Genomic DNA, 72,089 nt, shown 5'->3' on the forward strand with positions numbered 1-72,089 from the left:
TACATATTGTTGTTGACAATTAGCCTTAGTTTCCCGTTTGAGATTCAATACAAAAATTATTTACTATCTCTAGAGATTTTTGAAGAAATGTATGTTTTAAAAATCAATAGAGACTAGATGGTAATAGTAATTTAGAAGTATTGAATCTTAAATTGTCCGGTTGGATAGTTTAAGAAGAGTAATGACTTTTTCATAGTTTATTATACATATCTATTTTAATATACATGTCTTAAATTTGATGAAATTTTGTAGTTGTGTTTTGTATTGATCTTCGGGTGCATATTTTATTGTAATTTATAATCACTTTCATTTCATGTAACCTGAAGACAAATGCGAAATGCTGGCAAAATTTCGTGAAATTTTAGATATGTTGTTTAAAATTGATATGGTAAATAAACTAAAAAAAGTGAATCTTCTTGAATGGGATAGGGTCACACCTTGAATACAAACATGATCAAAGTGATCATTCAAGATTATTGAAATTATGTAAAAAATTTCAGTAAACATGCGTACGGATCAAGGGTGGATTAATTTACCACGCATCAGCACTGAGTACGAGAGAGGGGTAGAAGAATTTATAGAGTTTGTCCAACGTAATGCGAGTACAAGTGGTGATGATGAAGTCAAGTTTAGATGTCCTTGCGTGAACTGTTTGAATGGGAGCAAGCTGAACGCAACTGATATTAGGGAACATCTTATCTGTGATGGTTTCGTACGAAGTTATACAACATGGATATGACACGACGAATTAACAGACTTTCCAACTGTCTCTCCAATTGAAAATGTATATGATTCCACAATGGATATGGAAGATTGACCGAAAGAAGACAACTTAGAGGACGCGATGTTGGCATAGAAGTTTTTGCCCAAGTGCATGTGTATGAAACGATGTCTACTGGTGTAGAGACTCCTTTGTATGCCGGTTCAACTAAGTTCACACGGTTGTCAGTGGTGTTAAGGCTCATGAATTTAAAGGAGAGCAATGGATGGACTGATAAGAGTTTTATAGAAGTGTTGTCATTGTTGAATGAAATGCTGCCAGATGGAAATACATTACCCACTCGTAATTATGATGCAAAAAAATTCTTTGTCCGATGGGTATGGAGTATAAATGGATACATGCATGTCCGAATGATTGCATATTACATAGGAATGAGAATGAAGTTTTGATAAAGTGTCCAAAATGTGGGTTATCACGATACAAGTCAAAAAACAACGGTGAAGATAATGGTCACATAGAAAAGAATGGTTCTGCTTTAAAAGTAGTTTGGTACCTTCCACTCGTGGCCAGACTTAAGCGTTTGTTCGCGAATCCTAAAGACGCTAAAAACCTAAAAGATGGCATGTAGATGAGAGAACAACTGATAGGCTGCTTCATCATCCAGCTGATTCAAAGCAATGGAAAAATATTGATCAAGAATTCCCGCAATTTGGTGAAGAATGTAGAAATCTTAGGTTTGGCTTAGCTACTGATGGAATGAACCCATTTGGTAATTTAAGTACCAATCACAGTTGTTGGCCCGTTATACTGATAATTTACAACTTATCTCCTGCATTGTGCATGAAAAGAAAGCACATGATGTTATCAATGTTGATATCTGGTCCAAAGCAGCCAGGAAATGACATTGATGTTTATCTTAGGCCACTTGTTGAAAACTTGAAGTTGTTGTGGGTTGATGGGGTTGAAATATTTGATGCCTTTGCTTCAAAAACTTTCATGATGCATGCCATGTTATTTTGCACCATTAATGACTTCCCAGCTTACGGTAATTTGTCGGGATACAGTGTGAAGGGTCATAAAGCATGTCCTATATGTAAAGAAAACACTGCAGCTCATCAATTAAAACATGGAAGGAAGACAATGTATATGCGTCATCGGCGATTTTTACAATCTAATCATCCATATCGAAGGTTAAAGAAAACATTCAATGGAGAACAAGAGAAAGACAATGCACCCATTCCACTTACTGGACTTGAAGTTATTGAAAAAGTTAATAGAGTACATCATGTATTTGGGAAAACATCGAAGAAGTCTTCTGTAACGACCCCTTGGAAGAAGAAATCAATATTCTTTGATCTTCCATATTGGTCAAAGTTAGATGTTAGACATTGCATAGATGTCATGCATGTAGAAAAAAATGTTTGTGATAGCTTGATTGGTACATTACTAAACATCCAGGGAAAAACAAAAGATGGAGTGGATGCACGTTTGGATTTGGTTTAGATCCGAGAAGAGTTGGCACCAAGAGAGATCGGTAAACGTACTTATTTGCCCCCTACATGTTACATAATGTCCAGAGAAGAGAGGATAAGTTTTTGTATTTGTTTAAAGAGTATGAAGGTACCACAAGGATACTCTTCAAATATAAGGAGCTTAGTGTCAATGCAGGACTTAAAGCTTGTTGGACTGAAGTCTCACGATTACCACGTCTTAATGCAACAATTGTTACCGGTGGAAATTCGTGGAATTTTGCCCAAAAAAGTTAGGCAGACCATAACTCGATTGTGTGCATTTTTCTCGTCAATTTGTAGTGAAATCGTCGATCCTACAAAGTTAAATGAACTTCAAAGCGAAATTATCATCATCTTGTGTCAGCTAGAAATGTTTTTCCCTCCATCCTTTTATGATTACATTGGATTGATTTATATTTCAATGAAGTTGATTTATGATGTTTTAATATAATTTTCATTCAAAATATACGTTTCTGGATTGTTCTGGTTGTAAATATGTATGCATGTCTGTTTCTATAATTGGGAATGTAGCAGAAACAGACCTCATTTAAAAAAAACAAGGGAATATGCCTCGGTTGAGGTCATAACCGAGGTAGAAAAGCCCCCTATGGCCTCGGTTAAGGTCACACCCGATGCAGAAAGGCTGGGGGATGAAAAAAAATAATAAAAATGGGCTCTACTGCCTCAGTTAGGGTTTCAACCGAAGCAATAGAGGGGGACATACTGCCTCGGTTCAGAAGGAACCGAGGCATAAAGTCCTACGAAAAAATTAGAAAACCAAAACATCTACTGCTTCGGTTAAGGTTGAACCGAGGCCAAATCTTCTCCTTTTATGCCTCGGTTCTCACCTGCTACTTTTTGTCTCACCTGGATATGCCTCGGTTCGGGAACTACTGCCTATGGGAAAAAATAAACGTTGTCATTTCCCCTGCACTAGTGCGTCCAATACTAATTTCATGTTGAAACATGTCGAAAACCTAATTAGCATAAAATGAAGACCCAATACAACTACAAAAGATGCAATCACTGAACTCAATAATTCAAACGAAACATGTAGTGATACATTCTCCTTGCACCACTCCCACTTATTAACAGTTCTATCAAGTTGATGTGCCATATAAATAGATACAAATCTCACCTTAAACTAATTTTATGAAATTAAATTAAGTTTAATGTTCAGTTACTAACATAATCAATACAAATCTCATCTTATAAATTGTATATATAAAGTTGAATTAAATTTAAATTCCTTTTTTTAAGATATTTTTCAAATACACTCTATTGTCTCATAAATAAACCTTCACTCCATCTCAGGTCCTTACCTTTTATTATACATGTTATATAAAACATTTTTTGAATATGCAGCAATCCATCTTCTTGGAAATTTTCACACATGATTTAGCCAAAAGCAAAAATCATATGCTTTATCCAAAGTGGTTGAAATCATATAATAACATCTTATCTAAGATGTGGTAAAACACCAAGACCAAAATAAATTATTTTCAAGTTTCCTTTGTTATTCACAGTACATTCTCAAACTGCAAGACGTAATACCACTTGTGGTACACAAGATCAAAGATAACTATATGATATGCAATTTGGACTTGAAAAGGGTGAAAAAGAATCTTGAGATGCATGTGAAAGGCACCTTTAGAGTGTCAATAGCTCACCTATTCACTCAACTGTTCGAAATTTTCTACATTTATCTTCTGAACATTTATTATTTATTTTTTTAATATAAATAGAATGCACGAATATAAAATTTTAACTTTGAATAACAAAATCAATAAAAATTAACTTATTCTTACAATTATATCAAATAACTCCCCTCCATTCACATACTCCTCTTTATTATAATAATTACAAATTAAAAACATCAATGACAAAAATGCTTATTACAATTATAAGTTGTAAACATTGCTTTACCAATACTATAAAAATATGTTATTTTACCGGGGTTTTTTCAACATTATCGGCGGTTTTAACCCTCGCAAATCACATTTTCCACGATTGGAAAAACCGTTAGGAAAACCCCCGTCGCCAAGTAAGTACTGGCGGTTCTGGAAAAAACCGCTGGTATTAGCGGGGGTTTCCAGAAACCGCCAAAAGTTCCAGGAGTTATGTATGTAGAAACCGCAGGAATTAGCGGGATTTTGTGAAAACCGCCGGGAATAGCGAGGGTTTTGTGAAAACCGTCGGGAATAGCGGGGGTTACTCAAAAACCGCCGGAAGTAGCTGGGGTTATCTCAAAACCACCCCTATTTTGCATGGTTTAGTTTACCGGGGTTTTAAAACCGCTGGGAATTTATACAGTTCATTTTTTTTTTGTTGTAATAAATTAGATTATGATAAAAATTGTTTTATTGACAAAACAAACAATAAATTAATATGAACTACAATTGAATAATATTGTATAAAATAAACTACATTGTTCAACCTAATATCATTCATACAACTAATTATTCATACATAAAAATTAAAAAGAAAGATGTTCATTACATATGTTCAATACTAAAAGTATGACTCATATAGATATTCAATAACAATATCAAATTTTCTTCTTCATTACATCCATTGTTTGGCCCACTCTCTTGATCAGATACCTACAATATAACATAATAGTTAGTCGATAATATATTTAATAAAAAAATCATACAAATAAATTTAACAATTATTACCGATGATCGTTGAAATACTGCAAACTGTGAAGGCAATAGACCTTGATGATTTTGCAACAAAAGTGTCATCATTGCCTTTATTTCATTGACTTGTGATGTCAATGAAGATACCTATAACAGAAAAATTTATTTAAAAAGTGAGAAATATGATACCTAACATGTTAATCTTAAAAGGAACAAACCAAGTAAATATTTATTAAATATTCATTAACCTGAGATTCTAATTTAACATTAGAAGAAGTCAATGAAGATACCTATAACAAAAAAAAATTATTTAAAAAGTGAGAAATATGATACCTAACATGTTAATCTTAAAAGGAAGAAACCAAATAAATATTTAAATATTCATTAACCTGAGATTGTAATTCAACATTAGAAGGAGTGGATGAACATGATCCAATATTAGAACGAGCATGGACTCCAAAGACTTTAGATGGGCAAGGACCCAAACCTAGATCGCGAACACGTCCACAATGCTTTTGGCTTCCTAAAACATGAGCCAATGAATCTAAACTTGATATTTCTTTTGATTGAGACGATGTTGTAGATTCATATGTTTGAATTTTTTTCCTACATACAACGTAATCAATGATGCCAGCATTAAACACATTGCATTTGTATAAAGAGACAAACTATTGAGTTGGCAACAATATACTTATATTTAAACTTAAGATGTGTGCAAAAACAGTAGCAAGAATTGTCAACCAATAATTATATCACTAAAGAGATACACCATGAATTGTCAACCAAGTCTGCATCTATGCTCACGGTTAACCACCTTAATCATGGTTACATCTAGAAATGCAAACAATGAAATAAGATAACAAGTTTCTAATAAATAAACATTAAGAGAGAAAGAACATGGATCTACAGTTTCTTAGATTATAGTGGAACATGGTTCACCTTACCTTCTCCTTAAAGTCATTCTTTTTCAAGGAATGGAAGTGGCATGCACTACTAAAAAAAAGGATTAGAAAGCGCAATATACGCTTCGATTTAAGCGAAACCGAAGCGTATAAAAGCGCGGTGGCAGATTCGTAAATATAGCTAACGAATATGCCTCGGTTGCCCTGAAACCGGTGCCTAAAGCATGCTACTAACTCGGTTCTAAGCTAAACCGAGGCATAAAACTCTGTCCAAACCTGCTCCACCTGACAGTTGATGGGACTTAACGCCTGATGGGAGCTACTAACTCGGTTCTAGGCAAAACCGAGGCATATAACTCTGCTCCAAACCTGCCAGACCTGCCACCTGCCATACCTGTCAGCTGCTACTAACTCGGTTCTGATGAAAACTGAGGCATGATGGGGTGATACTAACTTGGTTCTGATGAAAACCGAAGGATAAAACTCTGCTCCACCTGCCAGATTGGACTTCCAACCTCTGTACACGGTTTGGGCCTCGGTTTGTTGGAGGACCGATGCCTTTTCTTAAGTTTATGCCTCGATCAGGTGGAGAACCGAGGCAGTAACATATTTAAATTTCTCCGCGAAACAGAACCACTTCATCTTCTTCTAAGCAGCGCGAAACGAAATAGAGAAAGCCTCTTCCTGGTGTTGTTCTTGCGCAGTGCGTTTGCTTCTTTGCTTCATTTTCTTCGTTGCTCCATTTCTTTCTATTGTTGCACCGCCCTCCATTGCCTCTGCCTGGATTGCTTTCGCGTTGGTGCTCCATTTGCTCCATTGTTGTCGCAGCTGCACTGGGCTGCCCGTAGCACCGCCCCTACTGAACCACCATCACTACACCGTCACTAGTCCGCCACTGTCTCTGGTTCGCCCGTGTTGCATGACGCCTTGCTGCACGACGCGCTGAAACGCCCTCGCTGCACATCGGTGGCGGATTCCTGTGGGATTTATTCTTCCATGTAAGTTTTTTATAATTGGTTTATATAGTTTTTAGGTTTATATAATTTAGAATTAGGTTTATATAATTCTGAATTATGTTTATGTAATTTTGAAATAGGTTTTATATAATTTTGAATTTTTAGGATTGAATTGGTTGTTGATGTTAATTGATGTATAATTTTGAATTAGAGTATAGGAACTAGGAATATTTGGATTAAATTGGTTTATTTGGTGATGAAATAAACTTTAAGGTTAGAAACTATGAAACTAACTAATGTGTTGTTTGTTTTTGTGTAGATATTGTATTGTTGTAGTGAGGTTTTATACGCGGACATTTTCGATAGTTGACCGGCTTTCACGCTCCCAGGTTTCTATCCTTAAAATTTTCTTTTTAATATGAACATGTAATTATTTGTTTGCTTGAATATATTGTATATTGTATATGAAATTATTTGTTTGTTTGAATATATACTTTTGTTGAGAATTAGCCTTAGTTTCCCGTTTGAGATTCAATACAAAAATTAGTTACTATCTCCAAATTTTTTTTAACAAATGAATAGAGAGGAGATAGTAATAATAATTTACATGTATTGAATCTTGAATTGTCTGGTTGGACAGTTTAAGAAGAGTAATAACTTTTTCATAATTTATTAATACATATCAATTTTAATATGTGTCTTAAATTTCATGAAATCTTGCAGTTGTGGATTGTATTGATCTTCGGGTGCATATTTGATTGTGATTTATAATCACATTCATTTCGTGTAACCTGAAGACCAATGTGAAATGCTGGCAAAATTTCGTGAAATTTAAGATATCTTGTTTAAAATTGATATGTTTAATAAACTAAAAATAGTGAATCTTCTTGAATGGGATAGGGTCACACCTTGAATACAAACACGATCAAAGTGATCATTCAAGATTATTGAAATTGTGTAAACAATTTCAGTAAACATGCGTACGGATAGAGGGTGGATTAATTTACCACGCATCAGCACTGAGTACGAGAGAGGGGTAGAAGAATTTATAGAGTTTGCGCAACGTAATGCGAGTACAAGTGGTGATGATGAAGTCAAGTTCAGATGTTCCTGTGTGAACTGTTTGAATGGGAGGAAGTTGAACGCATTAAGGAACATCTTATCAGTGATGGTTTCATACGAAGTTATACAACATGGATATGACACGACAAATTAACAGACTTTCCAACTGTCTCTCCAACTGAAAATGTTTATGATTCCACAATGGATATGGAAGATCAAGCCGAACAAGACAACTTAGAGGACATGATCCGCGATGTTGGCGTAGAAGCTTTTGCCCAAGCGCATGTGTATGAAACGATGTCCACTAATGCAGATTTCCTTTTTATGCGGGTTCAACTAAGTTCACACGGTTGTCAGCGGTGTTAAGGCTCATGAATTTAAAGGCGAGCAATGGATGGAGTGATAAGAGTTTTACAGAATTGTTGTCGTTGTTGAATGAAATGCTGCCAGATTGAAATACGTTACCCAATCGTAATTATGATGCAAAAAAATTTCTTTGTCCGATGGGTATGGAATATAAAACGACAATAAATTTGGATGACGACCCTCTAATTGATGACATACAAGCAATACGAGAAGATCACAATGAGGGAATATATATATGACAAATCCATATGATTATGTATGAATTTCATGTTTGTGTAAATATTTATGGCTTTTGTTAAATAATATATGTTATTTTATAAGTGTGTTATTTATCTTTCATCTTATTTATTGTGACAGATATATGGCTGAGTCACCTTACTCGTCAGGCGATGAAGTCCCCACCACTTCTAGACGGACGAGAGGAGCAACGAGGTTACGACAGCTTATACTTAGAAGAAATGCAGGTGAGAGGACACCTGTCATTATTGACGTGGTCACTGGAGTTGCATCTGGCCCAAATGCAGATGTATTTAGGTCTTACCTTGGAGTACTAGCACATGATCGTATCTCTATACTTACTCCATCTTTTGACCATGCTTATGAGGCTGATCGGAATCTCATCTGGCAAGATCTATTGGTAAGTTAAGCAATATTGCTCCAAATTCTATATTCATTATATTGATAAATCTGTATTGATATATCGTTATTACTTCCTTTGTTGTAGATAACATTTGATTTGCCAAACGTCGAGAGCTTAAGGAATAGGTGTTTATGTGCAATTGCAGAAAGATTTCGAGGGTTTAAGACAAAATTGACGTCTAGATATATATTTGGACCAAAAAGTAATGAAAATCCATGTTCCAAATATTCAGCAATTGACGAAGAAACATGGCGTCAGTTTGTAGAGCTTCGTTCATCCGAGGCGTGGCAGATAAGTGCAGTACACTAGTGCAGAACGGGCTATAGACGTCCGTTCTGTGGGTCTTTTGACGTCCGACCTCCAACGGACGTCTATGTGGGTGACGTCTATGTAGACGTCCGTTGTGTCAGGCCGGACGTCTATATAGACGTCCGCTGTGTCAGGCGGACGTCTATATAGACGTCCGTTGTGAACCTCTCGGACGTCTATACACTACTGCAGAAAGGGCTTTATTAGACGGGTTATTTAGGGTTATTTAGGATTACAGGGTTTGGACGTTTGTTTGTGCACTGCAACACGTCTGAAGAGCAGATTCGAAATGAAAATGGAGGGAGATGGAGGAGTAAACGACCTAAAACGTAGGCCAAAAACACCGCCCAAGAACACGCTACAAACTGCACAAAAATGCACAGAAAACGACTTTTAATCGGTTCAAATGAAAGATATTTCATCACTGAACAATTTAATCGGAATAAAAGTAAGATTAAATGGTCCAAAACAGATAAAAACCAACCTGGAAATGCAAGGCGCAAAGGGAACTCTCACGGGTTCGCATAACTCCTCGCGGGTTCGCGTTTTGGTTAGTAAGTCCTTATTTTAAACGTCTTTTGAACGTCCGTCCTGAAGGGGGACGGACGTTTAATATATATAGACGTCCGTCCCCCTCCAGGACGGACGTTCAAGAGGCTGACAGAGTAGTTGAACCAGTCAGCCCCTTGAACGTCCGTCCTGGAGGGGGACGGACGTCTATATATATTAAACGTCCGTCCCCCTCCAGGACGGACGTTCAAGGGGCTGACAGGTTCAACTACTCAGTCAGTCTCTTGAACGTCCGTCCTGGAGGGGGACGAACGTTTAATATATATAGACGTCCGTCCCCCTCCAGGACGGACGTTCAAGAGGCTGACAAAGTATTTGAACCTGTCAGCCTCTTGAACGTCCGTCCTGGAGGGGGACGGACGTTTAATATATATAGACGTCAGTCCCCCTCCAGGACGGACGTTCAAGGGGCTGACTGGTTCAACTACTCTGTCAGCCTCTTGAACGTCCGTCCTGGAGGGGGACGGACGTCTATATATATTAAACGTCCGTCCCCCTCCAGGACGGACGTTCAAGAGACTGACAGAGTAGTTGAACCTGTCAGCCTCTTGAACGTCCGTCCTGGAGGGGGACGGACGTTTAATATATATAGACGTCCGTCCCCCTCCAGGACGGACGTTCAAGGGGCTGACTTGTTCAACTACTCTGTCAGCCTCTTGAACGTCCGTCCTGGAGGGGGACAGACGTCTATATATATTAAACGTCCGTCCCCCTCCAGGACGGACGTTCAAGAGGCTGACAGAGTAGTTGAACCTGTCAACCCCTTGAACGTCCGTTAGAGGGGTCGGACGTCTACTGTATTATAGACGTCCGGCCCCGTCTAGGACGGACGTCTCCACACTCAATTATTTACATTTATGCCACCGGTCAATTATTTACGTTGGGGTTTTGGTGGACGGACGTCTATGAGGTGACGTTAAAGATCAATTTTGCACTAGTGAGTAAAACCATTCAATTCATCATTCATAATTCTCTACTATGACAATTGTTTCATTTTGTCACAGGAAAAAAGGTCAAAAGCACAGGGAATAAGCGCTCAGAATAAAAATCCACACCTACTGTCTCGTGGTGGATATAGGAAGCTTGAAGAAAAAATAATGAAGCAAAAGTTAGATAGTAGACTTCCACTTTCTGAGGGTGGTTACCCTCCTCCTCCTCCTTCACCACCATCTTGGCACGAGAAGTGGAAGTTAGCCCGTATAAGACCATCGGGCTCCTACACTTCCGAGTCTGCCAGAGAAATATCTGAAAGAATTGTAAGATGTCATTTCTTATATTTTTACATTAATTTTGTTATATATATTACATAGATCTTTCTAATGATTTTGAACTTTTGTTATGTGACAAGACTCCTTGGTTGAGCAGAGCTCCCAAGGTCAATTCACACAAGAAGGTCGTCAGGATATTCTTGCCACAGCTATTGGACGACCTGAGCACCCAGGACGGGTGCGTGATGCTGGGACTGGCATAGGCATACAACAGTTTTTAGGGTCTTCCTCACGTCCATATTCATACGAAAAGATGAAGGAGGACCTAAGAAAAGAGATGACGCAGGAGATCACAAAGAAGGTTCGGGCAGAGTTGTATGATGAAGTTGCTGAAATGGTTGTGCGCCAGTTCCAACAACATTATGAGGATTATGGCAATCGTCCTCTGCCATCTCTTGTAGCGGAACATGTTGTGCCCCCTACAGGTAAACTTATTTATTTTTGGTTACTAATTTACTTTTTGCATAACCTAACATTTAATTTGACAGGTAGAAGCGGTAAAGGAAGTTGTTCAGTTGTTGGTGCCCCAGGGGACGACATGGATGAAACTCGTCCATGTCAGTTATATATTCTTTCTGATACTGGGACCATGCTAGTGGCTCGTGGTACAGTTTATGAGACAGCCACTGTAGTTCATGGTGTACAACTTTCAGAAGATGAGTTCAAGGTCATGGTGGATGAAGTTGTCATAGTAGATGTCGTTCTTCCTGTGCCTACAGATGAGTTCTTCACTGTTGAAGAAGCATTTAAGTCCTTTGTTGCCTGGCCTAGACATTTGGTTGGTGATGTATCTAATCCTTCGGTAAACACTCGTACTATATACTTCTCAATTTTAATATTTACTTCTAATTAACGTTATAACATAAACATTTTTGCATTTAACAGCAGATAGGTCAAGAGGGAAGTCCTACACCGAGAAGACTCATTTATCTAAGGATGACCCTCTTAGTGCGTTAGACGAGCTTGCTAAAATCATTTCAGATGCGCTGATGAATGTACACTGGGATTCTACTACATTTGGAAGAGAAGCTCAGATCCCATTGTACTTGCATCATCAAGATGTTAGGGAGCTTGCGCCGGGTAGAGAAGAAATTAATATTACACTCATTCAGCTGTGGATGATGTAAGTTTATGAAAACTTTTTTATATAAATCTATTTTATCAACTTACTTATATTAGATTATTTCTTCATTTTAGGTATATGTTTGATGTTAATAACAAGAAGGGGTTCAACGATGTATATGGGTTCATTGACCCCTCTATGACTCATGAAAGAAATAAATTTGATGATATCCAAACATACATCACCACCTGCTTTGGAATGGGGAAGGAGATATATTTTCTCCCTTATATACATGGGTAACTGAAGTTTGTTAACTTCAACACATTCATTTATTAATTTTGGTATATGATTCATAAGTTATTACCAATTTCAGGTGTCATTGGCAGCTACTTGTGATCTCCATACCAGAGAACATTGCTGTCTTCGGTTTTGTTCATTGATTTTATGGCTTTCATATCCTACTTCTGGTAGTTTTTAGTAGTGGTCTTTATTTTGATTGTCTCCTTCATTGGTTTGTTCAGTTACTATAACTTTCTGGTATTCCTTCACACTCATTGGCTGGAGGGGGAACTTAATAAATTCTCTAAAAATTAAAAACAAACCAAAGTCTCCTCAAAAAATGCTCTAACAAAATCCTCCAGATTCCTTGCTATTCTTGCACTCGGGTTAGAGAGAGAAAAAACAAACCAAACAAAAACATAAAACACACACAATTGACATGACAAAAACATCTTAGAGAGGCAAAAGCAGAGAGAGCGAAGCTCGACCACATTACCTGATGGTCAGTGTGGGAGCGAACACACGTTAGAGCCCCTCGATTGGAGGCACCAGGACCTTCGACGAACAATACCTTGACGGTCGAACTCGTTCAGCCCAGAAATGAACCAGGTTTTTGTTCTTAAGCAACGGAAGACAAACACGAACCCAAACCGAAGAGCTCCACGAACAATAAGAGGCTTTGTTTGAAGAATCACAGTAGAGAAAAGAAGCTTGCGGGTACAGCTTGTAGGAAAATCTCAGTAGAGAGAAGCTTGTGGATACACGCTCTAGGGCTTGCAAAATTTAGAAGATTGGGAAATGAAGGCACGAGAGGGAGAGGTGCTAAATTGGGGTGAATATGTGATAAACCACCTAAAAATTTTATAAAATAATATAATAGAACTACCTAAAGTTTTAACCGCTGGAAATTTTCGGAGTTTCCAAAACCCCCAAAATTAACCCCTTGTTATTTTTGTAGTGCAAATACATAAAATAAATTGGTAAGGGTTTATTAAAGTAGAATATAAGGAAAGAAACAACACCATATTTTCATAAAACAATAATATTATTCACATACATAAAAAATGTCGTAAATGTCATCATACAAAACATATTTTATCTAAAAACCAAGTAATACATAATTAAAATTCAAACAAAGGTGCACAAAGAGAAACTTGCATTTCATTTAACTAAAGTTTTGACCTTTATTTTAATATTTTCGGAGGAACAAAACACAGATTCAATATCTAACAAACACAAATTGGAGTTTCAATTTCATAATAAATTTTGTTTTCGGAGGAGACGGAAGGTCGGAATCGTGAAAATGGAAGCCGGAAATATCTGTTAGTTAACCTCGACAACCTTCAATGGAAGCCAGAAAATGCTGACACAATGTTAGGCAGGAGAAAGGTTTCAGATAGAGAAAGCAAACAGTTTTCTTGTCGAGAGGCAGAAAATCGATATTTCAAAAATAATAATAGAATGATATTTATTTATATTTATTTGATACATATTATAAAAATAAAATTATTATAAAAAATAAATTTATATACTTGTAAAAATAAAATAAATAATATTAAATAAATGTATAAAATTTCTATGAAATTTCTGTATTTTAAATTTAAAGTAAAAACAATAATTGCGAACGTTGTTAACAAAGCTTTCAAAAAAGGAAATGAGAAAATAAATAAAAAATTGGACACATTTAAAAGGCATGAGTAAAATCGGAAATTTGTGACCGGAAGAAGTGAAAAAAATAGACAGGTGTCAAAATATTAAGCATGGATAATTAGGTAAATTTCTTAGGAGTTTGTTAATTTATTTTTATATTATATTAAAAATGAAACAAACTTGACGACCTTTTTCAAGTTCTGAATAAAGCTAGCATCTTAACATTTGTCTTGCTAAAAATAGTAATTGCTTTGTGCAAGTCCTCACATTCACAATAATTAAGATGTGTGTGGACCTCTTAGAAAAGCACCTTTTATTCACCAAATTCAATTTTCTGCACCGACAAATTATACCATGAAAACATAATCTTTTTTACATCATATTATTACCTTACTCACACTATATATATAAATTTTAATTTGTTTAATAAAATTTAATTGAAATACTTTCTTTGTAAATTAATATCCTTTGATTCTCGTAATATGATTTACATGATGGTTTTCAAAATAGAGAAATAAAGGTCTGATTTCAAAATATTGTTATAAAAAAAGATATATTAATTCATTTTAAGAAAATAAAATGAAGGAAGATTCAAAATCATTTGATAAAATTAAATAAAATTATGGTAACAATATAAAGAAATGTATTAAACTTAAAATATATCCACCTTGCATTTATTGAGTTGAGTGTGATGGTAGCAATAGTTAAAATATGGTGATTCAGCTAAGTATCCCAAAAGTTTCTAACACTTCAACGTCTGTTTCAGAGTAGCCGGGGATTTCTGAGTAGACTTGGGTCTGTTAGGTACTTGCACAGCCAAACATTTCTAACCCTAAATTATGCTATTAGATTCTCCCATTCCCATGTTAGACGTGACAATGAAAATCAAAAAGTAGATTTTAGTTAGATTTGATATGTTTTTTTAAATTATTCTAAAAAATTGTATTTTGTCTTAAATTAAATTTTAAACTATGTAATCCTTGTATTCTATAAGAGTAATGTAAAGTGCCATCTTCAACAAATGACATACGAAATTATGTAATAATAGATTATAGTATAACAGTTACATCCGTTATAGTATAATACTGTTTTTAAATACAATTCATACATAAAAGATTAACGTTAAATTAAAATAATTATATTTTTCTTTTAAGTTTGAAACTAAACCATATTAAAATTTGAAATATAAATTATTTTTGATAGTCTAACAATTAAAACCATACTTTATTCTAGAAGTCGATCGAGAGTAAGCCGATGAATGTTTGCGCAAAAGAGAATCAAGTGGGATAAAGATCCTAAGAAATATCAAACTACATTTAAGATATGAAACCAAACAATTTATTATTAATTTAAAGAGGTAAATGTTCGTCACTGTTTAGGGTTGTTTGCAATATCAAAACAAAAACTAGAAAAAAAAAATACTACTTTTGGAAACTACCCAATCCAGAAAAGAAAAACTAAAATAACTATAATAGTATATCTAACACTTCCCACCATCCCATGCGGAAATCACTTTCACAGCATAGACCATTAGAATTTAATATCACACTCTCTTTTGGCTGGGAGAATTGGTCGTTGTTAATCAATTTGCAAGCAATTTCATCGTTATAATTTATGGATGTTGATAGAGACCAGAAAATGTGGTCCATTATAAATAAACCGTAGTAATGGACTTTTTTTTGTTTTGCTTTTTTTATGGTAGGTTAGTTACCTTGTGTTGCTTTGGGAATGGAAGCGAGGTAAAATATACTTAATAACATGAACATTATTATGTTTTCGAGGAGTATGGTTAAATATTGTTTTTAAAGACATGTCTGTGGTATGTCATGCAAACCCTCCGCAATACAATATGAATATCTTGTTTAGTGTATCAAAACTACAAAACTATAAGAGAGGCCCACTATTTTTTTTAAAGATGGTTTAAAAAGAGGTGTGACGTTAGGGAGTATTATACTCCTAAGACGTAAGATAATATTTATACAAAAAACTGAAATCAACTTGTTATATTAGGTTTAATGGTCACATTTTTATAATAAAAGTAACATTTATTATTTATTATGATAAATAAAAGGAGACTTGTCATAATAAGTGGATACGGTGACAAATTTAAACCACTTATCATGATATGATAGATGTGATGATAAAATTAAAATTATTAGTGAAAAAATCACTTTTTATGATAGGTAAAACTGATCTATTATGATAGGTAACCTGACATCATAGTTATGGGCATCATAATAGGTCTATGCATTTTATGATCAAACAGAAAGTTACATCATAATAGGTTCAGCGTATTATGACGTACTTTCTGTCACCTATCATAATAGGCCCAGTGTATTATGACAAATTTTCACTTATCAATCATAATATAGCGAATATATTATGATGTAGGTGGATTTACCTATCATAATATGTAGCGTTTTATGACGTAAATTTTTTCACCTATCATAATATGTAGAATATATTATGACAAGTAATTGTTCACCTATCATACTATATGCTTTTCAGAAATAAGTTTTTATTACATACACTGTTCACCTATTATAAAAACTTGTTTTGTTAAAAAAAAAAAGTATTATTACATTTGACATATCCAATCAATTTACAATCAATTACATGTATTATCATCTCATCTAATCAATATAGCGTGAAATGAACAGAATCAATTGAACTAACAAAATGAAATTCATTTCAAACATTAAATTGTCTAATAATATTTAATTCATAATTTGTACATCAAACTATATATTAAATCCAAATATTACATTAACCTACATACACTACTCAAATGTGTGGAGCTTTTCAAGTCTCAGTCTTCCACCCTCCATAGACACCCATTATACTGCCATGTCAATCGAAAATTAAAATTGGTCATGGAAAACAAAACAAATCCAATAAAAAAACTAAACAAAACAATGCAATCACAAAACAAGGCAACCATAATGCAAAGTGCCTCCTAGTAAACCTACCAAGTGGTCCTAATCTAGCCAACCTTGAAACTCTTAATTGTCAAAAGTTGTACTAGACGCACTGAAATTTATGCAATACCTGTATCAATTTGTCTTTCTATTCAAAATATAAAAATAACAAGAAATTGTTTCAAGAAGTAAAAGCATCCAATTTAACGTACCAGTGTCTAGGCATGTAGGAAAAGCAAAATAAAATCAGACATATCAAGTTCACAACATTGCAGCAATGTCACAGTTGCATAATAGTACACAGGTCAAGTATCTGACCATTAAACGATGCCATAATAATCCAACTAGTCGAAAAAGAACACCAAATAACTCATTTAATTAAGTCCAAAATAGTATGGAGAAAACATGCAGTATATCATGACAAGTTCTGTGCATTCCTTTCCTAACCCAACCACTAAACTTCATGTTTATTAACAGACAGTTAGCACATTTAACATTCAAAAGCATGTTAGTATTTTCGAGAGAGAGAAGGAACTTCAAGAGAGTTTTAGCTTTTAGGGCACAATTTTTTTTTAAGTTAAGTTTATACCTATTATGATAGATATTCTAAAATATGTCATAACATGTAGTCACCGTAATTTCAATCTTGCCACCGTGTCCAACTTATTATGATAGGTAATTTTTTACCTATCATAATGCATGTAACTTTTATTACGAAAATGACACCGCTATATCTATTATGATAGATTTTTTAAAATACGTCATAATATATCTTAGTTTTATTATCAAATTGCCACCAGTCAATGTATTATGATAGGTGGATTTCACCTATCATAATAAACCGTCATGGAATCCTCTATTTCCACTAGTGAATTATGTTGAAAACTTATTATGAGAGGTTTAGATTATTTGCATATTAAGTCTCAATCCCTAATTTTTCCAATTCATTCACGCATCATCATTTCTTCCCTTTTCATTCTTTCTAGAAAAGAACTCCTTGCTCAAATTCCCTCATTAAATCTCACTCACAAAGAAGTTTAATTCTTCTCCCCTGAAACTCTAGCATCCACCGCATGCGTATCCTCTGCATTGACCATCACCTGAAACCCTAACACTAGTAAAAAACTCGCTTTTTAACTCGTCCAATAGGCTTCGATTTATAGAAAACTGAAGCCTATCAAAATGCGGTGACATTGTTGTAATTAAGACAAACTTATACGCATCGGTTCCCATTGACCCGAGGCATAAATGTGCTATGACTTCGGTTAAGAAGACACCCAAAGCCTAAAATGTACACTTGTCCACTTGCAACAGAAGGTTTTTGGCTGTCAACATCATTAAAAGGAGATACTGCCTCAGTTTCTCCTTTAACCAGTGCCATATTAGGATATTACCTCGGGTTTTAAATAATCGAGGTAGCTCTTCTTAAGTTTCTGAACTTAACCTACTAACTCTTCATTTGCGTCGTCCAACAACTTATTCTTCATCGCGCTCTCCCCTTCTTCCTCTACAGTTTCGTCCACCACTACCACTCCTTGCGTCGCTGCACTGCCCTTGTGCTGCCAGTGCTTGTGCCTGCCTCGTCGCGCCGCTACCTCTACGCCTCACCTCCGTTTCTGTTCATGCCCGCGTCTCCTCCTTACGTCGTCGCGCCATTGGTGCCCCGTCGCTGTTGCCTCCGTCAATACTGCCTCCACTGTTGCTGCCTCCACCGCTGCTTCAATCTTCCTGCCTTCAATCTTCCACAGCGGACGCTCCGTCCTCAACGTCGCCACCAAAGAAGTCAAGCTTCCCCCTTTTCACTGCGATTCTAGGGTTCAGACCATCCCTAACAGGTTTAGCTTGATTTTGTAGGTTGAAAATTGCTGATGAGGATGAATGGAGGTTGAACAGGGTTGCGCGAAGTGAGGTCAGGGGATCTGCGATCTGTGTGGATGCTAGCGGTGGCTACGACGGTAGTGGTGCGATCTGCTGGTTGCCTTTCTAATTGCAGGTTGTGCGAAGGAGATAGAGAGCTCTCGCGATGGTTCTGTGGTGGTTGGTAAAGGTGGTCCGATGAATGGAGTGTTGAAGATTGGTGGAGTCGCGACGACGTCCTGCTTCTTCGGTGGTTCTGTGGTATTCCGGTAATGGTTACCTTTTTGGTTCCCTCCTTTCTGATCTGCTGTCACAATATTGTGCGACAGTCATGGCGGCATGGTGGTTCTCTAGCTTGGTTTCTATTTCTTGCAGGTTGCCATGGATAGCAGCGTGATTTTGGAGAATGTTGTTGGAGAAGAAGACTTCGCTGTGAAAATGGAGAATGTCGGTGGTTCTATGGTGGTCCGGTAAAGGTGGCTCGGTTATTGGGTGGTAGTCCGATGTGAGAATGGAGTGTTGAAGATTGGTGGGGACCTTTCTCGAGAGTGAAAATGCCAAAGTGCTACCTTCTCTGACCCACTAGGAGAACCCGAACAGTGTGAGAAACAACTTTTCACAGACAATAGCGAAAAAAAAAATAACCACCCTACTACCTCGGTTCAGAAGGAACCAAAAGTCCTTAAAAAAAGAAAAAAAAAACCCTATTGTTTCGGTTACTGTGACCCGAGGCCAAAAGCCCACCCTTTTTACCTCGTCTGTATATGCCTCGGTTCAAGAACCGCTGTCTATGGACGAAAATAACCGCTGTCATTTTCCTTGAGTGCATTAGTGTAACATCCACCACTCACCTCCTCCGTTTTGGCCCTCCCTAAAACCCTAACCTTCACTGCATGCTCCTCCTCTGCATTAGCCCTCCCTTGAAACCCCAACCTACAACACGTGTGCCTCATCTGCATTAGCCATCACCTGAAACCCAAGCCTCCACCATGCACATCCTTCTCATTAGGCATGAGCTTACTCGGTTGAAGATTTCACTAAGCGGGGTTAAAATGGATCTTCACTTGAATAAGGATTTTATGAGCTACTTCTTTGACCATCTTATAATTTGTTTGGCGCTTTGCATTCCATAATTGATTTTAAATTTTAAATGTAACTGACTTAATACGTTTATTAAGATTTCTTAATGAATTACAACAATTTGTAAGTTATATTTTAGAGTAGTTTTTCTAATAATTTTAAATGGTTTTACAGGATTTTGTTAATTCTCCAGCTTCAAAATATAGATATACAAATAATCAGGTCATAGAGGAGAATGGCAAAATCTATATCAAGCTTTTGGGGTCGAGTCACATCCACCAAAGAGTGTTGTGAAATGAACTATGATTATTCATCTTACATATTGCTGAATTTTATAACACAATTAGTATCCAACATATTCTTGTTTAATAATTTAAAAAGGTACTTTTCTAAACTATCCTCCTTTGTATTCATTGAAAAAGAATATTAGGTTTAAAGATAATGATAATTTTTAATATAGTAGTATTCAATAGGACTTTGGGAATTGATTTTTTTTTTTATATTTAAGTCCACCAATCATTTGCTTATGTCTGAGTCCAGAGGAAGTACCTTATATGCTGATACACGTTTTTTCTATATTTTAGGTTGAACAAAAAAGGTTAGCACTTTGTGCTGCTTTGTTTCTTCCTCTTAGAAATACCACTTACAGAGAAAAGAAAGCAAAGATGGTAGATACCCATTACTTTTTCTATATGTTAGTACTATTTTTTATTTGTCAATATTAAGCTGCAAATAACTCTAAGTTTTGGGATTTCAAGTTATTAGTTGAAACATCTAAGACAATAAATTTGTATGCCAATTAGTGAATGAAATACAAGGTAAGATGATATAAATACTTTTGTTGAAAGAAATGACATGAGAGTTAGTGGGTGTGGGGTATAATTAGGTTAAATTTTCATGTTTTAGCCCTAAGACAGTGAAGTTATTTTCTAACAAATAGCATATGGGATTTAGGTAAGTTTTTTTTTTTTTTGCAAATATCTTTGTCTCATAGCATTTTTCTCACGTGATTCAATCAGATGCTAATTGTTTGTTAACAGTAGTAATGTCAATGATTTTCCACCAAGTGGTGTGGCAAATATGTCGGAAGAAAACCTTAATGTAATTTTTCTATAACTCTTTCCAAGTTTATGATGTTTTCCCTAAAGCAATTTGAAGCTTTCTTTCCCACATATGCATGATTAACTTAAATATTGTTCCATATTGTCTTTGAAATAGGAAACCAATACTTTTAAAGTATGTCAAATTCCATTCTCTTTATTCAAGTAGGAATAATCTCTTAACCCTGAAATAATTGCTCGTGGTTTTTGAGTAACGCGCTTCAACTTGGCATATTATATTTTGATTTTAGCATGACTTATGCCGAACTAAGAGTGATCTAATCCCATTTTGAAATGTATCCTTGTTTCTAGGTGATGGGAGGAAGTTGAAATGTCAAGGAAAATGCACATATTTAGTGTTGGAAATTCAATGTTTGAAAATTTGTCAAGATTTCTTCATCTTTGATATAGGAGGGGTTGATATGGTTTTAGGCCTTGAATGGCTAACTAGTTTGGGAGAGGTGAAAGCTGACTTTAGCAAACTAAAGCTCACTATTATTGGAGATGGTAATCAAGTCACCATGGTAGGAGATCCAACTTTATCTACCACTGTTATTTCTTTCGAAAGATTGATCACTGAATTGTAGCAAGGAGAAATGAGTTATTTGGTTGAAGCAATTAATGGGAATTCAGTAGAAGTACCTTCAATTCCTAATTTGAGATCTTACCAATATTCTTACACTAGTACAATATTTGCTTTTAAACTCGCACAATATACCTCATTTTACACCAAACTGTTGCCTATCAAAACGCGATGGCAGATTTGAAATTAAGGGGACCTTATAGGCCTCGGTTGCATGCAGGACTGAAGCAGAACAACGCTACGACCTCGGTTGCAGGCAGAACCGGTGCCTAAAACCCACCTACCAGCCATACATTTGGGCTGACAGCTTTTGGAAAAGGTGATACTACCTCGGTTGCATGAAGAACCGAGGCATAAAACCTCTGTCACATTGAACACGCTTTTTCCCCCATTTTGTTGTCTTCGCTGCCCCAAAATGAATGCTTCTTCCCCCATTTTGTTCTCCTCTCAGCCCCAAAATGAACTCTTCTTCCACACGCTTCTTCCCCCATTTCATTCTCCTCTCTGCCCCAAAATGAATCACTTCACGGTTCTTCCACTCGCTACTGCGGCCACCACAACTGCCTCTCCTAGCTCCGCCAAAACCCACCCTTCTCGCAAGCACAAACACTCGAAAAAGAATGACCCTCCCTCCGATCCCAATCTCGTAGTTCCTTCCCCTGCTAAGTTCAAGAGTCCCTTACCTCCGAGACCCCCCGCTTCCAACCCTCTCAAGCAAAAGCTTGCCATGGCTGTCGATGCCCTAACCGACAATTCCCTCCCCGCATCCTCAGATTCTGGCGTCAAGGTTGCTTTCGTCTATTACTCTTTTCGACTTCTTACTTTCTAATGTCTTCTATCTGACTTCCCTTTCTCGCTTCTTGCCTTTTTTGTAGGTTATTGTGAGGATGAGGCATTTCTCGCTTATGGGGTTTTCTTCTTCTTCTCCTTCATCCTGGTTCAAATTCGCGAATGCTGGTGGCACGAGGAGGCGACAACGACATTTCGGGTGGAGGCTCGTCGTCGAGCAATGAGGCGTCCTTTCCTTCCTTGTTCTTGGTTTGTTCACTCATGGAGGGGAAGCGATTTCGACAGCAAGCGCGACCTCCCTCTTGGAGGCACCGTGGTCACGGCAAAGCGTCTCCGCGACGCAAGGGAGTTTCACTCTTCAATGACTTCGCGACTGTTGGTGCATGTTTGGGGTTGTTGGTGATGCGATTTGGGGGTTAGGGATTTGAATGGGGTTTATTCTTCTTTTCAACCTTCTATGCATTATTGCATTGAACTATTTGAATGGTAACATATATATGTAGATTTTAATACCCTATATAAATGAATGGAATTTTCAACACTGCCGAACCATTTTAATCAAACAAAATTTTCATCTATTGGTGATTCAAAAGCATTCATCACAGATGAAGATGACAAGAAAAATGAAGGTATTTCTTGCTATTGGATATTTCTGTGAAAGAGAATTTGAGTGGATTTTCTTGTGCAATCATTTCAAGAATTTGAGTGGATTTTCTTGCACAGGAGCAAACTAAGCATACTAACAAGCAACTCAGCTATTAGTGTAACTGTTTTCTTGAGGTTGATTAACTCTAAATTGCTTCTTCCCTTTTAGAGACCTCTTCCCTATTGAAGACCTCTTCCCTATTCGAGACCTATTTAACCTTATCAATAAAGGCTGGCAAAAGAAAACAAAAGAAAAAAAAGAAGAATACCCTACTGCCTCGGTACCTGAACCGAGGCAGTAGAGGTTGACATACTACCTCGGTTCAAAATGAACCGAAGCAAAATCGTCCATCTTTTTGCCTTGGTTCATAACCGAGGCATAAAAGTCTAGACTTTTTGCCTTGCTTGTATATGCCTCGGTTCAAGAACAGCTGTCAAAGGACGAAAATAACCGCTATCATTTCCCCTGACTGCACTAGTGTTACCAACAAAAAAAAAGTAGAGAAATGGAGTGCTAAAATATTGAAAGCTAGCATCATTCATCCAAGAATCAATCCATATTCATGTCCCATAATCTTAGTAAGGAAAAAAGATGGTGGGTGGAGATTTTTTATGGACTATAGGGCCTTAAATAGGTTAACCATCCATAATAAATTTCCAATTCCATCTATTGAGAAGTTATCGGACGATTTAGTTGGTGTTACCATCTTCTACAAGCTGGACCTTAAACCTGGCTACCACCATTAGAGTGGAGGTAGGGGACATTGAGAAAATAAATTTTAGGACTCATGAAGGTCACAGGGTTCCTTGTCATGCCTTTTGGGATGAAAAATCCTCCAACTACTTTTCAATCCTTAATGAAACACGTTCTAGGTCCTTTTCTACGAAAACTAGTCTTAGTATTCTTTGACAACATTTTGATTCACAATTCATCATTAGAGTTGCACCTTCAACATTTAGGAAATGTTTTATAACAACTATGTGAGCATCATTTGAAGGTCAACAAAAAGAAATGTAATTTTGCTGAAGATAACATTGAATATTTGGCCAATGTGATTTTAGGTGCATGGGTGTTAGCTAACCTTAAGAAGATAGAAGTCGTGTGGAAGTAGCCAACTCTGAAAGATGCCATTGTCTTACGTAGATTCTTAGGCCTCACATGTTATTATAGGCAGTTTGTGCAAGATTATGGAAAAATTGCCAAACCTTTAATAGAAATATTGAGGAAGGATGTGTTTCAATGGCCTGAGGAGGCTCAACAAGCTTTTACTATCTTAAAGGAGACAATGTAATGTTTACCAACTTTGGTTATTGTAGATATTTCCATGGTCTTTGTTGTTGAGAGAGATGCTTCAAGCAAGGGATTGTGTGTAATTCTCATTCAAGATGGCATGCCCTTAGGCTTTTGGAGTCAAACTTTATAAGAATTAGTCCAAAACAAATTAGTTTACAATAGGGAATTGATAGTCGTGGTGTAGTCACTGCATATATGCAAGCATTATTTGTTGGGGGCACATTTCATAATCGTAACAAATTAAAAAGGTTTGAAATTTTTTACTGAGTAGAAACTTTTGACAGAGGAGCAATTCAAATGGGCATCTAATTTGATTGGATTTGATCTTTAAATCTAACATAGACCTGGTAGAGAGAACACTAAGGCTGATTCATTATCTAGATTGGCTTATTTTAGCAGCATCTCTATTTTGCAACCTTATGTTGGGAAGGTTGCTTACAAATTGCTTCTATCATAACTGTTAGTATTTTGAGGTTGTGAAAGGAATAATTGATAGGATAGAGAAAATGTAGAAATAGTTGAATGTAGAGAAAATGTGGAGATTTTGGAATGTGGAAGTAGTAGTTGGAAGAAGTGTTGTAGTTGTCTTTAGTTGTAGTAGATGTTGGCTTCTTACATAAAATGGTAGATGTTGTCTACTTGCTTCAAATGTAGAGTTCATGGGTATTTATAGACCCATAGATTATTCTAGAACATACTAGCCACAAGTTTGGAATGTTCTAGATTTTTACCTATGTAGAATATTCTTGATTTTTCTTCCTATCTTAGGCTTTTCTACAATATTCTAGAACTTGTATTACATTTCAATTCTTCTATCTAAGGAGCTTCTACATTCTTCTAGAATTTGCAGTACACTTTAATACTCCTCCTTAATGCAAATTTGGTAACTCCAAGCATTATGCGTAGTAGTTCAAATCTTGGCCTTGGTAACATATCTTCAATTTGATCTTCTTTCTCCATTGCCTTGACCATAGTTTTTGCTTTGATGCTTCTTCATAATAGTTAGGCTTAATCATGGCCACATTGCAAGTTTCGTATATGTCTACCAAAGATCTTACTCTTCTTGGACTAGATTCAGGTGAAGAATCTTGTTGTTGTGGAGGTGGAGAAAGCGTACCTGAATTTTCTGCCTCTTCTTGAGTTTCTTCTTGAGATTGTTGCATTGGCAGTAAAATGTTTCTTTTAACAACTTTTTCTTCTTCCCAATTCCAAGAAGCATTTTCATCAACTTCAAAATCTCATCTTGATGATGAGTTGTTTTGTTTGTGGGTTGTAGACTCGATAGCCTTTTGATTGTGTGCTATATCCCAAAAATATTCCTCGTATAGTTTTGTCTTCAAGCTTGTGCCTCCTTTGATCAGGAACATGTATGTAGCAGATAGATCCAAATACTCGTAGGTGTTTAGCTGATGGTTTTCTTCTACTCCAAGCTTCAATAGGAGTCTTGTCTTGGATTGCCTTAGTTGGACATCTGTTTACTGCATTGTAGACTGCTTCAGCAAAAAAAGTGTTAGGCATACTTTTCTCTTTCAACATTGATCTTTCCATCTCCATAACTGTGTGATTCTTTCTCTCTGACACACCATTTTGTTGTGGAGTATATGCGACTGTAAGTTGTCGCTCTATGCCTTCATCTTCACAAAATTTGTCAAACTCGCGAGATGTGTACTCCTTGCGACGATCACTTCTAAGTACTTTTATCTGTTTGAATTTCTTGAATACTCCAAAAACTTCTGACTTTTCCTTTAAGAAATAGACCCATGTCATTCTAGAGAAGTTATCAATGAAGAGGATGAAATACATGTTGTTATGATGTGAAGGTGTTCTCATCAGTCCGCAAACATCAGTATGAATCAACTCTAATAAGTCTTTTGCTCTCCATTTGTTTGTTGAGAATGGTAATCGGTGTTGTTTTCCGAGGAGACATCATTCGCATGATTCATTATTCTCTTTCAAGCATGGAAGATCTCTCATCATGTTTTTTTGATATAAAAGCTTTAATGCATGTGTGTTGAAGTGGCCAAATCATCTATGCCAAAGCCATGGGTCATCAACTTCTACCTTTATGGCAATATTAGTTCCAGTTTTGAAGCTTATAGAAAAGCTTCTATTTCTCTTCTCCATTTTTACTTGGCCAATTTCTATATCATTTTACTATCATAAATTTTGCATGTATCTTTCTCAAAATGAAGAGAATATTCATTCTCCATCATTTGGCCAATACTTAAAAGATTCTCTTTAAGATTGGGAACTAGTAAAACATCCTTGATGAATTTCGTACCTTTCTTTGTCTCTACCATAACCGTTCCTTTGCCTCGAGACTCCACTGTGGTGCCATTTCCTAGCCGAACTTTGACATTGACAAGTTTATCAATGTCTTTGAAGATACTTTGATCTTTTGCCATGTGATTACTACATCCACTATCCAAGTACCAATTCCCTTCTCTACTAGGAGATTCTTGATTGTCATAGAATAAGAGTTTCTCTTGATTATCTTCTTCTGCAAAGTTTGCTTGATGTCTATTTTTATTACGACAATACTTCTCTATGTGACCAAACTTCTTACAATACTTGCATTGAGGTTTTCCATGATGCCAACAATCTTTTTCCAAGTGACTTGTCTTTTTACAGATGCCACATGGAGGATATTTTCCTTGACGAGTAATAGAGAAGTTTCTAGAATTTTCTTTTTTTCTAGAAATTTCTCCTCTACTTTTATTTCCTTCATATTCTTTATTCTAAGACTGTAATTTTAGTTTTGATTGAAAGGCGTTTTCAACCGAGTCTTCTTCATGCCTTTTCAATCTTTGTTCATAAGCTTCAAGAGAGACCATTAGTTGTGTGACTGACAATGTAGCCAAATCTTTTGTTTGTCCAAACGTGGTTGCGATTGCATCATATTTTTGGGGAATAAAAATTAAAATTTCTCAACGATCTTTTTGTCAAGAATGCTTTCCCCATAGGCTCTCATCTGACTAACTATTTCTTTTATTCTAGAATAGTAGTCTTTAATGGTCTCAGATTCTTTCATTCTTATTAATTCAAACTCTCGTCTTAGAAAATGAAGTTTAACATTGCGTACCTCATCACTTCGTTGAAACTCCTCTTGTATTATGTTCCAAGCTTGTTTTGCACTTGTGGCACAATTATCTTTGAAAAAATTGTGTCATCAACTGCTTGTTGAAGAGAAAATAATGCCCTTGAATCTTTCTGCTTGTTTTCCTTCAACTCTTTTTTTTAGCTATAGTAAGAGTAGAGGTGTCTTCTAGAATAATGAATCCCTCTTCTATAATATCCCATAAATCTTGAGTTTGGAAATGTAGAGATTTTAGAATGTGGAAGTAGTAGTTGGAAGAAGTGTTGTAGTTGTGTTTAGTTGTAGTAGATGTTGGCTTCTTACATCAAATGGTAGATGTTGTCTACTTGCTTCGAATGATAGAGTTCATGGATATTTATAGACCCATAGATTATTCTAGAACATATTAGCCACAACTTGGAATGTTCTAGATTTTTACCTATGTAGAATATTCTTGATTTTTCTTCTTATCTTAGGCTTTTCTACAATATTTTATAACTTGTATTACATTTTAATTCTTCTATCTAAAGAATTTCTACATTCTTCTAGAATTTGCATTACAGTTTAATAATAACAGTTGCATCTACCCCTATCTTTCACGTGTCTTTACTCAAACTAGCCATGAGTTCGGTGTCATCCCTTTAACCTGTACTATATGTTATCTGAAGAATATATATTGTAAGTTACTTTAAAAAAATTGTTGGATACCCATCATAATAGAGTTGATGAAATGACACAGTACAAAAGTTCAAATAGGAAGCACCCAACATGAACAGAACACAGACATAAAATTCTTCCATTTAAATATTTTAATCATCAGTCGGTATGGCATCACAGAAACCAAAATGATTAAAGGGAAGTGGACCTTAAATTGTAGTAAATCAACTATGTTATAGAATAGAATCATTAAACTGTCGGATAATGCAGAACAATCTCCCTCTTCTAAGTGATTAAGATGCGATGTACTCAACCATAGATCCAAAGCAGCCTTGACATCTTCAAAGATTTGGTGCTTGATGTATAAACCAAGATTAGCTTTTGTCAATAAAAGAAATTTATTCAGGGAGAACTTGAAGGAGAAAATATTATTACAAAACATTAGCATAATAAATTCCCTTTTACAATAATAAGAAAAAATAAGCAAAAGAAAAGGAAAAAAAACATTAATGGTGCAAAGCAACTCTATCCCTCGACATAATAAAAGAAACTAAGCTAAGCCTTAACAAGGGAGCTGTTGAATTTAACATCACTAAATGATCATGACATTGTCAATGATAATTGTCCATCTTAAAAAAAATATATGAATACTTTATTGACCGTGTAAGTTATAAGCATATTTTTTGTACCATCGAATTAGATTCAGCTTCCTGTGTACATATTGCACGCAAGCAATTTGTCACACACAATTGATGATGAATGGAATTACTATCTCTCTAAATATCTCTTTGATGGTATCTCCTTTCTTTTCACCTGTTTTTCGGTTCATAACATCAACATTGTGGTTCTAACTCAAAAAGACTACTTGTAACTTGAAATGGCTACTCATATATTTCAATTCAAAACTAAAACATGTTGATTCATTTCAAACCTCTACGAATTTATTGACTCAGTCAATTTCTTCTTCAAACTTCATTACCAATCCAAGAACAAACAAATCTACATCTTAAACCAAACAACTTTATGGAAGGGAGTTACTGAGGATAATTCGCCCCCACAACCAGTAACCTCAATTAGTTTTCTAGACCAAGAAACTAACAATTAAGAAAAAGCAGTCAAGCATTTGTGATGAAATCTCTAATAATAAAGTACAAAAAATTAAGCCAGTGTCAAATTTCTCCCATGATGTTGGTCCTGTTGATACATCTGAAGTCTGTTGTCTTATTATGGATGAGACAGCGGCAACAGGTACCATGTTCAACTTCAAAAGTAAATGACCTAAGCTGTAGATGTTGTGATATAATTTCAGTTTGTATTCATGCTTATATACGTTTTTTTGGCTTATCATTTTTTAACTTCGAAGCAGATACAATTTAATCTGCTAAGAGAAAAATGAATTGGAATCAGATCCAAATGGCTTCATCCTAGGAAAGGTCCAAAAAATTGATATTTCAGAAATTCCTTATGGTACTACATGTTCTGGATGTTTGAATCAGGTAATGTCACTTACTACATAATACCTTTAAGTAAATAATTTGGGTATGAATAGACTATGATGCTAGAAATATAGTCCAAGTTATATTATGGCTCCTAAAGATTTCTTCTGCAGCACCTAGATTTATTAAAAGTATCATTTGGTTCTTTTACAGGATGCGGGTATAGCAGAAGAGAACAAATTATAATCTCTGGCTATGTTCTTAATAGTTAAAACCATATCTTAAAAACAAGACCTTGAAACTTTGTTGTTGCAGTTATTCTGTTGTCTCTAAACTTTAAACTAGAAGTAGAAATAGAAGCAGGCTTCTGGTTGTCAGGGTTCCAGAAATCTACTCTTTCTCTATAATAAAATGTTATAATTAAACTTTCATATCAATACAATAAATTAAATTTTATCCTTATATAATGTTATCATTGTCATTTTATGTGTATTTTAAATAAGGTAAGGCGGAAAAGGTTTCTTAATATTACAAAAATTTGAATTTCTTCTTATCTGATACTATTTTTTTAATCTTGTTATAGATTATTATAACAAAATTTTAAGCGTTGTAGTGAAAGTTTAGAGGTATTCAATTTCAGTTGAAGGATAATTCCACTTGTAAGATTACTTACTGTCATTTGATCATACAATGTTTAAAGTAATTCCTATATGTGAGGAGGAAGGTAAGCAAAGAGGGAATAAATTGATTAACAAGAACACTAGAGAGTTTCAAAGTATTCTTGGAATTTGGTAAAGTTTCTTTTCATCTACCAGACTAATTTGATATTGGATAATATATTGTGAATGAGGATACTTAAAGAAGGAACAAGAAGTAAATGGGGAGGTAGTGGCAACTGCATATTGAAGAAATGAAAAATCTAGGTTTGTTTACTATGACAATGGAGGACAATTAAAAGTTACTAAAAATGTCATATAGATATGAAAAACTGAAATGTAGAAGTTCATGTTTTACTTTCCTACTTTATACATAATTCAGCAACCCAATTATATTTACTAGTTCGATATTCTATTAATTGCACTGGAAATGTAGAAGTAGTTATTCTTCTTAAGCTATTATCAAATAACAACTGGGAAAAAAATACTAATAAAATCTTACCTTCATTTGTTGATAACGAACTAGAACAATGCTAAAGAGTTTCCTACAACAACGTTGAATAAAAAAGGTGAGAAGGGGAGGCCCATCCATAGACAAAGACCATAGACGCAAAATTTTGTGTTTTCTATTGTGGCAAACACAATAATTGACGTTGTTAGTGGGAACAAGAAAGATCAAAAGAAGACCAAATATTGAAATATGAACAATGAATTTAATATTAAGAACTTCTTTGGAGACAATGACTTTTGGCTATGGAAGACAAAAGTGGAAGTTTTCTTTATACACTTTAAAGGAGGTTTAAACCTTAATTAAGATTAATGACCTACAAAAAAAATGTAAGAGTGTAAAACAAATGAAAAAGTCAAAGTTGAAGAGTTAAAAGAAAAAAATAATTAAAGAGAAGTTTAAGAAATCATTAGATCATAAGATAGAGGAGAAAAAAATGTATTTATTCTACAATTATTAGAAGAGATGTATTTATAAGAAAAAAATGTAATTATTTCTTACCATTGTTAGAAAGCAAACTTGCACTTTACATCTTTCGCATTTTCTCTCAAGCATTATGCCCCTTTTTTTTTTCTCAAAGTTAATCAAAACCCTAGATCTCGTAAATAGTTGAACAACTGAAGTTGACTTTTGATGAAGTTTATGCTACCTCAAGGAGGGTTGACTCGCCTGATTCTCGTCCAAAACAGCTAGTAAAGTTGTATCTTGAACACAATATTAATCTTCATTATCTTCGTTTCCATGGATTCAACATCCTCACTTATATCTACATATGTGGACTTAAGAAGTTTTTCGAATGGGACACTCCCACTTTGAAAGCATATTTCGAAAACAAATTTATTCACACAATAAAATTGGGTATTGACAGACTATATATAAAGGGTCAGATTATAACAAGTGTGGACCACCAACTTCTCATTCTCATATGTTAGAACATGTAAACTTTTAATTGAATTATAAAATTACATAGATAGTAAGAGAAAAAAATCAAACCAGTGTAGAACTTGGATGTGGTGATCTCAATTGTTATGCCATTGAGGAAAAGCTTGAGGAAAAAATCCAACCATGTATCATGCCATTGAGGAAAAGCTTGAATCTTTTAAGAAAAATCACATCGAACACATGTAAACCTACCTAAAATTCAAAACTTAATTAAATGCAAGTACGTGTAAAAGAAAAAAAAAACTATTAGACATCGATAAGGAAATATTCAAGACAAGATTGATGGAAAAAGTTTATACATAAATAGAGGAAATTAGTTATAATGACATATTCTAACATGGTAAAACACCATTAAATAAGGATTTTGATGTCAAATTTAAATTATTATAATATGGAGTTTGAGGAATTGAATGTAAGCACAATTTTCTTACATGGATAATTAGATGAGAATACCTACATACAAAACTTTGAGAGGTTTTTTTCGATTAGTTGAAAATTCATTTCTTGAAGAAAAAATATCAATTGAGATAAATTCTATACAAGTGGTGGTGCAAAAAGTTCAACTATTTCTAACGAAGGATGTAGTTAGATGTAGTTTTTGAGAAGTGCACATATGATAAATAAGTGTAAGGGTAAAATTAAATTAAAATTTGAGATGAAATTTTAGTTCTATAAGGTGTATAAATGATAGTTTACCGGGCGACATTGTCAAAGGACCAACAAAATATTCAAAATTGCAAAAATTGACACAATAGAAGGACACAGAGGATTTGGAAAAATCAGTTGATAAATAGTTTTGGAGTAAAGGATACCATACTAGTGAAAAAATGACATTTTATAACATACAAAAATGATATATTATAACGTAGTTACTGGGACATAGTTCTGGGTGATATAATAAGTCTGCGCATTTTATAACGTAGCAGACATTTACCTCATAATATGTTGAACATATTATAACGTAGTTTCTGAAGTCCGTTATAATATGCGCAGTTTATTTTTGTACGTTATAATATGTCATCTATTATTACGTATATATTTTTGTACGTTATAATATGTGATCAACATATAATAACGTACATTTTTTAGTACGTCATAATATATATTTTTTTTAAAAAAATGAAAATTACATTTGAGATTCAATAAAATTATAATAATATTCTTGTATTATAATAATAACGTAGTTTCTGAAGTCCTTTATAATATGCGCAGTTTATTACGACAAACTTTCATTTGTGCGTTATAATAAGGCAAAATGTATTATGATGTAGAAGTTTGTGTAGGATATAGTATGTGATCTATTATTCCGTATATATTTTTGTACGTTATAATATGTCATCTATTATTACGTATATATTTTTGTACGTTATAATATGTCATCTATTATTACGTATATATTTTTGTACGTTATAATATGTCATCTATTATTACGTATATATTTGTACGTTATAATATGTCATCTATTATTACGTATATATTTTTGTACGTTATAATAACGTACATTGTTTAGTACGTCATAATATATGTTTTTTTAAAAAAAAATTGAAAATTACATTTGACATCCAATGAAATTATAATAATATTCTTGTATTTAAGGGTGGACAAAGCATACTATATTGTACTGAATTGTAAAAATGTATAGTTAACTATAAACTAGTTTAAGAAAACTGCATTAAGTGTCCAATGAATCGAACCGGTCAAACCATTTTTTTTGCTGACGATCAATCCCTGCAAAACAAACTCAAGCCTGAGAATTCTACCATTTCCGTGAGAATGCCCACAATCAAAACTAAGAACAATCTGACACCTTATAAGTCAACAACATTCGGTGGCGAGCTGTCACGCTTGAACACAATTTTCCCATGGTTAACAACGAGAATACAACAACCCTTGGACAACCTTTATCTAGAAAGGTAGAAAGGTAGATTACCTGATTCTATGCAAACCATGAGTTGTTCCAACCACAACATGAGTTGAAGAATAACCATTTGCTTCTCGAACCAAAATTTTCTTTATCGATGAACCACGACATATTTTGAGTTTGAGGTGACCTGACAAAAGAAAAAACAAAATCCATAAAATTCAGTATGTTTTGTTCAAGGACCTCAAAGAAGAGGCACTTCCACAAACTTCAAAATTACGCTTTTGTTTCCACTGGGAAGTTTCATTTTTTATGTCTCGCATTTCCTACCCGATTTGAAGACAATAGATGGATTTGCATATTCCGTTTATAGAAATTGAAAAAGGTCCACACAAAGATTGAGAAATTATACCTATTTCAAGTTGCAGAATCCTTCCTAAACAACGAGAACAGAGTCAAACGCCTTGACAAGTGAAAGCAGTAAAGATTTCACGTGTCAATATTCACGTTAAAAAAACAAAAACCCAAAGCAAAAGAAGAAAAAGGAACTGAAATTCCCCAGGTACCTGGTTCCCAAGAACATGCAGAGCAACCACGGTGTCACCAGAGTGAGCGACTTTGACCAAAGCCCACGTGAGCAATTCCTTGCTGGGGGAGTCCATCTTCACCCCACCACCACCTTTCAGCCACCGGAGCCGCCATGGGAGGGCTCTCTGGCAAGAGCCGTGTCATTTTTTACGTTGATCACGATGGCGAGTGACAGCAGCGAACCTTTGACGGTAGCAAACCTCTAACAACGGCAACCTCCAATAGCAGCAGCCTTCAACGGTAACAACCTTCAACAAGCAAGTGAGCTTTGACGATCGGGACGTAACAAGGCAGAAAGCAAACGAGGCCTTGATGAGAAAAGAAATAGAAAACCTAAATTGTAGTAAACTGCAGTTAACTGTACTCGATATAAAATAAGTTCAGTATTTTTAAACTAAACTGTCAATCAGTTTAATTAGGTTTTAGTAAATTTAGTTTAAGTTTTTTTAGTATAAAAAAGTACAGATAAACTATAGTTTAAGTTTTTTAAGTTAACTCTGCCCAGTCCTACTTGTATTATCATCTCATCCAATCAATTTATAATCAATATAGCTTCAAATTAACAAATTCAATGGAACTAACAAAATAAAATTCATTTCAAACATTAAATTGTCTAATAATATTTAATACATCATTTATACATGAAACTATACATTAAATCTAAATATTACATTAATGTACATACACTATTGAATTGTAGCAAAGTTTCTACTAACACTTAAAGTAAAAGAAACTCGATTTCTTCGCTTACATTATGTGTAAATTATTTGCATCTTCTTCCTAGAAACAGATGGAACACCCACAACCTTGAATGGGCTTCCAAAGACCTATACAAAAGGTAGACATCTATCACATAATAATAATAAAAAGAATTTATAATTTTACCTTAAATAGAAAATAAAATAACATAAAGTAAAATGAAATCTTAATTCAAACCTGAATATTCTTATCCTTAAAGACCCTTATTTTAGGTCCATCACTCAATATATATAACAGTTCCAATTCTTTACTCCTAACAGATGATTCACTCGTAGGCATTTAGCATTTTTTTTAACATTAATTATTTCTCTTTAAATTTGCGTTTCATTTCTTGCAAAAAGAAAACCAAAATATCCTATTATAAGATGACTTTCAATTTCAGTAAACTATGTCTCGTTTATTTATAAAAGTGATGAATGCTTTTAATATAAAAATAATCTGCACCACTTAAAAGTGATCCATGCATTAACGATCCTACCACCACAATCTTAATTTATTTATCATCCAAAAACAAACCATTTCACGTAGCAATCTTTTACTTTAAAGAAAACTTACAAAAGTCTAGCTCTACCCATATACGTATTTTCATGATTCATTCACAGAAATATAATCAGATTTCAGAATTTTAAATCAGAAAAGAAAATGGATGCACCATACTAGGCGTTAAAATATTTGAAGGAAGGAGCATTGCCACACTGTTACACTCCTTTCATGTATAATAAATATAAGCTAGGCCAAGAGATAAACTCAAGCCATCAACCAAACATATCTAGAAGACAGATTTTATAAACCAGATTTGAAAGGTCATTCATAGAGATTTTAATTTTATTTCAATCCTTTTAGCTTATGAGGCTTTACAAGCTGATTTCTTATTCAATTTTCAGTAGCGGAGGGCTTTCATATTGTACATTGTCACATGGCTAGACCTTTCTTAATTCATCAAGGAATAACAGAATAAAAATTTAGCACTAAGAGGAGAAGAATTTAAGAGGACAGAGTCACTCTAGGCTGTCAAAGATTGGTAATATGTTCTTGAAATTAACTGTATCATATTAGCTTTAATAACCATCAACTACACATTAGATTTGAGTAAAATTCAGTGAACAAAACTATCCTTAGTGACAAATTGTTTTCAGCTTATAATATGACCATAATTTTCATACCTTACCTTTATTAAACCAAAAGGATAATCTTACACTTGAATGAAACAAAAACACCAATTCAAGTTATGCATGAATAAGTGTTCGGTGGCCCATATATTAGCCAAACTAATGCCGTGAATAGTGATGGACAAACATGTACACTAAAAGATAAAGTTTATGGCAGTAGAAATGACTAAAGTTGTAACGTCTAGAAAGAAGAGAATTAGTACTCTATCAAGACACCTAAAGTTTTACAACTAGCGTGCAGTCATCATGAGCCATGTTTATTCTCTTATTATAATTTAAAGGAAGTAACTATATATGGTCATCTCAAGTATATGATGTGTCCGTAAATTTTAAATAAGATGGCTAAACAAAAGAATATGATGCAGCAGAGTAGTAAATAGCTATAAAAGAATTTAACCATATAAAACAGCATAGCATGGTAGATCAGCTTTAGTACAACATGGGCAAAGGAATAAAATAACGTGTACCAGGTAAATAACTAGTCATCCAAGAAACAAAATGAGTGTATGACCCTTCAACGGAATATCACACGGCCTTATGGAACACTTGCAAGGAAATTCAGTCTCATACTAACCTACTAAGGGAGTAAACAGAGAGCTCTAGCAATTACACACGAATCATCAAAGAGTTTTGGAGAAAGCGTGTTGTCATAGAAGGTATTGCCATCCCAAGCTCTTCTTTCTTTCTAAACTCAGATTTACAAGACATTTAAGAGTTATACGGTTCAGTTATTCATCATCCTACTTCATTCATTTCAAAATCAAGTTGTGTATTTCAACTAATTTCATGAGACAAAACAGAATTATAAGTCAAACAATTACACTATCATACAAGTTCTACACTAAATAAAAAAATTTGTTTAGCTCCCATACCTCGATTCCAGTAAGAAACACTAGTAAAAAAAAGGCTTTCTAACGCGGCTAATAGGTCTCAGTTTGGATAAACCCGAAGCAAATATAAATGCGGTGGCAGTATTGCAATTTGAGCGAACTTATAGGCCTTGGTTCAACAGGAACCGAGGCATAATAGACATATTAATTCGGTTAGAAATTGCCCGAAGCGTATAATCTGCGTATAGGCATCGGTTAGAGGAAGGAATCGAGGCAGTAAAAGTGAATTACTTCGGTTAAAGGAATAACCGAAGCAATTTATCCTACCTACCTGCTCTTCTCTCTGCTTCTCTTCTCTCTACTGCATCCATAAAACACTTCTCCACTTTTATTCTCTCTCGTTGCATCCACATCCAAGAAATTATTCTCTCTCGCTGCCATCCAACCACTGCCTCACCGTCGCGCCTCCCCGCTGCTGCTCTCTCACCGCCGCGACCTCCCCGTTGCTGCCTCGTCATCGCGTGGTCAAGACAGTGTTGTCGTCGTTCGTCGAGCTCCCTGTCGTCACCAACTTCGTCCATTGGAGAGAAATGGAGCCACCAGAATTGCGCTGGCGCTATCTTCCATGGCGATCTTCACGAAGCTCCGGCGTTGGCCTTGCAACCTCCATCTACGCGCCACCATTCATCTTCATCACCAAGCCGCTCCAGATCTGCTCCAGATCCGCTCCACAACGTCACCGCCGCTACCTTGCCGCCGCATTGCCGCCATCGTCGGTGGTCTTCCTGGGTTCTTACTGCATCGCCGCATTGTCTCTGATGGACGAAGATGATGATGGACGAAGGTGGTCTAAGGTGGTGTTTTGGATGGTCCGATGTGAGAAAGACGGTGGTGTTTGGCGGCATGTGGTGTTTGGCGGCATGTGGTGTTTGGCGACGTGTGGTGTTTGGCGACGTGTGGTGTTTGGCGACGTGTGGTGTTTGGCGACGTGTGGTGTTTGGCAGCTTGAGAAAGACGGCGGCGTCCTGATGGGGAAACCAGGAAGAGCATACTGCCTCGGTTCCCTTTGAACCGAGTTCTAATCCTATATTGTTTTGCCTCGGTTCACAACCGAGGCATAAAAGTGCAAACCTTTTACCTCGTCTGTATATGCTTCGGGTCAAGAACCGGTGCCTATAGGCTGAAATAATCGGTGCCATAACCTCTGACTGCACTAGTGAAACCTTGACTTCAAAGGTTTTTCTCCAGCTCCCGTGGTAGTTCCTACTTGTCAGATCTCACAGAATTCCCCCCAATGCTCTTTACCCTTCCAACTCTCTTAATCCCCTCTCCGACCTCTTTAGTCAGTAAATTTGATAGATAAAACTTTCAACTACATCTCAATAGCAAAACATTGTATGAGCCTTAAACAAAGGGGCAAAAACCATTAAAGAAGAAAAGTAGGGTTTATGCATGAAAATATCAATCTAACCTCGGTGAACTTGTTAAAATGCTTGTGTGACATGTCGAGTTTAAGATCCATTCGCAGCACGTGGATGATCTTCGCAAAATAGTGCAAGTAAATGATCAAAGTGGTCAGCACATGCGAAGAGCTTCGAAAACGAAACCGCCACAGGTGACGGTTCGATCTCCTCACGTCGTCCTGGCCTTCGTTGGCACTGCTGTCGCCATCTCCTTTTACGGCCCCTCAGGTCAGAAATGGAGTTCGAAGTGAACCCTCTCCCGTTTTCTTGTTAGGGATTGAGAAGAGCCGAAGAGTAAGGTTAAACATAACGGGTGAAATTCGAAAATGGAATTAGGAATTAAGAGATTTCAATACAGATTTATCTAGATACGTTATAGTATATTTTTAACAATTTTAAAGTAATTTATTACGATAGATTTATCTAGATATGATACAATACATTTTAAACAAAATTTCAATTTTGCCACCACATTATATATTATAACAGATTTATAAAACTACGTTATAATAACTGTCAATTTTATTACGAGAATGCCATTAGCTAACTTATTATAACAAGATAAATTTTTTCTGTTATAATAAAAGTGTTATAAAATCCCTTTTTTCATTTCTAAAACTCCGTTATAATGCATCAATAATATGTTTTGAACTTATTTACAAGTTTGCCACTGCTTTTGATATTATAACTGATTTTCAAAACTACGTTATAATATATCTTAAACTTATTTACAAGTTTGCACCGCGTTTCATATTATAACTGATTTTCAAAACTATGTTGTAATATGTCTTAAACTTATTTACAAGTTTGTCACCGCGTTTCATATTATAACTTATTTACAAAACTACGTTATAATATCTCCCTATTATGATGGATAATTTTTATCTGTTATAATAGGTTCGTTATAAAATGTCATTGATTTCCACCTTTGGTCCAAATTATTGGATTTCATAATTCTTCACCACGAAGATTTTTGCACACACGTAGAGGCATTGAGAAAGACAAAAAAACAACCAACATCGGAGAGTGGGTGAGCATAACACACAATACCCAAATTCTAGAGAGAACATCCTCAAATGAAATAAAAAAGATAAACAAAAAAGGAGGGGAGAAGACACTATCGTCGCCAACCCCTCTACACTGAACAATACATATTGGAATTCAATAAATAATCTGCAATATTTTGTTCATTCTTAGGTTGTAACAGTGTTGGATACAACCATACAAAGTATCATCCTACATCCATTATTACAAGTATGTGAAAGAAAAAAAAGATACATGTTCTTGATTTGGAAGTTTCATCAAGTTTAAAGTATGTTCAAATTCTTGAAAAAGTATTTAACGAATTAGTTTTGTTGCTTTTCATTACATTTTCGCTACGAAGTTACTAAGTGACGTTTAACTAATGATTCTTTTATGTTTAGTAGGGACCTTGAAGATTATAAGATGTGTTTCCGACCCTATCAATTTTCTATACCGCATTTGTTAGTCTCTTTGAGTTCTCGTTTCTTAGTAGACCACCACATTCTCTTTGCTTAAGTCATAAGGACAAATATGTGCTCAAGCACAATCCATATTTCATTGCCTTGAAATATGTTCGAAGATGTTTTTGTTGTTGATGTCAATTGCATCATTCCTTCTTAATTGGTCATGAGTGTGTTGCTCGACATACATAAATGTATTTATTGCATATATATACATATATATATATATATATATATATAATACAAGCAAGTGACATTTTCACTTAATCAACAAAATATTTAAAATTGAAAAAACTGACACAAGATAACGATATGCAAGAATTTGGAAAGTGCATTTGATAAACCGCTTTGGAGTGAAGGACACAAATTTGGATCTCCACCTTTGGTCCAGATTCTTGGATATCAAAATACTTCACCACCGAGGTTTTTACACACATGTAGGAAACAAACATGAGAAAGTGGGTGAGCATAACCCACTATGGCCAACATCCAGAGAAAAGATCCTCAAATGAATTAAAAGAAAAAAAGAGGGGTAGAGAGGGGGAAGGCACTATCATCCCCGAATCCTCTACATGAACAATACAAAGTGGAATTCATTGCATACTTTGCAATATTCTTTGTGAGTGAGAGAAGATGTTCTTGATCAGTGAGCGAGTGATTGTAGGAAGGGAGCGCAAGAGTGGTGAGCGAGAGAGGATAAACATATTTTGATTTTTAATTTTTAATAATTAATTATTTTCAAATCCTTATGTAAAATCAGTAGGTAATTTTTTTCCACTTACATACGAATCCTATATAATTACCTAGGAATAATATCCTTTCCAAAACTTCTTTCTTTAACATGCCAAAATTACATAAAAATTTTATGTACGAAAAATACATACAAAAAATTTATGACATGTGATGCATTACTGATTCTTTTATCTCTCTACATTACAGTTATTACTCCCATTGACTTCGGATTTATTGGTAGACCACCACATTCTCTTTCTATCACGGATATGGTAGTGAATAATTTCTTTGCCCTTGATATTGTTCTCACAATTTTGTTGCATACATGGATAAGTTGACATATATGCTCGAGGATCATCCACGTTTCATTGCTTTAAATATATTCAAAGATACTTTTTTGTTCACATCTTCGACGACATACTCAGGATGTTTTCAAAAGATAGGGTGCAGATCATATCAACAACGAAATATCTTTTAGGTTTAATGTCCCGGTAGATCCCTATTTTGGTCTGGAATCTCAAATAGGTCCCCTTTTTTTCGGTCTCAATTGAGTTCTTTTTTTTTTGTAAAATTGAAGCAATTAAAGGTCTGCCGTCAAATTCGACTAACGACCATTTAAGTGTTGGTTACGTGGCATGGTCATAGTATACATTAATCACATGTGGCATTACCAACAAATTTTGTATTAAAATTTGAATGCATAGAGGTGTAATCAGCTGTTTTGGGAAAAGTGGGAATAATTAAATCACGCTTTTTTGCTCCTGGAATGTCATTTTTCATCTTCTCCAATAACCAAATCATACTTCCATGGTAGCCACCATAGATAGAACTGCAAATTGCAGGAACCCAATCACGAGTTTGCCCAACATTTTCACCGCTACGAAAATTCCCAAATCAAAAACCAGAAAAAGCCTAATCAGAAAACAAATGATTTTTACCTAAAGATGGCTCTTCAGATGATACAAAGTAAGCCCTGAAATCCCCATGAGTTTCATTACCGTTTTGGATGTTGCCTCTGCAGAAAAAAAATTAGCTCTTGGAATCATTCAACTAATGAATCATGAAATAGGAAAAGACAAGCAGAGAAAGAATAAAAAGACAACCATTGGATATAACCTTCATTACGACCTATGAAAAATGACCCAAAACAAATTCACAACATGGCCTTTTCTAGCACCAAGATTTGCCTCTGTTCCATAGCTTTTCCATAACAAGGCAATCCTAACTTCAATTCATCCAACACTGTCCCAGAAACGACCACAGGGACCAACAAAAACAGTTGACCCCTTTCCCTCAAATGCAACTAATTACTACCTCCAATTTTCACAAAGCTCAAGCACTCCAAATTCAACAGCTTAACATCCGAGGATTCCAGCCACATGTCAGCGCCAAATCTCAAATAAATTAAAACTCTAAACCCAGCACTCTCGGCCGAAACCATAAGCATCAGTGGATTTTTTGAACCTTACCGCTTCATCATTCATGTTTCTATTCTTTCTCTCCTTCACCGGCGGCTACTGCGTCTACGCCTTCCAGGACACCATCGAGCCCTCCCACACGCTCCTCAAGACCTTCTACCTCACCCTCCTCGCCTCCGAGGACAACTCCTTCATCCAGCTCTTCCGCAACAACCTCTCAGAACCCTAATTTCGCGTCAAAGAGAAAGTGACTGCCTTTAATTTATTTTTCCCAATTTGCCCTCAATTTTTTTAATTTAAAAATTATAAAATACACGTTAAAATAATACGCTGATCATGCCACGTAATACAAAATTAAACGGTCGTTTGTCCAATTTGACGACAGACCTCTAATTTCTTCAATTTTTTAAAAAAAGGGACCCAATTGAGATGCCGAAAAAAAGGGACCTATTTAAGATTCACGTCAAAAATAGGGACCTACCGAGACATTAAACCTATCTTTCAATATATTTGAAAGCAATTAAACATGGGCAGTCCTTGAGTTTATGTGTCTCGTATCCACGTACGCAACAAAAACATAAGAATAATATAAGGGGTAAACAAACCATTCACTACTATGTTCGTGATAGAAAGGGAACATGGTAATCTATCAATATACCAAAACTCAACTGAAGTAATAAATGCAATGTAGATAACTAAGAGAGTAAAAAAGACATCCCATAATCTTTCATTAATAAAACTTAAAGAATGTAAATATATAATGTCATTGATATTATTTGTTAAAATTTTTTTATCTTTTATGGGAAAATTTTATGTGATGCATTTTTTACTCTCTTTGCTCTCCACATTGTACTCATTACTCCCTTTGAGTTTGGATTTATAGATAGACTACCACATTCCATTTCTATCACGGACATGGTGGTGAATTGTTTTTTGCCCTTGATATTGTTCTCACGATTTTGTTCTGTCCGTGGATGAGGAGACTCATATGCTTGAGGAATCGACATGTTTAATTACTTTCAAATATATTTGAACATATTTTTGTTGTTGATATGATCTGCACCATCTCTTCTAAAATCATCTTGAGTGTGTCACTGAAGATATATGACTATTTTAATCTATTACTTCTTTAACATATTCGAAAAGTTCCATATCATATCAACAACAAAATATTTTTCTATATATTTGAAAACAATGAAACCTGGATAATCATCAAGCATATGTGTCTCCTTATCCACGTACGGAACAAAAAATATGAGAACAATATCAAGGGCAAAGAAACCATTCACTGCCATTTTTATGATAGAAATGGAACGTGGTAATCTACCATAAATCCAAATTCAAATGAAGTAATAAGTGCAGTGTAGACAACTAAGAGAGTCAAAAATATATCTCACACTCATAAAACATAAAGAATGTTAATGAATAATGTCACCGATATTAGTTCTTAACGTGTTTTTATATATTATTGGTGACATATTATGTAATGCATTACTGACTCTCTTACATCTATATATTGCACTTATTACTTCATTTGACTTTAGGTTTATTGGTAGACCATCATGTTTCTTTTCTATCATGAACATGGTGGTGAGTGGTTTCTTTGTCCTGTATATTGTTCTCATGATTTTTTTAAGTACATGATTAAGAAGACTCATATGCTCGAGGATCGTCCATGTTTTATTGCTTTAAAATATATCTGAACATATTTTGTTGTTGATTTGATCTGCACTTTCTCTTCAGAAATCATCCTGAGTGTGTCATATCAGCTACAAATAGCTTTTGATATATTTGAAAGCAATGAAACCTGGATAATCCTTGATCATATGTGTCTACGTATCCACGTACGCAACAAAAAATGAGAGAACAATATTAAGAGCAAAAAAACCACTCACTTCCATGTTCATGATAGAAAAGGAACGCAGAATGTATACTAGTCATGTAATAGGAATGTATACTAAAAATGACGTAGAATGAGTATTTTCAAAATCTGTTTGATGGAAATTTAACAAGAAATCCTATTTATTTATGAGTTAATGCATGCAATAAATATACTCCACCCTAATAAATCTAATTATGCAATCATAAAATGCAATAAGATGCAAGAACTAAAATTCATGCATAAAAACCTAAGCGGACAGATTTTACAACTCTTTTTTTTTTTGGTTTCAAGAAAGATTATGAGATTCTAGAGTGTTCATGCACATGTAGTGATTGAAACAAACTTAAAATGACATATGTGCATGGAGAATGCAAGTTAAATGCTAAAAACATATTCATGGCTAAAAATCACATTATTGAACCTTATTTTCCACAATTGTACTAGTGCCTAGTGTAGAAATGTGTCTACTGTATATTTTGTTAACTGTTAATGCAATTAATGCATATGCAATAAGTTAAACAGGGCTAAAATAATGAGAGAAGAAGGACAATGCAATCTAAATAAGCAAGAAAAGTACATAATCTAAAACCATGATTAGCACCTATGAATGATAATAACATAAACGTGCAACCAAAAGAAATTACCTATAATAATAGTTTCAAGGGGAGATTGTGTATGGCCTTTTCACGTGCTCTTTTAGAACCAAAATTACTTGCTAAAATGTATCTAGTGCTTAGATGCATCTGATGTCTTATGCCCAAAAATCTTCAAAGCTAAAAATGTAATGAAAAATAGTGAAATTACTTTCTTCACATGCTCTGTTGAAACCAAAAGAACTTTCATGTAATAATAGTTTGAAGGGGAGATTATGTATGGTCATTTCACATGCTCTGTTAGAGCCAAAAGAAATTTGGTGCCAAGAGAAGTAATGCTTTTGAATATCCAATGACTTTTCATCTTCATTGTTTGGTGAAGAGCTTGACTCCAATCATAGGTTGGTTAAGAGCACCAAGGTATCTTCTTTTCTTTATTTCTTTTCTTTTTTGGTTTCCACACCACTCTATTGTTTGTTTCTTCTTTCTTTCTCATTTTTTCTCTCCTCTGTGCGTCTTTTCTTTTCCTATTCCCTCACCACTCTCGATGTTTGTTCTTTTTTTCTTTCTAACCTCCGTGCGTGTAAAAGGTGTCCTTCAAATGCTTTATCCATTGTTGTCTTAATACATGTACTATGTGTTGGATTTTGCAATTTTGCAAATTTTTTTTATGCTTTGCTGCTGCATGTCATGTAGCATTATTAGAATAACTTTTATTAATGATTTTAGCGTGTAAAGGATTGTTGGCACAGGTCTAATATGTTCTCTCATCACCTTTATTTTAGTACTAATGTGGTTTTATATTTTGGTATTATGTTTGGTGTCATGTAAGAGGAATGTATACTAAAAATGACTGGAATGAGTCTTTTCATAATCTGTTTTATGGAACTTTAACAAGAATTCATACATATTTAGGAGTTAATGCATGCGGCTAATCTACTCTACCCTAATAAATATAATTATGCAATTAGAAAAAGCAATAGGATGCAAGAACTAAAATTCATGCTTAAAAACCTAAGGGGACAAATTTTATAGCTCTTTTTTTAGTTTTAAGATAGATTGTGAGATTCTAGAGTGTTCATGGACATGCAGTCATTGAAACCAACTTAAAATGACATTTGTGCATGGAGAATGCAAGCTAAATCCTAGAAACATATTCATGGCTAAAAATCACATTATTGAACCTGATTTTCAGCAAATTGTACCATTGCCTTGTGCAGAAACGTGTATGTTATATGTTTTGTTAATTCCTAATGCAATTAATGCATGTGCATTGGGTTAAACAGGGCTGAAATGATGAGAGAAGATGGATAACGCAGCCTAATTAAGCAAGAAAAGTACATAATCTAAAACCATGATTTGCACCTATGAATGACAACAACATAAACGTGTTGGCCAAAACAAATTACCTGTAATAATAGTTTGAAGGGGAGATTATGTATGGCCTTTTCACATGCTCTGTTACAGCCAAAATTACTTGTTAAAATGTGTCTAGTGCTTAGATGTATCTAATGTCTTATGCTCAACAAATAGCTAAAATGTAATGAAAAATAGTAAATTACTTACTACACATGCTCTCTTAGAACCGAAAGATATTACCTATAATAATATTTTGAAGGGGAGATTATGTATGGCCTTTTCACATGCTCTGTTAGAGCCAAAAGAAATTTGATGCCAATAGAAGAAATGCTTTGGAATATCCATCAACATGTCATCTTCATTGGTTGGTGAAGTGTTTGACTTTCGATCATAGATTGGTTAAGAGTATATAGGTATCTTCTTTTCTTTGTTGGTTCCCTTACCACTCTCGTTGTTTTTTTCTTTCGTTCTCGTTCTTTCTTGCCTTCGTGCGTTTTTTTTCTGCTATTTTTCTTTGTTTGTTCCCTCGTTACTCTCCTTGTTTGTTTTTTTCTTCCTCGTTCTTTCTCGCCTACGTGTGTCCTTTCTTTGCCGCTTCTCTTTATTGATTTCCTCACCACGCTGTGTGTTTTTTTTCTTTCTTTCCTCCGTGCGTATAGAAGTTGTCCTTCAAATGCCTTTTCAATTATTGATCTGGTACTTGTACTAAGTGTTAGCTTTTAAAATTTTGCAAATTTTTTTTATTCTCTATTGCTGCATGTCATGTATCGTATGCATAAAAGACATTATTAGAATAATTTTTTTAATGATTTTAACGTGTAGAGGATAGTTGGCACAAGTCTAATATGTTTTCTCATCACCTCTGTTTCAGTACTGATGTGGTTTTATATTTTGGTATTATTTTTTGTGTCATGTAAAAGGAATGAATATCAAAAATGACGTGGAATGAGTATTTTCATAATCTTTTGATGGAAATGTAACAAGACTTCATATTTATTTACGAGTTAATGCATGCAATTAATTTATTATACCCCCAACAAATCTAATTATGCAATCAGAAAATGCAACAAGGTGCAATAACTAAAATTCATGCTTAAAAACCTAAGTGAACAGATGTTATAGCTCCTTTTTTAGGTTTCAAGATAGATTATGTGATTCTAGAGTGTTCTTGCACATGTAGTGATTGAAAAAAACTTAAAATGACATCTATGCATGGAGAATGTAAGCTAAATGCTAGAAACATATTCATGACAATGCATAAAAGTCATTATTAGAATGATGGGAGAAGATGAACAATGCAACCTAACAAAGCAAGAAAAGTACACAATCTAAAACCATGATTTACACTATGAATAAATGTGTAAGAAAAAACAATTTTTTTGTAATAATGGTTTGAATGGGATATTATGTATGATCTTTTCACGTGCTTTGTTATAGCCAAAACTACTTGCTAAAATGTGTCTAGTGCTTAGATGCATCTAATGTCTTATGCCCAACAAGCTTCACAGCTAAAAATTTAATGAAAAATAGTAAAATTACATGTTTCACATACACTGTTAAAGTCAAAAGAAATTACATGTAATAATAATTTGAAGGGGAGATTTTGTATGGCCTTTTCACATGCTTTGTTAGAGCCAAAAGAAATTTGATGTCGAGAGAAGAAATGTTTTGCAATATCCATCGACTTGTCATCCTCATTTTTTAGTGAAGAACTTGACTTCCGATCATAGGTTTATTAAGAGCACCAATGTATATTCTTTACTTTGCTGCTCTTCTTTGTTGGTTCTCTCACCACTCTCGTTTATTTATTTTTCTCGTTCTTTCTCACCTTCGTCCATCTTTTCTTTGTTGCTTTTCTTTGCTGGTTCCCTCACCACTCTTGTTTGTTTTTTTTTCTTTCTCGCCGTTGTGCGTATAGAAAGTGTCCTTCAAATGATTTTTCCATTGTTGTCCCAATACTTGTACTATGTGTTAGCTTTTGCAATTTTGCAAATTTTTTTTTATTTTCTGTTGCTCCATGTCATGTATCGTATGCATAAATTTGTTATTAGAATAGTTTTTATTAATGATTTTAATGTGTACACTACAGTAAAGAAGGCCATTATCGACGGCCATAATCCTTCGGAAACATCCAAAAGCCGTCGGTAATAAGACATTACCGACGGCTTAGCGACGGTCAGATGACCGTTGGTAAATCCCTTGTCGCTAACCATTACCGACGGCCTTTGCTCTTCGGTAATTACCGAAGGGCGAAAGCCTTCGGTAATTATCTGCAATGTTTTGTTTAGCTGTTTTGGTTTAGTGTATTGTTGACAATCCACGCTTGAAAAATCTTAATTTTATATATATATATATATAACACGTGTAAACTAAACATATATAGACGTTTATTTCCCAGAAGTAATTAATATTATGTTTGCAAAAAAGTAATTTATGTGAGATTAATATATAGACGTTTATTTAAGAAAATCCTTAGAAGAAGAACAAGAGGAGAACCTATATGATAAATGTGAGATTAATATATATATATATATATATATATATATATATATATATATATATATATTGGTGGGTCTGATTTCAAGTGAGAAAATGCATTGACACCACCTGCAATTATTTTGAATGAGTCACCTTAATTTTAACATCAGGTGAGAGGCCCTTAAGTGTTCTAAAACTTACTAAGAGATCCTTTTGCCTGCTAATACTTATTACAATCTCTAATTTGTCCATGTTATTTTATAGAAAAATATAGAAAAATGAATACCTTATATCTATTTTTTACATGCAAAAAAATAGAAACTATAATAATTTTTTAAAAAAGAAATAAAATGAGGATTTTTTTTAAATAACGTGGACAAATTCAAGACCATCATATGTATTAATCAATATGAGAAAGTCATAATGAACAGCTTCGGAGATATTTACAAGCTTCAGAGAGATAAAGGCCTTTCATCCAGATTTGAAGGTTAAGGGTGGCTATTTGGAAATAAGGTAAACAGTATGGGGAGTGTTTGCAGTAGTCCCAAATCACCTGGAAGATAAGTGGAAAAATCCCTTTTTCTCTAGTCCCAAATCACCTAGAAGATAAGGGCGGGCAAAAACATCAATCAGCCATCAGATGGGAGTATTTCCTCAAAAGAATTCTCTCAATCTTACTGTTCTTGGAGATGTTATAGAATTGCAAAATAGAAACACAAATTATACACATCCAGTAAATACACATAGACAGCCTTTTCGATGGCTCCCAGAAAACAAAGGAAATCACCTTGCAATGACATGTTTCAAACGTGAATATATAGTACTTTAACAAAAATAGCTGCAATTGTTTCATGCAAAATAATTTGAACATGAAACTACCATCAAAGTCATAATTGAATTTTAACAAGTATGAATAAGGTTCTACTTGAATTGTCTGGAACTTTAAATCTAGTTCTATTAGATTCAGTTTCTGCTTTCAGTAACTTTTCTCTAAACAATCTAATGTGGATATGATATAGGAAGGCATAAAATTTAGCCTGCTTTTACAGTAGAAACAATCAATTATTACATTTGATTTGGAGTTGTGATGTAATGTGGACTTAGATATACTTGCCTGTAAAATTGAATGAACATAGAACACAATTCTATGCCTTCTTGAATTCTCCTCTTTGTTTGATAGTCTAATTGCAAGTATACCAACAGGCATCAAGAACCGCATTCGAAGCCCACAAGCTCTTTGTTTGATAGTCTTGGACTCATCTTAACCAATCACAGAAGAAAAAGAGTTAGCTTCAGAGACAGAACTCACATTTAATAAACAAAGGATTTAACTTGCAAGATTGGAAATTAGGCAAGAGGGAAAAAATGAATAGATTATGCTGCTAACTTTCTTGAATAAAAGTTCAGAATATGGAATTTGATGTGGTTATTATCTTTGGTTCTTGAAGGGCTGCTTGTAATTTTATGGTGCTCTTGTGATGAACCAACAAGGGGAAACATGATGAATACAAGAGAAGAATGAAAGAAGAAAGAAATGAGCTTTTGCTGAACTCCCATTCTTCCAAGTGCAAACTCAAACTCAATCTCAATCTCAATCTCAATCTCAGACTCCAATTACAAATTTTTACTTTTAACTCATACATATGCAAAGTCAATTTCATTTTTATTTCATAATTAATTATAACAAACCTCATCAATTCAATCTTGGATTCAAAAGACACTTGCAGATTATCATAACAGCATAAATGGGTACCCAAAACAAACAGTTCATAAATACAGTGTAGGGTAACATAAGTTCGAGAAAGTACCTGTGGGGAAAAGTGGAGTACTTAGTCATTGGCATCTTCACGATGTTCCTCCTGGCATTGGAGGCGGACTTCTGAACGGCGGCGACGACTTCCTTGGCCTTGCTAACTCCGACGCCGACTTGGCCCTTCTTGTCGCCGACAATGACGACAGCTCTGAAGCGCAACTGCTTCCCTCCCTTAACAACCTTCGTCACCCTCCTCACCTGGACCACCCTCTCTTCGAACTCATCGCAGACCTTCGCCTTCTTCGTGCCGGACCCGAACCCCGTGTTCTGCCGGACCCGAACCCCGTGTCCTGCTTCACCATGGCATCCGTTTCAAAGATGTCATTCCCGAGCATGGAAACGCCGCTGAAGGCGAGGCCGTAGAGCTCCACACAGGCTGCGGCAGTCTCGAAAGCGGAAAGTGCGAAAAAATGGCCACCATTGAACGAGTGAGATTAGGGTTGAGAGGTTTTTTTTTGGGGGTGGAGGGCGAGGGGGCAACGGGGGAGAGAAGCTTTCACAATAAAATGAATTTGTGAAATAGAGAATAGGATAGTGAAATCCAAACCTTACCGAAGGGCGCATTCCTTCGGTATTGTCACTGCCCAATTACCGAAAGACAAAAAAGACCGTCGGTGTTAATCCTTCGGTAATAAGCATATTTCTAGTAGTGGTAGAGGATTGTTGGCACAATTCTATTATGTTCTCTCATCACCTTTATTTTAGTACTGGTGTGGTTTTATATTTTGGTACTATGTTTGGTGTCATGTGTATTTTTAGAATCTATTTGATGGAAGTTTAACAAGAATTCCTATTTATTTTCGAGTTAATGCTTGCAACGAATCTACTCTACCCTAACAAATCTAATTATGCAATCAAAAAATGCAATAAGATGTAAGAACTAAAATTTAAGCTTACAAACCAAAGCGGGCAAATTTTACAGCTTCTTTTTTTTGTTTGAAGACATATTATGAGATTCTAGAGTGTTCATGCACATGTAGTGATTGAAACAAACTTAAAATGACATTTGTGTATAGAGAATGAAGCTAAATGCTAGTAACATATTCAGGGCTAAAAATCACATTATTGAACCTCATTTCATACAATTGTACTAGTGCCTTGTGCAGAAACATGTATGTTGTATGTTTTGTTAAATCCTAATGCAATTAATGCATGCAATGGGTTAAACAGGTATGAAATGATGAGAGAAGATGAATAATGCACCGTAACAAGGAAAAAACAGAACACAATCTAAAACCATGATTTTCAACTATGATTGACAATAGCATAAACATGATAGACCAAAGAAATTACTTGTAATAATAGTTTGAAGGGGAGATTATGTATGGCGTTTTCACATGCTCTATTATAGCCAAAATTAGATGCTAAAATGTGTCTAGTGCTTAGATGCATCTAATGTCTTATGCCAAACAAGCTTCATAACTAAAAATGTAGTGAAAAATAGTAAAATAACTAGCTTCACATGCTTTGTTAGAGCCAAAAGAAATTATCTGTAATAATAGTTTGAAGGGGAGATTATGTATGACCTTTTTAGATGCTTTGTTAGAACCAAGAGAAGAAATGCTTTGGAATATCCATTGACTTGCTATCTTCATTGTTTAGTAAAGAGGTTTACTTCCGGTTGGTTAAGAGCACCAAGGTGTGTTCTTTTTTGTTTGTTTCTCTTTGTTGGTTCCTTCACCATTCTCGTTGTTCTTTTTTTTTCACGTTCTTTCTCGCCTCTATGCGTCTTTTCTTTGTTGCTTTACTTTGTTGGTTCCCTCACCACTCTCGCTCTTAGTTTTCTTTTCTCTTTCTCGTCTCTGTGTGTATAGAAGGTGTTGCTCAAATGCTTTTTCCATTATTGTCTTGGTACCTGTACTATGTGTTAGCTTTTGCAATTTTGTAAAGTTTTTTTATTCTTTATTGTTGCATGTCATATATTGTATGCATAAAAGTCATTATTAGAATAATTTTTATTAATGATTTTAACGTGTAGAGGATTGTTGGCAAGAGTCTAATATGTTCTCTCAATTCCTCAGGTTGAGTACTGATGTGGTTTTGATATTTTAGTATTATATTTGTTCTCATGTAAGAGGTCATGCAGGTAAAATAACCTTAATAATGTAGCCTCTAAAATGTATATTATTGATGTGTTTCTTTCTTAACTTTGTAGGCACTAGTAAAAAAACAGTCTTTTGACATGCCTAATACGCCTTGGTTTTTACAAAACCGAAGTACATTAAAACGCGCTGCATTTTTATAATTAAGGTGAATTTATATGCCTCGGTTTACTTGGAGCCGAAGTCTATGCACTTTATTGCCTCGGTTATTTACGAAATCGAAGCATAAAACCCTCTGAATTTTTTTTAGCTCTTTTTAGCATCGATTAGTAGATGAACCGAGTTAGTAGTGTTATTACTGTCTCAGTTATTTATTGAGCCGAGGTAGTAGCTCGTTCAAATTTCTGAAACCCTACATAGTTTTCTTCTTCCCTAGCGTGCGCCTCCTCGTTCGTCTTCTTCCCTTGCGACCTCCACCACCAAACGCATAGCCCTCGCGTCCTCCATTTCTCTTGCGCAAAGAAATCTCCACTTCGCGGTCTGGTTTCTCTTGCAGGTTGCTTGTTGTGTCCACTGTTGTGCTGCCATAGTTCGTCCACCATTGATGCCTCCATTGTCTCCGGCGAAAGTTGGGTGGCTCGTCGAATTCCCTTCTGGGTTTGTCTAGGGTATCTGACGAGTTCAGGAGAAATGGTTCCTTTGGGGCTAGGGATTCCAATCGCGAGCTTCCCCCTGCTCGTGCTAACGAGAGTGATAATTGGGCGGCGGCAAAGAAACCTTCGGGAGGGTTTGAGAGGAGGGAGAGGGATAGAGGAGGGTTCTTCGATTTGTAGTTGCGCGCTAACGAATCAGAGAGTTGGGTTTCAAATAAGAGCTTTGTGTCGTCGGAGAGACGATTCGCCTCCAACAGTGGAGGGTTTGAGAGAGAGAGGAAGGTTATTGGGTTTGGCTCCAGCGGTGGTGTTGATTCAAATGACTGGAACAAGAAGAAGGGTGAATCCAACTTTAGTAGCTAAAGTGTTGGTGCTGGTGGAGGAAGACTAAGGCTTGTTCTGCAACATTGGTCTCTGTCGGTGTCCAATGAAGGGGGGATGGGAATGTGGAGAAACCTAAAGGGATTAAGGAGGCAGATGAAGGTGATGCCTTTGTGAAGAGGGGTTTTGGGTCTTGGAATGGAGGAGGATGAGCTGCTTTGCCTAAAAGTCGCACTGAGAGGAGTTGGAGGAAGCCCATATCTGATGATGAAAGTCTTAAAAGGTTTGTTACAAGGAGAAGATTGTGGACATAAGAGAAGAAATTCTATGAAAGAGACGAGCAGGGAAGTTTCCAAGGGACACCACATCCCTTTTGAAAAGTTGGGGCAAGCACATTCTAAATGGCCATACCCCACTATAAGTTTGGACATACATCTCAATCATAATATATTATAGTTGTTTCCATTTTTATATTCTAAATGTATTTTCAAGAGGAAGACAAGGCTAGACTGGTGCAGGAAACAGGGTTGCTCATAATTGAGAAGCTAACAAATGGGAAGCTTCTTAACTTGCACAGTGTAAGATGAGTTTTTTGTTTCTCATTCATGTCCAATTCGATGTTATTAAAATGCAGAATCCTTTCTCTGACTTTGTTGCATGTTGTTTGACAGGTTATGGTATAGAAATGAACATGTTGTGGTATATACTGGGTAAGTGAATTAACCAAATATTAAACAACTAGGATTGATGGTATTATAAGTTATTATGTTGTATGAGTGCAGATTACAATGTAATGACTTGTTTATATGATAATATGTGTGGAGGGTCTTTCATTCCAAAGTAGAGAGGGTGATTTGATTTTTAACGATATGATTTTTAGTATAGAAGGACAATATAATCATTATTTCATTCGTGCATTTCTTGACAGCATGGTTGGTTCCCTGGGTAGATGTGTTGTAGACTGAACCAGATTTTGATTTGGATATTAAAGAAGATGTTGAACCGACTTTCGGAGTCTGCTGGAATTGAAAGATCTGGAAGCAGAATCTTAATTTGTATTAGGAAGATAATGCATCAGTTCATAAGGAACTGAGGCGTAAAGTCCTTCCAAAAAAAATAAAAAACCTACTGCCTCAGTTTCATTTGAATCGAGATGAAATCTTAGATCTTTTTGCCTCGGTTAACAACCGAAGCATAAAAGGGTAGACTTTTTGTCTCGCCTGTATATGTCTCGATTCAGGAACCGTTGTCTATGGGTGAAATTAACTGTTGTCGTTTCCCTTGATTGCACTTTCCCTTGATTGCACTAGTGAGGGAAGATATGATATGTGTTGTCCTATGATGTTAGTCTGGGATCTTCATAAAGCTTGGCCTGAGGTAGATTTTAGGGTGAGACTAAAATACTACTTTTGATAATTTGCTCTTTTTGTTTTTTTTTTTGCATGCTATGGTAATTATCAATGAAGTTTCAGGATAGAGATCTTAAAGTGATAATTTATTAGATTTGGTTTCTTATCAAGAAACTCACATGCAGTTAGGAACTAAGAAGTTTTTCCACATAATCATATGCATAGCATGGTCAAGTTAATGAATCATAAGATGAAACAGGTGGTTCCAGATGCAAGGCATTCAGCCAATGAACCAGGCATAACTGCTGAGATTGTGGCTGCAAATGAGAAATTAAAAACCATAATCAAGAACAAAGGGGAATCAAGAAAGTAGAGAAAGCAAATAAGGAGACTGACTAATAAAATATGCTACAAAATCTACGAGTTTGATGTCTACAAGCAAAACATTTGAAGTGACCATGTATTCAAAATCTCTAGCATACCGTGTAAAACATTTGAAATTGGGTTGTCTTTATCATTGTCATAACAAAAACACCCAGATCAACCCAATTTCTTGTTTGTGTTAAATTATCATGGTTACTATTGATGTTAGTTTTCTGTTAAGATTACTATTTTATGGTAGTAATCTGTTAGGATAGTTAGACTTTTTAGTGTCTTTCCCGTTCCCCTTTCCTAACTTTTAAAAGGTTAGGTTTTCCCCTCAATAGTTTGTAACACAGAACATACATAATACACAGTACGGTTTTATCATTTTTACAGATATGAGAAGTTGAAGCTTTTCTTACCTTTTCTTGTTTCTCTTGTTTCAATCTATCTTTTCTCTTACTGTATCTGCAATGGAGGTCTTCTGGTGTGCCTTCCATAGCTTCTCTCTCTACTACGAACCTAAAGCTTTGTTTTGTTCCTCTCTCTATTCATCATCAAAAGTTGACGAAGATTGGGTGCTTCTGGAAGAGATATATTTATCTCCGTGGTCTTTTCAACATTTGGGTTTCGGTTTAAAAGGCTTTTGGGCCTTTCTTCGTGACTTAAGGTTTGGGCCTTACTTACAATATGGTATCAGAAGGGCAACCTGTTTCTTGAGTTTTTCTTGGCATCTTGACCAGTTCTTGACACGATGGAAAACAACACAGATCCCACCACTAATCCCTCAAGCCCCTATTATCTTCATCCTAGTGAAAATCCAGGCATTACCCTTATTTCCTAGGTCCTTACTGAATCCAATTAATCATCATGGAGCAGAAATTTGAAACGAGTTATACTCTCCAAAAACAAAATTAAATTCATTGATGGCAGTATCCAAAAGCCTGCCAAAACTGACAAATTATTTGAAGCATGGGAAAGATGTCATACAAATGTTCTATCTTGGATCATCAAGACCCTTTCAACCCAGATTACAGAAAGCATCCTTTATGTTGACACTGCCCAAGATCTTTGGGAAGAACTCAAAGACAGGTTTTCTAAGGGAGACTATTTCAAGATTTCAGATTTATTACAAGATATCCATTCTATTAAGCAAGGAGAAAGAAATATCAGTCAATATTTCACTGACTTAAAAATTCTTTGGGAAGAATTAGAATCTCTCAGGCATATACCCTGTTGTACCTGCAAGAACCCATGCACTTGTGATCTATCTAAAATCTCTCTAAAATACAGAGAGGCTGAACACATTATTTGCTTCCTAAAAGGACTCAATGATCACCAAAACAGCCAGGATAGGGGAGGCCAAAATGAATGGAGTTATGCTAATGCTTGCAAAGAAGATTCTACCTCTACCCAGACTCAAAATGCTCAACAGGAAACTCATAGTAATTCTATGCAGGGTTTTACTCCTGAACAGGTGCAAAAAATATTAAAAATCATAGAGGGTACCTAGAAACAAAATACTCACAACATTAGTCAGATTCAGAGAAACATCCCTGGAGACAACCAAGGTAATTTTTCCTGGATCATTGACACTAGGGCCACTGATCATGTGACCCATGAAAGAAAATATTTTATTACTTTTCAGAAAATTAAACCCATAACAGTCAAACTTCCTAATAATTCTGTGGTTACAGCCCAACACGCTAGAACAGTTCAATTCTCTGAAAATCTTATCATTTTCAATGTTCTCTACATTCCTGAATTTTCCTTTAACCTTATATTTGTACAAAGTCTAACAAGGGACTTAAATTGTATTCTAACATTTTCTTCTAAGACCTACCAGATTCAGGACAACTCTACCTTGAAGATGATTGGGCATGCTAACGTTTTCAAAGGCCTTTACTATCTTCAGTCATTTCCTGTTTTTTCTTGCAAACAGGTTAGTGATGACCTATGGCACTATATATTAGGACATCCAGGTCACAAAATCATAGAACAAATATGTAAAAGTTTTCCCTATGTCCAAATGTCATCTAAGATTGTTTGTGATATTTGTCATTATGCTAAACAACATAAACTGCCTTTTTCCCAAAGCACCACTGTTTCTACTAACTGTTTTGATCTAATACATTGTGATATATGGGGACCCACTTCTATATCTTCTATCCATGGACATAAATACTTTCTTACCATAGTTGATGACTATAGTAGACACACTTGGATTTTTTTAATGCACAATAAAGGACAAACTAGAGAGCTTTTACAGAATTTTATCCTAAAAATCAAAAACCAGTTTGGAAAAACTGTTAAAACTCTTAGATCTGATAATGACCCTGAATTTAATTGTATTAGTATGTATAATTCCTATGGTATTGAACATCAAAAAAGTTGTGTGGAGACACCCCAACAGAATTCCATTGTTGAACGTAAGCATCAAGATATATTGAATAAAACTCGTAGTCTTCTCTTCCAATCTGGTATCCCTACTGCTTATTGGTGTTATGCTGCTTCTCATGCTATCTATTTGATAAATAGGCTTCCTACTTCTATTCTTAATGGTAAAACTCCTTATGACAAGATATATAACAATCCTCCCACTTATTTGAACTTAAAAACTTTTGGTTGTGTTTGTTTTGCCTCCAATTTAGAACATAATAGACACAAGCTTGATTCTAGAGCTAGGAAAGGTGTTTTCTTAGGATATAAAAATGGGGTTAAAGGGTATGTTATACTTGATGTGAATACTAGAGAGATTTTCCTAAGCAGGAATGTTATTTTCTATGAGAATATTTTTCCTATAAAAATCAACAGAATAATGCTAATAATTGTGCTGAAAAGGATATAGAAATTGTTTTTCCGAATGATTTCTGGTATGATCCTAACTGTAATGGGACTCAAAATTTTCTTGAGAATATAAACACTGAGCAGGAACCTGATCACACAGAAAACACTAGCACCAATACTGGTAATGACCATGCTAGTGACAGTCCTAGAAGACCCACTAGAACAAAAAGGGTCCCCGGATATCTCAATGATTACATCCATCAGGTTAATCATTCTTTATCTGATTCTCTACATGTTAAGAATAATTACAAAACCCACTATCCCATTTCCAATGTTTTATGTTATGATTCTTTGTCTGGAAAACACCTAAAGTACACTTTAATTGTTTCTGCTGCTAAAGAGCCAAAATCCTATAATGAAGCCAAGGAAAATCATGAATGGGTTACAGATATGCAAAAAGAACTCAAAGCTTTGCAGGATAATGGAACTTGGAACTTAACTCAACTCCCTCCTAGAAAAAACTCCATTGGTTGCAGGTGGGTTTACAAGATAAAGCATAAAGCTGATGGCAGCATAGAGAGATACAAAGCTCGCTTAGTAGCCAAAGGATATACTCAGCAAGAAGGTATAGATTTTCTAGACACCTTTTCACCTGTTGCTAAGTTAACCACTGTCAGAATGACTCTGGCCATTGCTGCCGCAAAGAATTGGCATCTACATCAACTTGATGTAGATAACGCCTTCCTACATGAAGACTTAAATGAAGATGTGTACATGGAACCACCACCAAGGCTGGATATTCAGGAGAAAGGACAGGTTTGCAGGTTAACAAAGTCTCTATATGGGCTCAAACAAGCTAGTAGACAATGGTTTGATAAGTTGTCTTCTTTTCTAGTCTCTGTTAATTACACTCAATCTAAATCTTATCATTCCCTTTTTATTAAGAAAACTTCCACAAATTTTACAGCCCTGCTTGTATATGTAGATGATATTATTTTAGTAGGAAATTATATTAAAGAAGTTGACCACATTAAAGCTCTTCTCCATCATGCTTTCCGGATAAAAAACCTAGGAGAGCTAAAGTATTTTCTGGGCTTTGAAGTTGCTAGATCTAACAAAGGAATACACCTATGCCAAAGGAAATATGCTTTGGACATTCTTGAAGAAACAGGGATGCTGGGATCTAAACCTTGCACAACTCCCTTTCTAAGTGACACAAGTTCCTTATACAAAACTGAAAATCACTTGACAAATCCAAATTCCTATCACAGGCTAATAGGGAAGCTTCTTTACCTCACTAATACTAGACCTAATCTATGCTTTTCTGTTAATCTTCTTAGTCAATTTGTTAATTCACCTACTGATTACAACTATCGGGCTTTGTAGCACATGCTTAGATACATTAAATCTGGCCCTTCACAAGGCCTCTTCTTTGTTGTTGGCTCTTATATCCAGATCAAAGCTTTCAGTTACTCGGACTGGGCAACTTGTCCTAATACTAGAAGATCTACCACTGGCTTTTGTGTCTTCCTTGGATCCTCTCTTATATCATGGAAAACTAAAAAACAAAGTATTGTTTCCAGGTCGTCCACCGAAGCAGAGTATCGAGCACTGGTTGCTACAGTATGCGAAATTCAATGGATCTCTTACATCCTACAAGATCTCAATATTGAGACCACTACGACTAATGCTCTCTACTGTGACAATAAGTCTGCCAGACATATTGCTCACAATCAAAGCTATCATGAAAGGACTAAGCACATCGAACTCGACTGTCACGTTTTTCGAGAGAAGATTCAAGCGAATCTCCTTCATCTCCTACCTATTTGCTCCAATGAACAGCTTGCTGACATATTCACGAAACTTCCTCACCGTGTGCGTTTTCAGTTTATCGTTCCCAAGCTTGGATTGGTAAACATACACAATACAGCTTAAGGGGAGGCTATTGATGTTAGTTTTCTGTTAAGATTACTATTTTATGGTAGTAATCTGTTAGGGTAGTTAGACTTTTTAGTGTCTTTCCCGTTCCCTTTTCCTAACTTTTAAAAGGTTAGGTTTTCCCCTCAATAGTTTGTAACACAGAACATACAGAATACACAGTACGATTTTATCATTTTTACAGATATGAGAAGTTGAAGCTTTTCTTACCTTTTCTTGTTTCTCTTGTTTCGATCTATCTTTTCTCTTACTGTATCTGCAACGGAGGTCTTCTGGTGTGCCTTCCATAGCTTCTCTCTCTACTACGAACCTAAAGCTTTCACTACAAAAAAAAAAGGGAATTACCGAAGGCCATAATCCCTCGGAAACAGCCAAAAGCCGTCGGAAAAAGACATTTACAGACGGCCTACCGACGGGCATCGAGCCGTCGGTAAATCCCTTGTCGCTAACTATTACCGACGGCTTTTGCCCTTCGGTAATTACCGAGGGCCAAAAGCCTTCGGTAATTACCGAGGGCCAAAAGCCTTCGGTAATTACCGAGGGCTAAAAGCCTTCGGTAAGTGGCACGAAAAAATAACAGTATACTCTGCACGTGAGCTGCCAACTACAGAGAATAAAGGAGCAATTTTATTTGTCTTGTAAGAAGTCGCACATCACTATTGGAAGCAAGAATTGATGTGACACACACGGTCTTGGAGAAAGTAAATGAACATGATTTGAATTGAAATGGAAGAAGGGGATCACATGTGCAAGTGTCCACGGTTTTCTCAAATAATATGTGATTTTTCTATTGTGCAAAGGAGCTGCCACAATTCCTCACGAATGGGCCCATGAATAATTCATTTTACAAGCAAAGTTTTGGATGGAAACAAAAATGGGAGTGCCACCTAGGATTGAAGAATGTTTATTTGGCTTATGACAAATGAAGGAGACCGTGAAATGATGGAGGGGCCACACGGTTTTGTTTTATATAGCATGCATATGTATTGGAATCAAATGGGAGATTGGAGAATTCTTTTTAGACTATGTAAGCCGTGCTTGATGGAAGAGGGGGCTACCAATTTGAAAGTTCACGCCCATGGAGCTCCAGTGATGAATTTTATTATTAAAGGGAGTGGTGTCACGGCCCCACACAAGAAATCTCACTTTGGGTTGGTGTCACAGCCCTCGTGAGAAGCACATTACACGTCCAACAACCACACACCTCTCACTGCAAATTAAAGAAGTTTTGGAGTGCACAAGAGAGCCAACACACGGCTCGTTGGAAGCAAGAAGAGGTGCAACAGCTGTCACGGTTGGAGAAGCAGCTCATGGAAAATTCACGTCCAGTTGAGATGGAAGAGAAGCTCACGGGCCTATAGAGGAGACAACATCATGGATTTATTTTTGGTGTTGTCCAGCCATATGGAGGCAATTATTTTCTTGGCTTACAAAATGTAGCAGCAACCACATCCAACATCTTCACGCCCACAGCCTTCACAGCAGATCCAGTAACGTGTAGAAGAGAACCAGCAGCACCAGTAAAGTCCAGCAAGCAGCAACTGCCACACCCAAGCTCAGACTGTCACGGCTGGAAGGAGAAGTTGATCATCACCTTCACGCAAGGTGCATCCAGCAGCAACCACCTTAGACAACACATGTTTGAGGCAGAGGAAGAACAGAGAAAAGAAATTAATCAATTGTTTATTTGGTAATGATGAGCAAATGTTTGTCTTCTTTTGGAAATGGTGCACGTAGAAAGTGGAGGGCAGAAAAGTAGAGACAGCAACTGTAGGGGAGAGCACATAGAAGGGAGCATTTTACTTGGAAGAAAATAAAAGAGCCATGTGTAGAAGTGAAGTGGAGCAAGGCAGCAAGCACAATGTCATGGTCAGTTCCACACACACTCACGGCAGCAAGGCAGCAAGCACAATGTCATGGTCAGTTCCACACACACTCACGGCAGCAGCAAGCATGAGAGCAAGGAAGTGGTTGTTGGTATATAACAAAAGGGAGAGAGCCGTGTAGCAGAGGGTTCCAGAGACCAGAGAGTTACGGCCTGGGAGAGGTCCCTCATTCCAATTACAAACCAATCTTTCTCAATCAAACAAGCACATACACTGATGCCACAACAAAATCATACAGATTGAACAAACCAATTTTTAAACGAACAACTTACCTTAACCGAGATAACCTTGACAGCGACGCCCCACGGCCACTCCAACGCAGCCCTCAACCAAGTTCCTTCAACCGTATACTAAGAAGTTAATGAAAAGTAGATGAAGGCAGCAACACTGTCTAGGCTTTACCAAAATGAACATGACAGTGTGAATGAAGTTCTGCGGAACTTACCTCCGACAAAGTCCCTCAACCTCCACACCACCAGCCCTCAACGAAAGAACCAACCTAGGACGAACCCTAGCCCCGGACTCCCCAAAACCACCACGCACCGTGAACCAACACCGGTGGACGCACCGCTGACCACAGTGACCAACCACCGCGGGTGACTCACCGATAAACTGACAGAGCGTGAACCAACAGAGGCAAGTGTGTGAAGAGAGGGAGGATACGCACAAAACGACGAGGCTGATGAAAATGAATTTGGGGCACGAGGAACCTAATTTTTGACTTAAGTTAGTGAGGTCCTTACCGACGGCTTATAAGCCTTCGGTAATTACCTCTATACCGAGGGCTTCAAGGCCTTCGGTAAAATGCCGTCTGTAAATCCAAATTTTCCAGTAGTGTTTGTTCTGTTCCTCTCTCTATTCATCATCAAAAGTTGACGAAGACTGGGTGTTTCTGGAAGAGATATTTTATCTTCGTTGTCTTTTCAACATTTGGGTTTTAGTTTAAAAGGCTTTTGGGCCTTTCTTCGTGACTTAAGGTTTGGGCCTTACTTACAATAGTTACGTTGGCATAACATGGCATTATTTTCTTCAGGTTAAAGTCTATTTTTACAAAGTCAATAATTCATCCATTATTTATTTTAAATTCATTGATATGTTTTATAAAAAATAATAAATATTTTAAATGATTGATAAAGTTCCTTTCTCACAATCTGATTTGAGAATAAAAATGTATTCATTGATATCAAAGTCTTATTTCACTTTTATAGTGTTTTTAATATAATAACGGTAGCTTCGGAATAATAACAAAATATTGATGAATTTATTGTTTGCAATTAATTTAACTAATTGTTTAAAGGGTTAAATCAGTTGAGAGGATTTTATAAAGAAAAGCAAGTGGCACCAAAAGGAATTAATGTTATTCACAAATCAAAACTTAAGCAAATAGTACAAAGGAATCGTGTCTCAACTTACAATTACCACATTTTAATGCTGTGGTAACAAAAAAAAGTTCTCTCCACGTTAACTACATCTACAAAAAAATAAAAATAAAAAAAGGAATAGTACAAATAATGAATCGTGTCTGAACTTACAATTACCACAAATTTTAATAGGAAAATGTTATTTGGACAACAAAAGTTTGACACAATTTTGACAACGGCGACGTGGCAGCTGTGCATTGGCTCAGTGAACCGGGGTGAGGGGTATTTTGGGTTTTTTCTGGTTTGTTTTCAATTCACTGAGCCAATGCACAGCTGCCACGTCGCCGTTGTCAAAATTGTGTCAAACTTTTGTTGTCCAAATAACATTTTCCATTTTAATACTGTGGTAACAAAAAAAAAGTTCTCTCCACGTTTAACTAAAAATTCAATGATGATATTGAACAACGCCACTCCGTCCCCAATAAATAATTTCTCAAGTGCGTTTCCTGTTGTTGCAATCCTTTGGCACATGTAGACGGTGAAACTTTGGTTCGATAGGAACAGTTAATGCCTTCCTATCCCAAGAACGTGGCTTTGCTGCCTTTGGCTTCACAATACCTGATGGCTTTTCGATAATAACACTAAGTTTTGTTGCAATGACAGTCTTTTCTTTCTTCCTTGGTAAAGCACTGCAACAGACATTTCCATTGGAATCAAAGTTGCTTACTACAAACACAACATGTTTCAGAATCTGACTATTACTTACCTCAGAGACCTCAGAACTTTACGCTGCGTCATTTCGGATTTTCTTTTGAATTTATCATTCACATCATTGGGTTTCTGAAGTTTAGGACGAGGATCATTTATATAAGGTGTTGTAGCAGATAATTTACGTTGCACCTTGCAGCGGGAGTTGTCAATTTTAATGCCACCCTGCGTAACATTTTGGGAAGTCTTCAGTCACTTTCTAAAATACTGTTTATGCTAAAATATTTATAGCTGAACATGTTCTTCGGTGCATGAACTTACAGATTGGTTTTCCTGTATTTTTGGGTGTGATTTCTCATCACAACTGCGATAATCAGTGTCTGATTCACTTTTTGTGTAAATAGTTTCACTTTTCTGAAAGAAAATAAAGAAAAAGGTCAATTTTTTTATATTCAATAATGACGAAAGGTTCACAATGGAACTGAACTCACTCGGTTTACAATCTGATGTTTCCCCATTGCCATTCCACCACCTTTAACTGCGGTTTCTTTTAAAGGTGAGAGAAATTTTCTATCCAAGTTTGCTTCTTTAAGAATTCCCCTTTCCTGCAGCATCAAAAACACGAATAACACTTGATTAAAATAAATTGTTTTTTAACAATAAATAAACTTAAACACAATCCTCTTCCCTTACTTACATCAGTTCTCAGCTTAAAAGGCTTAGGGTTTGTGGGCTTTAATTTTCTGTACTTCACAACTGTAGAAGTAGTTGTGGTCGATGAAGATTTCTGATTTAAGGTCAAAATCATAAACGTTATATACACAGTCAAATCATTCAATAAAGTGAGACTGAAAGTAATCATTAATATAACTAAGACTAGACCTTTTGTGTTTTTCTCGAATCATCCTCATGTTTGATCCCAAGAATAGCCGTTTTTTTGGGCACGTCGTTATCGGTACTCATCTCTCTGCAGCCACCATAAATTCATTGATTTCACCAAATTTAAGAAAACAATGGAGAGTCAAATGTTTTTAAGAGAAATCAAATTCCTTACATATTTTCATGAACTATTGAAGCATTTTCCTTGTCATCATTCTCAATGAGCTGCCTCCCATTTTCTTTGTCATCAGAAGAAGCCAATGATTTTTCTTCAGCCTTTCTCATGTTGGATTCAGAAACTTTTCCCTTTGCAGAAACCGAGTTCCTCATCTCTTCATTTTCACTCCTTTCTTTAGTCATCTTCTCTTTATAGTTGGAATTTGACAGTGAGGTAGTGTCACATTCCGAAGCTTCTGAGAAAACTTGAACTATAACTAAGCTCTCCCCTCTTGTTGGTTCTTGGGAAATTACATCTCCAAGAGATAGTTCAGCACCACTCGCCGAAGTTCCTGATTCATGGCATACTTCTAGAGAACCACATCTAGATTTCTCATCTATCTCCATATCACTAGAGTAATTTTGGTGAGGCTTAGCAACCTGTCGTTTCTGAGTGCCTTTCTTCACTTTCTTCTCCTTCAAACTTGACATTGAGTTAGTTTCTAGTTCCTTACGGTTATTAGAACTCAAGGAATCAAACACACGGCTCTTGACTTCTCTTCCCCTCAATTGCTTTTTTGAGGCAGTCACTGGCAATGAGTTGCTTCCTCCTTCTTCATTCTTCTTGACTGCATTGAGTTCAAGCTTTTTCGTTGCTGAACACAGTGCTCTCATTGGTGTTTTTAATTCCATAGAATTCTTGATCTTTATGACCTTCTTAGGCGAGGGAAAAACAAGAGCCTTAGACACCACTCTGCTCTTAGGCACACCAACAGTCATCACTTGCTCTGAACACTTCTAAACGGTTCTACATTGGAAACCTTCTTTTGATTATTCCTTGGAGTGGTCAAGGCCTTGGCCACCGGAGGTGATGGCCTCACCTTAGCATTGGGGGTTGCTGCAACCTTAGAAAGAGGTTTAACTTGGACATTCTTGTCGGTCATCTTGTGTGATAATGACGAAATAAAGTTCATCCTTGACACCCTTGACTTTGCAGGAGCTGAATGGGGGCCCTTCAAATTTGCGCTGAAAGAAACAACCAAACATCACTCATAATGATTAAAACGTTCTTGAAGAAGGAAAATTATATGTTGTTACCATACCATTTAACAATCAATGAAAGATAATAGATTTTTAATGGACAATAACTTTTCTTTTATTAATTAAAGAATGTTTTCCAGTTACAAGTTCCACATTGATCAAGGTGAGTGTATAAACTAGTTTATTGATTTAAGGATGCGCTACCTTGCTTCTCTTTTATTCAAAGCTTTTCTGAGGCGTACATTGGGACTTCTTGCAGCCATAACCTGAAAATCCAAGATCCATTCATCCAATCACCATCATATTTATGTCCATAAGTAGAGTGAACGAAACAAAGATGAAGAAGAAAAGACCAACTAACCCTAAGGACAAAATTCTTGTAAACAGTTTCGGAATCCAACTCTTGCTCATGCTTTCGGTCACATCCTATTAGAAAAAGTCATGTCATTGGTAATCAAGAAGATGAAAAACATTTGGAATAAGATCAAAGAAGTGAGAAGTTAAACTACCAACACGTGAGCAGAACCAGTGGCTGTCATCGCCGGGACGGCAAGAATCAGGTGCGGTGAAATCCACGAACTTGGGAGCTTCAAAGTTCTCGAAGAAGTCATCGTTTATTTCTAATTCCTCTTCGATTATTGGTATACAGTACTGAGTTTTTGCCATAACCTTTCTTTTCTTCTCTTCGGAGCGTCTTTCTTTGATGCGAATATTGTGTGGGATTGTAGTAAGGTAAGAAGTTGGTTTTCTAGCCGCCAACGTATTTAAAATAAAAATGGTTAACTAGCTGTTATGATTTCAACATCCAGGTAAGAGAAACGGCATGTAGAGTTATTTCTTTTCACACAAACTCTCACACAGTTCTAATTAATTAATCAATTATATTTTAATTATTTTCTTTTAATTAATTAATGTTTTATTTGTTTTATAGTTTTTTATTTTTTAATTTAAAGATATTTAGTTAATATCTAAACTGACTTTAGAGTCTCTTTAAACTTACTTAACTTTAACAATCAAAGATCCTGATTTTCGCGAGAGGGTTAGGCACTTTTTTATTCGCGATGAACTCATGATTAGGGTTTGTAAATTTTGGGTTTCCTATCCTCTGATTAGTGTTCATCTGGAATTTGGTTTGCGCAGGTTCTCGATGGCTATGGATGAGACTCGATTTCAGTTTCTTTACGTCTCTGCGGTTTCTTGCAGGTTTCGAAGGAGGAGATTGGTGGACGAGCTCGTCTTGTTGTTTCTGAGTTTTTTTTTTAAAGTCTGCCGGAGAAGATGATCGATGGTGGTTTTTTGGTTTTGTTGTAGTGGCACGTGGAAGAGGAAAATGTGATTTGTTAGGAAGAAGCTGTTGTGGCTCTAACATTTCTATAGGTGGAAGATGAAGCTAATATGGCAAGTAATTTGGTTTTTTAAAATCCAAAATTGACACCTTATATTGCCTCAGTGTGCACGTACGAGAAAAAGATGACAACTCATTATGTTTTGGTCAAAGAGGCAGCTGCACCTTTAAAATTTTGACGTCGTAACTAAAAAGGATTAACATGACCTGATTTTTCACAAGTTGGGACCGCTTCGAACTTTTGAAAAAAGGTAGGACCACTTTAAGCAATCCTCCTCTTTCAAGGGACCAAAAGAGGTATTAAGCCTTTTATAATTATATAAATATTTTAATTAATTAAATTTATTTTGAATTAAAATTTTTAGTTTGTAATTATTTTATATTTATTTATTTATTTTTTCTTTTTTAGAATTTAAAGTATTTTGTTTTTAATAATAAATTATTTAATTAATTAATTTGATTAATTTTTTGTTTTGAATTATTTAATGTTTAATTCTTTTATAATTTTTTTAAAATTTTTTTTATAATTTTAAGATATTAACTAGCACTCTTGGCATCCAAGTATAACCTACTCTTGGTTTACAAGTGTATGATTACAAGATGTAAATAACTTTTCTAAGAGAGGATGTTTAATCAAATACAATAAATTCTTGTAATTCTTCTCTCTCTTTCTCTCTCTCCCCCTTTTGGTTGAAGACATTAGACGATATGAGCTTAGAACATAGCACTTCAATTTTGTTGACTCTCTAGTTTTTCTCTCTTCTCTTCTTTGAGCATTTGCATTAGATGCCATGGGCATAGAGATAGACTTCAAAGTATATTTTCAACAAGGCTTTATTTTCTTCTCTTCTTTTGTCTTTCATTTTGAAAGCTTTAGATGTTGTGGGCTTCATGATGGAGGAAGAAGATAGATATGTGATGATGGTTCTTTTCTTCACTCTTGCTAATCATTCTTCATGCTTTCATTCACTCTTTCAAGTCTTCATGATATTTCTTGTATTGAAGAGTATCAGACAATAAGTGCACTGAGTTAAAGTAGAGTTAGAGTTTTAATGATCATTCTTTGACATACTTTTTTCTTTACTTCTCCTTCCTTTTTCACCTCTTCTCTCTTCTACATTTTTCACCAACAAATTACTTTTAGTTGATCTTTTGTATATAGCTTCTCTTGAAAGATGTCCATTAGATACTGAGTTAAAATCTTAGTAGGCTTTATAGACTATAGCTTGGTCAGGTCTTAATGTACGTTGTAAAATAGCACAGCTTTTTCATGTAATAGCTTATACGGTTTTCTTGTATAAGAAGCTTCAATGAAGAATTCTAGGAATTTTGTTTCTAATTTCTCAACGTTTCTGGGTTAAGTTAGGTGTTGTCATTTCCTGTACAGATAAAGAGAGCAAAGTATGCAAGCACAAAAGCAAATTTTCATACAACGTTAAATGTTTGATCGTTTATAATCGGTAAATCATATTGCTTATACAAAACATTTAAGTATAATTTTCAAGAAATGTTAGACAATGTATCGCACATTGACAAATAGACAATGTACAACATTAGACATTTATGAAAAGTTATTTTAGATGTAGAATTTGGCGTACTTTGCCATTTGACAATATTCTTCATAAGACACTTTCTTTATGACACTATTTTTAAATGTAAGACATTAAGTTTCAATGTTTTTGTGATTCTAAAAAAAATGTTTCAATCAGAACACTTGAGAACACTTATTATTTTGCACATATCCCTTACATAGTACCTTTGTAAAATATTTTTCTTTTCAACACTTCATGAATATAAATCCTTAAGTATATTGTCATACCAGGTCCATGAAGGTTTTTCTCATTGATTAAATGATTCCTATGAATAACATGCTAGACAGTAAAAAATTCAGGAAAATCCTCCTTTGTATGTTCTTATTTGAAAAGACTTTGTACTAGCATTTGGGCGACTTGCGTAACTTTTTGTATAAAACCTTAGGTTTTCATTTTGATTGAAAGTAGGCATTTTTCTTTTTGAAGAGATATTTCGTTTAATGTCTATGATTAAACTTTAAAACATAAGTTGCTAGACGATTTATATGATCTTGTCTCAATAAAGAATAAATATTTCATAATATTTTTCAATAGTCAAATTAGAAACATGTTTCTCCATTATGAATTTTATAAATATATTCTAAATTAAGTGTTCCAGAAAATATATATATATATATATATATATATATATATATATATATATATATTTATTGAAAAACTTTTTCTTAATTTGTTTTTTCGAAAATTTTTAAGAATAGGTATTCCATAGTGTTATGTCTAATGGGATGGAATAATCTATGAGGGGCAGAATTATCATTTTAAAATTCTGATCAGATTTTGAATTGGAGCTTTTCCCTATACTCCCACACTTCTCTTTTTGCAAATGTATTGGATGAAAAAACAAATTCCCTTTTAAAATGTATTATAAAAAAACTGCTAAAACATTTTGAATGACAAATTGGGTGGTAAGGTGTTCCAAATGCATAAATCTCAAACAATATTAAACACATTTCAAAATGTGTGATTTGTAGTAATGATAAAAGACATTAGAGAATATACATTTCAAATTTATGTAATATAAGCATTATTTATAATTTCAGATAAGGCGTTTTCACTGTGCTAGATAAGAGAAAGAAGAGTAAAAATTCAAACAACAAAAATGAGTGGGAAGTGTTCTCAAATGTGTAATTTAAAATACTATATAACACATTTTAGATTATACATTCTAACACAAAATCAAATATCTTTCGAAATGAGTAATCCAAAATAATAGTAAAGGACATTACGGAAATGCCCATATGTCAAAATTATTTGAAAAAGCACCATTGACATAATTCCTAACAATGCATTATGGAAAACATATATATATATATATATATATATATATATATATATATATATATATATATATACATATATATATATATATACACACATATATATATATATATATATACACATATATATATACACATATATATATATATATACACATATATATATATATATATACACATATATATATATATACACATATATATATATATACATATATATATATATATATATATATATATACATATATATATATATCTTAAATGCGTAATACGAATAATATTTTCTTATTCTAGAAGGGTTGAAAATAATAAAAAGGAAAGTTTGAAAGAAATGGGTGCAGGAAGAAAAAAGCATATGAAATGTTTAATCCATAACCTACAAGTCAATATAATCCAAACACTATAAAGATCACTCAACGGTTAAACTTATTTTCATATATATATTTACATTCTTTCATGTTATTGAGTAATAACATGTTCACATTATAAATTGAAGGACACTATTAATCAAAAGATATAATTTTTGCTACAAATTATTATAATTGTGGCAAGATGGTAAAAAAAATAGCTAATTCCTTTCTATGATGCCCTCAAAATTATGAATTTGTTAAAATCACTTAATACTTGTATTATTTGCAAGAACATTAAATGTATTCATGACAACCTTTAAAAAATAATTTAATGTCTGCGTTCACTCGGCGTTGCATAATAGAATAAGTCCAACGGATAGTCTAAGATCAAACAGTGCCACGTTGCATGCTTCTTTGAAATTCTCCAAAAAATATTCAAACAAGTGTTTCTTTAATCTTTCAATTTCCAACAAGAACTAGTCTTCTTCTAAGGGATCCTTCCACATAATCATTACATATCTTCCTTCAAATTTCCTTTTCAAACTTGCTCATTGACCACTTCGTATATTTTCTCATGTGTGTTATAATATATATATGTAAAGTATCAATCAAAGAACACACATGCACCCCCCACAAGCCAAATCGAACTAAATTTTCACAAGATATTCAAAGGTCAAAATCTACATCCATCAACTTCTTCATAATCTTTCAAAGTTGAAATCATGCAAAACCAACAACAAGGTATCATCAACCCTAAGTATTGTTCTCCACATAATGTTGACCTAGCAATTGTCAGAAAGGTATTAACGTTAACTGATACTTTTTCCGTCACCGACGTTAATAGCAAAATGATCTTCAACCTTAGTGCCTCTCTCATGACCCTCCACAACCACCGTGTCTTGGTTGACGCCGCCGGCCAACCCGTCGTCACACTGCGTCGGAAGGTTTGATAATCTATGTACCCTTTTATTTTATATCTTTATTTCTTCTTCCTTATTACTTTGTTTAGCTTTTTAATTGGTGAAGAATATGAATTAACAAAAACTTTGATGTATGTTGTTTTCTCATAGTTCGATAATCAAAATTACAACTTAGATCCACTCTCCGATTTTGTTTAGAAGCTTGTGGTTAAATCATCATGTTTCAATAGTTTTATGAAACGATTCGGATTTTTTTATGTAGATGACGACAACTCATGATCGGTGGCAAGTTTTTCGAGGTGAAAGCATGGAGATGAAAGATTTGATCTTTAGTGTGAAGAGATCGTCGTTTTTTCAGTTAAAGACAAAATTGGATGTTTTCTTAGCAAACAATACTAGAGAAGAAGTTTGTGACTTTAAGGTAAAAGGAAGTTGGTTCGAGCGATCTTGTGTTGTGTATGCTGGTGAATCTCTCACCATTGTTGCCCAGGTGAACCTTTTGCTCTTTTCCTTTGTATTATAAATATAAAATTTTAATGTTCGAGGAACTATCTATGTTAATGACATAACCTCAGACTTTGTAATTTCATCATAATATTTTTAGTATTAAAATTATGTCTGAAATTGAATGTGAATGTGATTGCAGATGAATAAAAAGCACACTGCTCAAAGCATTGCGTTTGGGAAAGATAATTTCATGGTTACAGTGTATCCAAACATTGACCATGCATTCATAGTGGCACTGATTCTGATTCTGGACGAAATTAACCAAGACAAGAGACAATCTCAGAATTGATTATTAATATTCAGCATTTTGGGTTCCCTAGTTCTCATCAAAATGTTCATTCGAGACAAAAATTGTGACATAAGAAGAGTAGTCTCAATTCCTTGCCGTCCTGTATTTGCTTTTAATATCATAATATTTTTATTAGTTTATTTCCTCTTTTTGGATAAACATAAAATTTACAAAACAAAAAGTGCGTTTTATAATTATTATTCAAATTTTTTTAACTGAAAAAATATTTACTGAAAGTTAAATCACCCAACAAAAACTGTTTTCTCCATATAGTTATTGGAGACCAAGTTATGGTCCCCGACTTCTAAAAAGTCCGTATTCTGTTCTATGAAATACCGGTTTGAAATATATTTGTTGATTATTTTATACTTACAGCTATTTAGAGATGAAATTTTAGATTTTAAATTTTAATTAGA

At 35.1% G+C, this 72,089-nt stretch overlaps 2 protein-coding genes, 1 long non-coding RNA gene and 2 pseudogenes across 6 annotated transcripts; 2 read left to right on the forward strand and 3 right to left on the reverse strand.

Annotated features, from left to right (window-relative positions):
• Positions 1-4,615: 4,615 nt before the first annotated feature.
• Positions 4,616-6,168, reverse strand: LOC148190919 (uncharacterized). Its single transcript, XM_088101214.1, has 5 exons — positions 6,104-6,168; positions 5,264-5,480; positions 5,123-5,164; positions 4,911-5,021; positions 4,616-4,835 (listed from the first exon to the last, which is right to left on the reverse strand). Exons 1-5 carry the CDS (start codon positions 6,166-6,168, stop codon positions 4,728-4,730), a joined length of 543 nt encoding a protein of 180 aa, XP_087957340.1. The 3' UTR covers positions 4,616-4,727.
• Positions 6,169-33,046: 26,878 nt separating this feature from the next.
• LOC148190920 (uncharacterized) lies at positions 33,047-38,462 on the reverse strand. Of its 4 annotated transcripts, none has more exons than XR_015782857.1 (6): positions 38,159-38,462; positions 34,681-34,756; positions 33,908-34,177; positions 33,754-33,804; positions 33,411-33,531; positions 33,047-33,208 (listed from the first exon to the last, which is right to left on the reverse strand). It is a non-coding gene; the product is annotated as an uncharacterized LOC148190920 (long non-coding RNA). The 4 variants fall into 4 exon arrangements; XR_015782856.1 differs by having other exon boundaries at positions 34,681-38,059; XR_015782855.1 differs by having other exon boundaries at positions 33,908-34,756.
• A 13,527-nt stretch (positions 38,463-51,989) lies between these two features.
• On the forward strand, positions 51,990-53,615 carry LOC148190921 (uncharacterized; annotated as a pseudogene).
• A 9,487-nt stretch (positions 53,616-63,102) lies between these two features.
• LOC148190922 (uncharacterized) lies at positions 63,103-66,074 on the reverse strand (annotated as a pseudogene).
• Positions 66,075-70,599: 4,525 nt separating this feature from the next.
• On the forward strand, positions 70,600-71,759 carry LOC124843767 (protein LURP-one-related 15-like). Its single transcript, XM_047320582.2, has 3 exons — positions 70,600-70,901; positions 71,140-71,367; positions 71,524-71,759. Exons 1-3 carry the CDS (start codon positions 70,680-70,682, stop codon positions 71,671-71,673), a joined length of 600 nt encoding a protein of 199 aa, XP_047176538.2. The 5' UTR covers positions 70,600-70,679; the 3' UTR covers positions 71,674-71,759.
• Positions 71,760-72,089: the final 330 nt, after the last annotated feature.

The sequence above is a fragment of the Vigna umbellata genome, chromosome 11, assembly GCF_029865625.1.
Source record: "Vigna umbellata cultivar VRB3 chromosome 11, Vumbellata_1.0, whole genome shotgun sequence".
Lineage (NCBI taxonomy): Eukaryota > Viridiplantae > Streptophyta > Magnoliopsida > Fabales > Fabaceae > Vigna > Vigna umbellata.

Bases quoted from the DNA above. Each gene is read 5' to 3' on its own strand.
- LOC148190919 (XM_088101214.1), bottom strand. From the start codon at position 6,168: ATGGCAGGTGGCAGGTCTGGCAGGTTTGGAGCAGAGTTATATGCCTCG. The intron at 5,165-5,263 runs GTTAATGAATAT...TTTTTGTTATAG, and splicing joins ATGTTGAATTACAATCTCAG to GTATCTTCATTGACTTCTTC. The intron at 5,022-5,122 runs GTTAATGAATAT...TTTCTGTTATAG, and splicing joins ATGTTAAATTAGAATCTCAG to GTATCTTCATTGACATCACA.
- LOC124843767 (XM_047320582.2), top strand. From the start codon at position 70,680: ATGCAAAACCAACAACAAGGTATCATCAACCCTAAGTATTGTTCTCCA. The intron at 70,902-71,139 runs GTTTGATAATCT...TTTTTTATGTAG, and splicing joins TCGTCACACTGCGTCGGAAG to ATGACGACAACTCATGATCG. The intron at 71,368-71,523 runs GTGAACCTTTTG...ATGTGATTGCAG, and splicing joins CTCTCACCATTGTTGCCCAG to ATGAATAAAAAGCACACTGC.